The sequence below is a fragment of the Coregonus clupeaformis genome, unplaced genomic scaffold, assembly GCF_020615455.1.
Source record: "Coregonus clupeaformis isolate EN_2021a unplaced genomic scaffold, ASM2061545v1 scaf1198, whole genome shotgun sequence".
Lineage (NCBI taxonomy): Eukaryota > Metazoa > Chordata > Actinopteri > Salmoniformes > Salmonidae > Coregonus > Coregonus clupeaformis.
This window is the reverse complement of record NW_025534652.1, coordinates 3,768-75,856: the sequence shown is the minus strand read 5'-3', so window position 1 is coordinate 75,856 and position 72,089 is coordinate 3,768. Positions and strand designations below refer to the sequence as shown.

The following is a 72,089-nucleotide window of genomic DNA, read 5'->3' as shown; positions in this document are numbered from 1 at the left end:
CGCGGAAAATGGTCCTTCCGCTCTCGGCGTCCCAGAGACTAGAGGCCGCTTCGCCTGGGACCTGTACACGCCGGCTAGGATGAGCAGCCCTACGTAGGCTCGCAGGTCTGTGGAGTCCACTCGCTTTCCAGCGGCCGCCGCCGCCGCGGTCGCGGTCTTCGTGGACTTCCGTGGTGGTGGCCGTCGGCGAGTGGCGGTGGTCGTCTGTTCTAGGACCTGTTTGGCCGTGAATCGCACAGCACTCATAATAGCTTCGGCACCCAGGCTGGGGAAGTCCCCAAGACCTCTCTCTCGACACGTGTCTGGACATGCCACGGAGGCAATATTAGTAGTAGTAGTAGTAGTAGTAGTAGTAGTAGTAGTAGTAGTAGTAGTAGTAGTAGTAGTAGTAGTAGTAGTAGTAGTAGTAGTAGTTCTAGTTGTTGTTCTTGGTGTTCTTGGTGTTGCTGTTTTTGTTTACGGCTTACCTAGTACCTCTGCCTCAGAGCTTATGCCTCTAACGTGTAGCCTGGGTCCGTTTGACCCCAGCCAGGACAGGACAACGCTAGGGCTTATACAGCCACTAGCTCAAACACATAGGCACTGACACGTAGTCTGGGTCTTTTTGACCCGGTCAGGACAGCGGGAGGAGATATACAGCCACTAGCTCTAACACCTTAGGCTCTGACACATAGCCTGGGTCTTTTGACCCGGGACAGGACAGGACAGGACGACGCTAGGGGTTATACAGCCACTAGCTCAAACACCTAGGCTCGAACACGTAGCCTGGGTCTTTTTGACCCGGTCAGGACAGCAGGTGGAGACATAGAGCAACTCGCTCTAACACCTAGGCTCTAACACGTAGCCTGGGTCTTTTGACCCGGTCAGGACAGCGGGAGGGGATATACAGCCACTAGCTCAAACACATAGGCTCTGACACGTAGCCTGGGTCTTTTTGACCCGGTCAGCACAGCGGGATGGGATATACAGCCACTAGCTCTAACACCTAAGCTCTGACACGTAGCCTGGGTCTTTTTGACCCGGACAGGACAGGACAGGACAACGCTAGGTGTTATACAGCCACTAGCTCAAACACATAGGCACTGACACGTAGCCTGGGTCTTTTTGACCCGGCCAGGACAGCAGGTGGAGACATAGAGCAACTCGCTCTAACACCTAGGCTCTAACACGTAGCCTGGGTCTTTTGACCCGGTCAGGACAGCAGGAGGAGATATACAGCCACTCGCTCTAACACCTAGGCTCTAACACGTAGCCTGGGTCCTTTTGACCCGGACAGGACAGGACAGGACAGGACAGGACAGCGGGAGGAGATATACAGCGAGCCACTCGCTCTAACACCTAGGCTCTAACATTAACCCCCCAACAAAATAAAAATAAATGAATATAATATAATATAATTAATTATTTTTTATGGGAGTGGTCATTGAATCCACAATATAACAGGTTCGTGTCTCACAGACAAACAACATCCATCGAAGCTATGTCGACTTTCCAGAACACAGAAAACGCAAAGGCGATTCTCGCTGCATCACTGCAGTGTTTGACATACACACGTCAGACTCCAGTCACGTAACTACTACCGACAATACCGACAATACCACCACCATCGTCCGGCACCCGTGATCGGTCTGGGCATCGGAGGGTCGACTCGACTGAATCTGAAGCACCATCAACTTCAACGACATCTGTTCTGCGTTCAATCGAGTAGTGAACAACATACCCATACTTCTCGGGTACACGGTGAAAAGCCTCTCGGTCATGCCCAACAACAAACTGGAGGTGAGACTATTTGTCGAACCCAAATATAGTCTGTTGAGGTATGAGCTGTGGCTCGTTCGGGTCGTAGGACAGGCTCTGCTCTTGTGGTTTTACTCACGGTGCAGTGTCACACATCATGGTGACACACCCGGGACCATGTGCAGAAGATACACCGTGAAGCTGTGGGATGGTGTCCCTGTGCTGCAACGTCGACCCGGTTTCGACGACAGCGAGTCTTGTACTTGTGCTTTGTACTACGACATGTGGGACATGGACGTTCGTCACAGCCACGTCCGAGACCATTTGTTGACATATTATCGGACATATCGGCAAATGCCATGCGACATCTCATCCGTGTGTAGCGGTGTCCACATGACAGATCTCTCAGATGAGGAACAGACACTTCTGATGAAGAAAGTCGCCTGGATATTTCAAGGCTTTTCTGTTGGCCCCAAACAACACGCCATGATGGGGATCCGTTCGAGCCTAGGCATACCTTGTGATTTCACGAAAACCCAAAATATTGTACCGCAAGTATACAAGTTGACAGACTGTCAGAATGAAACACGTGCGGAGATGTTCAATTGTCAGCAAGCCAAGAGCAGATGACATATATTCACTTGTCGAGGAAATGGTTATCTTGGGTTTCCAGCATTGTCCTCGAGTAGTGACACACACCTACAATATTACAAGGAAATCACCAGATTCTTTACCAAGTAAACATTTCACTGTAATGTCTGTACCTACAATGTGACCAATAAAAGTTGATTTAATTTCATTTGCAAGGGTCCCGTTCACAGCACACACTCGTTCTAACACTCTAACACGTAGCCTGGGTCGTTTTGACCCCAGCCAGGATCACGAGAGGACAACGCTAGGGAGTCATACAGCCACTTCGTTCTAACACATAGGCACTGACACGTAGCCTGGGTCTTTTTTTTTTGACCCGGACAGGACAGCGGGAGGAGATATACAGCCACACGCTCTAACACATAGGCACTGACACGTAGCCTGGGTCTTTTTGACCCCGGACAAGACAGGACAACGCTAGGGGTTATACAGCCACTCACTCTAACACGTAGCCTGGGTCTTTTTGACCCGGACAGGACAACGGGAGGGTTATGAGGCTCCTCTGTCCTCCACTCGTTACCTATATTAATGGCACCTGTTTGAACTTGTTATCAGTATAAAAGACACCTGTCCACAACCTCAAACAGTCACACTCCAAACGCCACTATGGCCAAGACCAAAGAGCTGTCAAAGGACACCAGAAACAACATTGTAGACCTGCACCAGGCTGTGAAGACTGAATCTGCAATAGGTAAGCTTCTTGGTTTGAAGAAATCAACTGTGGGAGCAATTATTAGGAAATGGAAGACATACAAGACCACTGATAATCTCCCTTGATCTGAGGCTCCACGCAAGATCTCACCCCGTGGGGTCAAAATGATCACAAGAACGGTGAGCAAAAATCCCAGAACCACACGGGGGGACCTAGTTAATGACCTGCAGAGAGCTGGGACCAAAGTAACAAAGCCTACCATCAGTAACACACTACGCCGCCAGGGACTCAAATCCTGCAGTGCCAGACCTGTCCCCCTGCTTAAGCCAGTACATGTCCAGGCCCGTCTGAAGTTTGCTAGAGTGCATTTGGATGATCCAGAAGAGGATTGGGAGAATGTCATATGGTCAGATGAAACCAAAATATAACTTTTTGGTAAAAACTCAACTCGTCGTGTTTGGAGGACAAAGAATGCTGAGTTGCATCCAAAGAACACCCTACCTACTGTGAAGCATGGGGGTGGAAACATCATGCTTTGGGGCTGTTTTCTGCAAAGGGAACAGGACGACTGATCCGTGTAAAGGAAAGAATGAATGGGGCCATGTATCGTGAGATTTTGAGTGAAAACCTCCTTCCATCAGCAAGGGCATTGAAGATGAAACGTGGCTGGGTCTTTCAGCATGACAATGATCCCAAACACACCGCCCGGCAACTAAGGAGTGGCTTCGTAAGAAGCATTTCAAGGTCCTGGAGTGGCCTAGCCAGTCTCCAGATCTCAACCCCATAGAAAATCTTTGGGAGGAGTTGAAAGTTCGTGTTGCCCAGCTGACAGCCCCAAAACATCAGTGCTCTAGAGGAGATCTGCATGGAGGAATGGGCCAAAATACCAGCAACAGTGTGTGAAAAACTTGTGAAGACTTACTGAAAACGTTTGACCTGTGTCATTGCCAGTGTGACAGGTTAAAGGACATATTCATAGCCTGTTATACACTAAAAAGTATTAGTAAGTTCATGGTATGTAAGGATCTTAAAATATCTAAGGTTAAAAAGATCATGCATTCAGTACTAGTTCATAGAGATTGATAAAATTCATAATTGTGTTAAAACCTGTCAAGTGTAAAAGGGTAAATATTGTAAGAGGAATGTGTAAACGTTATATTGACTACTTTATTTTGTGGTGCCTAATTTAAGGGTAAAAAGTGTTAATCTGTGATCTACTAAATGCTCTTAATCTATGAGCCTGAGATCGATTGCTCTGGTCTCCACCCAACTTTCTGGGGAAATCGCGGTCTTTTTTCTCATTATACTAAAGTTTTCAGTGAGGAAACATAACTGCGTCACTCTCGTGATTATTTCTCCCCTTTTTCAGGGCGTAACATTTTGGAGGCTCCGCTGAGTTGCTGCTCAGATGTCCGGCTTCCACATCCTGGTCGCTGAATTCCGAGCCAGCCTAAATCCCTACATAACAACCCAGGCAGGCTGCAGTGAGGAAAGTGTTGCTGTTCGAGGGAGCTGGAAGTTGGGGGTTAAGTACGTGTCAACTGAGGCCGTTGAGAGACCATCAGAGACAGTAAGGACCATCTAATTCAGAGTCAACTCCTGCACAGTAAAGGTTCCTCCTGTCCTGTCAACATGACAACCGCCTTGGAAGAACTACAGGAAGAGGTAGTAGGAGAATTGCACACCCTGACTAAAGACAAGTTACTAGACGTATGTGATTTCCTTGAAATATCAGGTGAACAGAGAAGATATGTTCAAGAAAAATCCCGCATATCACTGATGACTCACATTATGATGTTCCTTGAAAGAGAGGAAGTTGCAGAGTTAGAAGATGGCGGCATGTCGGAATTATTGTTACTTAAAGACAAAATGACAGAGATGATCAGTGGCATAGATAGCAAGACAGGGCAAACTGACCATGATATTGAAACAGCCAGAACACATCACAGAATAGAGGGATTGAGAACTGTAACCCCACAACAAGGGGTGGGACATGAGCAGAGTACTGCAGACAAAGCCAGTGATTCTCTGCGCCAGCCACAACCCCCTGCCCATCTTCAGAGGAGCATGCAGCTCTCATCCAGTGCACAGCCCGGCTCATACTGGCGCAAAGAGTTAAACATTTCTGGTCAGATAGGTGAACTGGGCCAGAAAGATAAACTGACTTTTTCCAGCCTTGCCCATCAGATTGAGAATGGATTTAACAGAGGCTATCCTGAGGTAGAAATAGTAGACGCAGTAATCAGGGCTATTTCTCCAGGCTCACAGCTACGCAGCTACTTGGAAGGTAAACCCCAGTTAACTCTTCCCACACTTAGATGCATCCTGCGTTCCCACTTCCAAGAGAAGAGTGCAACAGAGCTTTACAAACAGCTAACTTCAGAAGCACAGCATAGCAAGGAGACCCCTCAAAGCTTCCTGATGCGCGTCTTAGATTTGAGGCAGAAAGTACTATTTGCGTCCCAGGAGTCAGAATCAGGGCTTAAGTATGACCCTGCTCTAGTCCAGCGCATGTGTTTACACACAGTCCTTACAGGTCTCCAGAGTGACAGTATCAGGATAGACATGCAGCCTCTCCTGCTTGATAGCGAAACATCAGATGAGGTTTTACTAGAGAAGCTTAACATTGCTTGTGCTAATGAGATAGAAAGACTAAACAAAAAGCGTTTTAATGCCCCACAGCCTTCTACAACTGTAAGTGTAGTCCAGTTAGAAGATACGCCATCTGCAAAGTGTCCTGTGAAGGAAGCCAAAGCTAAGATACCCGCAGAACTGTTAACAGAGTTAGCTGAACTTAAGACAGGTGTAGCTTCCATAAAGGTCTCAGTGCAGAGATTGCTCAGATTAAGGAGACATTACAGCAGCCTATGTTTCAGTCATCGCCTTATGCCCATGCCCCACTTCCCAGTTAGGAGGCCAGATAGGGACCCCCAGCCACCTGTTTCCCAGCAGCAGTGTTACAGCAACTACAGTCAGCCCCAAGCACCTGACCCTGCGCAGTATCAATATGCACCTAACCTGTATACCAACCGCTCTGCTCAAGCTCCAAGGAGGTGTTTTGTCTGCCAGCAGGCCAGAACAGATGCACGCTGCACACACTGCTTCTGATGTGGGAGTGGAGAACATTTTCAAGCTGGATGTAAAATCCGGGAGTCAGACCATCCAAAGAGGCCCCTTTAAACGGGGAAGGGTTACCACTGAGGGACAAGTGTTAACCGTGAGCTACCAAAAAGTCCCAGAAATGTGCAAATTGTGCCAGAGAAGATTCATTTGAGAACCTGAAACAATGTTCATCATGTAAAGAGACACTGTACTGTTCCAAAGGATGTCAAAACCAACATTGGACTAAACATAAGGAAAAATGCACTCACCTAAAATTTGACTCTACCTGTGAAAAGCTTTCCTGTACAGAAGAAAATGCCCACTCTTTACCATCCCTAGCTCAAGGTTGCCACCCCCATAAGGTCACCTCGCTAGTCGGTAGACAGTGCCTTGTTGAGTGTCACCTCAATCGCCACCACCTCCAAGCCCTATGGGACACAGGCTCTCAGGTATCGGTCATTGATGAACGATGGAAAGCGGAATCTCTCCCAAACGCAAGGCTGAGGGATGTTTCAGAAATTCTGGACTCACCTGATGATCTAAGATTGACGGCAGCGAATGGGACTGAAATGCCGTACCTGGGATGGATTGAAACAACTTTTCGGCTAGCCTCTGAAACTGACCAAATGAAGGAACTGATCATCCCAGTGCTGGTAATGAAAGGCTGTCACCTATCTCATCCCATCATAGGTTTCAATGTTATTGAGCACATCCTGACAAGGACCGAAAAGACTAAACGGTACAGTACAGTGAAAAAAGCTTTCCCAAGCCTCAAAAGAAATAAGGTGAGGGCTTTTATACAGGCTGTTAGCGCAGAACAGACAGATGAATACGCAGTAAAAACCAAGAAAGAGAAGGTTGCTGTACCAAAACACAGTAGCATTCAGATTGAGTGCCGTGTAGCTTCCCAGCCTTTCAAAGATGACATGACAATGCTTTTCCAGCCAGACCTGAACCCGCAGTGGCCAGATGAACTTGAGTTCTTTGACACACTAGTCAGAGTTAGGAAAGGTGTTTTTCCAGTTATCATGCTTGATGTCTCTAACCCCACTGACCACGACATTGCCCTGCTAGGGACGCACCATAATCGGTACAGTACAAACCATTATGACTGTGTTACCTGCCCAAGTCTTTGAAAAAAGCTGTCACCCCAGCCACAGTGAATCACACTAGTGTTCAAACCCCATGTACTGCTACTGAACAGTGGGATCCACCAGTAGGTTTAAGTCACCTAACCGAAGAACAGAGAGAGGTTGTTAGGAAAATGCTTAGAGAAGAGTGTCACTCCTTCTCCAGATCAGACAATGACATTGGCTGCATTGAACGATTGAAAATGACTATTTCTCTAAAGGACTCTGAACCAGTCAAGCGCACATACATGTCAGTGCCCAGGCCACTGTATCAGGAGATGAAGGGTTACCTTCATGACCTCATAGCCCAGGGTTGGGTTAGGAAGTCAAACTCTTCATATTCTTCACCTGTCGTGTGCGTTAGGAAGAAGGGACGGGACCCTCCGGTTGTGTATAGATTACAGAGACCTGAACAGAAAGACACATCCCGACCGCCAGCCCATCCCTCGGTCCAGGACATCATGGACAGTTTAGGTGGTAATTCCTGGTTCTCCCATTTAGATCAGGAAAAGCATATCACCAAGGGTTCATCTCTGAAGAAAGCAGATCACTGACAGCATTTGTGACCCCATGGGGACTCTATGAGTGGATACGTATGCCATTCAGCCTCATGAACGCTCCCTGCAGCTTTTCAGCGTTGTATGGAGGAATGTTTGGAAGGGCTCCGGGACAACATCTGCATTCCTTATCTGGACGACACGCTAGTTTTCAGTAAAACTTTCGACAGCCATGTGAATGATGTGCAAAAGGTTTTGCAGCGTCTCAGAGAGTATGGCATCAAACTCAAGCCAAGTAAGTGTGATCTCTTTAAACCCCAGGTCCGTTATTTGGGCAGAATAGTGTCTGCAGACGGCAGCAAAGTTGACCCAGCTGATTTTGAAGCAGTAAGAGCATTGAAAGAGATCAGACCACAGACTGTGGGCCAGCTCAGAAAAATGCTTGGTTTACTCACTTACTACAGACAGTACATCAAAGACTTTTCTAGAGGGCCAGCTGTCTGTATGACCTCCTGAAAGCAGATTCAGAGAAATTACCTGACCACCCACGGAAAGCAAAAACAAAGAAAGTAAGTCATGTGGTGCCCTCAAACAAGCCAATCCTGTGGACTGACCAGCATCAACAGGCACTTGAACAGCTGATTGAGTGTCTGCTTCACCCACCAGTCTTAGGTTTCCCTGACTTCACTCAGCCATTTGTTGTACACACTGATGCGTCACACCAAGGCTTGGGAGCAGTTCTTTATCAAGAGCAAGATGGGAAGCTTAGGGTCATTGCTTATGGCTCTCGAACCTTAACAGCAGCTGAGAAGAACTATCACTACCACTCTGGCAAGCTAGAATTTCTAGCTCTAAAATGGGCAATCACTGATAAGTTCCATGATTATTTGTACTATGCTCCGACCTTCACTGTATACAGCGATAACAACCCGCTCAGCTACATTCTGTCTACTGCCAAACTGAACGCAACCACTTCCAGGTGGGTTGCAGAATTGGCTGATTTCCACTTTACAAGAAAGTACAGGCCAGGCAGAGAGAACAGTGATGCAGATGCTTTGTTGAGGATGCCACTGGATGTAGAGTCACTGATGAGAGAATGTTCTGAGGAGCTTCCACCAGACACCATTGCCGCCACTATACAAGCAGTAGAGGTACAGAAAGAGCCTTTTGTGCCTTGGTCAATTTCAGCTGCATCTATGTCAGTATCAGCTGAAGGTGAGACAACTACAGCAACAATCAGCTCGATCCCAAAAGAGGGGATAAGAGAGGCACAAGAGTCTGATCCGGTCATCCGTTCTGTGCTCGATTTCAAGCTGTCTGGTTCCAAACCGCCAGTTAAAGAGCAAAAATAATTCAGTTCAAAGACAAAATGCCTATTCAGAGAATGGGACAAATTGACAATCGACAGTGATGGTATTCTGTACAGAATCACTACAGCCCGCAAGCAGTTAGTTCTACCAGAGAAGTAGGCCATGAAACAAGAGCTCCTCTGACAAACATTGTGACAACACAGCCATTTGAACTGGTATGTATAGATTTCCTCCATCTCGACAGATGCAAAGGGGGGATATGGTACATCCTCGTGATTGTTGATCATTTTACACGTTTCACTCAAGCCCTACGCCACCACATCAAAGTCAGGAAAAACTGCTGCAAATCTCATCTTCAATGACTTTGCCCTGAAGTTTGGGTTCCCCTCCCGCATCCACCATGGCCAAGGGGGAGAATTCGAAAATCAGTTGTTCCGTTAGTTAAAGAAACTCAGTGGCATGGCGGGGTCCAGAACAACACCCTACCACCCGATGGGGAACGGTCAAGTGGACGAATGAACAGAACATTGTTGCAAATGCTAAAGACACTAACTGAGACACAAAAGTCAAACTGGAAGGAGTCTCTAAACAAACTGGTTTATGCCTATAACTGCACCCGTTATGAAGTGACTGGCTATTCACCATTTTATCTTCTGTTTGGGAGATCACCCAGGCTTCCAGTTGATATGTTCTTTGGATTGTGCACAGAGGCAGGTTCCAGTAACCAGCGAGACTACGTGGAGAACTGGAAACGAGGAATGGAAGAAGCATACGCCATTGCAAATAAAATGCTCAGAAAGCTGCTGAAAGAAGTAAGAAGTACTATGACACTAAAGTTAGGAGTTCAGTGCTACAGCCTGGCGAGCGAGTTCTGATTAAAAACCTGACACCAAGAGGAGGACCAGGCAAACTCCGTAACTATTGGGAAGATCAAATGCACACAGTAGTGAGACAAATGGGTTCAGACCTGCCGATTTATGAGTTGAGACCAGAAAAGGGTAGGGGACGCTCCCGGGTCCTGCACAGAAACCTGCTCATGTCCTGTGACCACATACCTTTTGAGAGACAACCAGAAATGACTAAAGATGACAAAAGTAAGAAAAAGAGACATCAGCCTGGATCACAGCCTCTAGATTCTGATGAAGACAGCAGGGATGAATATGACCTTCATCATGAGCCGCTACAGGTCCCCACATCTCCTACAGTACCTGAGAGAGTATGCTGAACCAGCGAGAGAGTAGGAAAACAGGCCCCCACCAGTAAAACAGACAGTTGCGGTGCCAGTTCCTGATACGCTACCAGCACAGCCTCTTGTTGAAAATCAGCTGGAGGAGAAAACAACAGTTAAAGAACTGCCTGCTGAGGAGATGAACTTGCCTGCTGAAAATGTGCTTGATGATGGTCCACTAAGTGCCTTTCCTTCTAACTACTGCTGCTGAACCTGAGGAACCAGCTTACCAGCTGCCACAGAGAGAGACACCCTCCAAGACGTATCACCTATGATCAGCTTTGTATCCCTTCCCGCTACAGTATCCAGCCACAGCCACAGTTGTTCCCTGTCTACCCTGCACCAGGACTGGTTCCATGGCTGCCATCACTACAGCGATATTACCTTCCAGCCACCCCTACATGTATGGACTTCAGCAAACTTGAGGCTACAGAGTTGACATGTTTGACCATGGACTACTGACTGATTTCACAGACTTTCACGAGACAATTAGCAGACTATGCATATAGATCATTAAAACTGATGGACTGTTGACAATAGTATGAGAAAAGACTGCTTATGGACTGTTTATACAGCTGGTCAACAGATATGGACTGTGAATATAACTTATTGGTTCTATTTGAACTGTGAACTTTGACCTCTGCTCAAGGACTAGCTTACAGAAGAGGATTTTCTACGTCCAGTGCTTATAGACTGTTTAAGAAGACAATGTTGGTAATGTTGGGACAACATTTATTTTGTTGGGGAGAGTGTGACAGGTTAAAGGACATATTCATAGCCTGTTATACACTAAAACGTATTAGTAAGTTCATGGTATGTAAGGATCTTAAAATATCTAAGGTTAAAAAGATCATGCATTCAGTACTAGTTCATAGAGATTGATAAAATTCATAATTGTGTTAAAACCCGTCAAGTGTAAAAGGGTAAATATTGTAAGAGGAATGTGTAAACGTTATATTGACTACTTTATTTTGTGGTGCCTAATTTAAGGGTAAAAGTGTTAATCTGTGATCCACTAAATGCTCTTAATCTATGAGCCTGAGATCGATTGCTCTGGTCTCCACCCAACTTTCTGGGGAAATCGCGGTCTTTTTTCTCATTATACTAAAGTTTTCAGTGAGGAAACATAACTGCGTCACTCTCGTGATTATTTCTCCCCTTTTTCAGGGGCGTAACACCAACAAAGGGTATATAACAAAGTATTGAGAAACTTTTGTTATTGACCAAATACTTATTTTCCACCAAAAAACCCCCCACAGAAATACCTTATTTAAATAAGTATTCAGACCCGTTTTTATGAGACTTGACATTGAGCTCAGGTGCATCCTGTTTCAATTGACCATCCTTGAGATGTTTCTACAACTTCATAGGAGTCCACCTGTGGTAAATTCAATTGTAGGACATGATTTGGAAAGGCACACACCTGTCTATATAAGGTCCCACAGTTGACAGTGCATGTCAGAGCAAAAACCATGAGGTCGAAGGAATTGTCGAGGCACAGATCTGGGGAAGGGTACTAAAACATTTCTGCAGCATTGAAGGTCCCCAAGAACACAGTGGCCTCCATCATTCTTAAATGGAAGAAGTTTGGACCAGCAAGACTCTTCCTAGAGCTGGCTGCCCAGCCAAACTGAGCAATCGGGGGAGAAGGGCCTTGGTCAGGGAGGTGACCAAGAACCTGATGGTCACTCTGACAGAGCTCCAGAGCTTCTCTGTGGAGATGGGAGAACCTTACAGGATGACTACCATCTCTGCAGCACTCCACCAATCAGGCCTTTATGCTAGAGTGGCCAGACGGAAGCAACTCCTCAGTAAAAGGCACAACAGCCCGCTAGAGTTTGCCAAAAGGCACCTAAAGGACTCTCAGACCATGGAAACAAGATTATCTTGTCTGATGAAACCAAGATTGAACTCTTTGGACTGATTGCCAAACGTCACGTCTGGAGGAAACCTGGCACCATCCCTGAGGTGAAGCCATGGTGGTGGTAGCATCATGCTGTGGGGATGTTTTCAGTGGCAGGGACTGGGAAACTAGTCAGGATCATGGGAAAGATGAACGGAACAAAGTACAGAGAGATCCTTGATGAAAACCTGCTTCAGAGCGCTCAGGACCTCAGACTGGGGCGAAGGTTCACCTTACAACAGGACAACGACCCTAAGCACACAGCTAAAACAATGCAGGAGTGGCTTCGGGACAAGTCTCTGAATGTCCTTGAGTGGCCCAGACAGAACCCAGACTTGAACCCTATCGAACATCTCTGGAGAGACCTCCCAATCCAACCTGACAGAGCTTGAGAGGATCTGCACAGAAGAATGGGAGAAACTCTCCAAATAAAGGTGTGCCAAGCTTGTAGCGTCATACACAAGAAGACTCGAAGCTGTAATCGCTGCTAAAGGTGCTTCAACAAAGTAAAGGGTCTGAATACTTATGTAAATGTATTACGTTTTTTTTAATATACATTTGCAAAAATATATAAAAATCAGTTTCTGCTTTGTCATTATGGGGTATTATGTGTAGATTGACGAGGGACAAAAAAACGATATAATACATTTTAGAATAAGGTTGTAACGTAACAAAATGTGGAAAAACTCAAGGGGTCTGAATACTTTCCAAATGCACTGTATTTATAATGTTTAATTCATAATATGATTTTGTTATATTAGATGTTTTAGCAATGGTTTTCAACATTGTTTAGTCTACCCTTCTCCATTATATTTCCCCTGGTCTTCTCTAACTCCATCCCCCTGGGAACAGAGCGAATATCTGGTGACAGTGCTGCTCTATTCTGGGACAAGCAGAACCACCCAGCCCTGTCTATGCAAATCTCAGTTTCACTCCTATAGCTACCAGTCTAGCAGTTGAACAGTTTCACTGCCTGAAATACCCTGGACTGGGCCAGATGTGAGGGAGTGGACTGGTTTTAACCTCTATGGTGGATTCAGGGAGGGTACAATAACAGATATTCCACCATGTAATCTATGACTGATAAAATGGATATTATACATAATGTAGATATGTCTAATGCCTGAACCCAGCATCATGTCTTATCCACAGATGTAACAGTCAGTAACTTGCTCATCAAAATAGTTAGTATAATGCCAGATGATCACATCAATATTTGGTTGTGAGGTGCATATGGGAATTGTATCTTGGGGTTCTGATGCTGATGTAACATCACCTTCTTTTTCTTTACTTCTGTACATTTCATTTTGCATATTGGACTGGTATTGTGGGTATTTCAGAACTTCAAATAACTTTTGTAGGTGCACTACAATAATGATGATGATGGGGGAACATGTGATTTGAATGATGCTTTCTAAACATATTCAAAGTTGACTTCACTAACCAGTCTTCCGTGTCACTGTCTCTTGTATGACAGAACCTCAGGTTGTTTTAATGGGTTATAATCATGTTATATAATCTCAGTGAATATGGTTGAATCTTTGCTTGAAACTTACTACCTGACTGGCGGACCTTGCAGAGACTGGGATATTAACTTTGAAATAATGTGAGACATTATTTCACATAGATGGAGTCCATTCAACTTATTATCTGAACTGTTTGCCATAGCAAAAGGGAAAGAAATGTATGTAGTCTGGAACTATGGTTGTTCAGGAATGCTTTAACATAAAGGTGGATTAATTGACATTATTGTCAGCATCACTGATATATTTAGCTCAGTGTATTTTAGTTCAGTCAGTGATCCATATCACTGTCTCTTCCCCCCCAGCACCTGCAGTAGGTCCCAGCTGTAGCAGTACAGTCACTGTGCAGTCTGACTGAGGGAGGTTTTTGTACGACTCTGTATCACTGTGTGAACACCCAGTCACTGTTGAGGTAGTGTTCACTCTGACAGTAATAATCTCCTGCATCTTCAGCCTGGACTCCACTGATGGTCAGAGTGAAATCACTATTAGTTCCACTACCACTGAATCAAGATGGAGTCCCAGACTGAAGTGTTGTAGCTTGGTAAATAAGGAGTTTAGGAGCTCCTCCAGGTTTCTGTTGATACCAGGCTAGATGGTTATTGCTATAGACATCACTGCTGGTTTTACAGTTCTGAGAGACTGTCTGTCCTGGGAGAACAGCTTTCACTGCAGGGGTCTGAGTTTATTTTTATTTTTTATTTATTTCACCTTTATTTAACCAGGTAAGCCAGTTGAGAACAAGTTCTCATTTACAACTGCGACCTGGCCAAGATAAAGCAAAGCAGTGCGATAAAAACAACAACACAGAGTTACATATGGGGTAAAAAAAAACATAAGGTCATAAAATACAACAGAAAATATATATACAGTGTGTGCAAATGTAGCAAGTTATGGAGGTAAGGCAATAAATAGGCTATAGTGCAAAATAATTACAATTAGTATTAACACTGGAATGCTAGATGTGCAAGAGATGATGTGCAAATAGAGATACTGGGGTGCAAAAGAGCAAAACAAATAACAATATAGGGATGAGGTAGTTGGGTGGGCTAATTTCAGATGGGCTGTGTACATGTGCAGTGATCGGTAAGGTGCTCTGACAACTGATGCTTAAAGTAAGTGAGGGAGATAAGAGTCTCCAGCTTCAGAGATTTTTGCAATTCGTTCCAGTCATTGGCAGCAGAGAACTGGAAGGAATGGCGGCCAAAGGAGGTGTTGGCTTTGGGAATGACCAGTGAGATATACCTGCTGGAGCGCAGACTACGGGTGGGTGCTGCTATGGTGACCAATGAGCTAAGATAAGGCGAGGATTTGCCTAGCAGTGATTTATAGATGGCCTGGAGCCAGTGGGTTTGGCTTGACGAACATGTAGTGAGGACCAGCCAACAAGAGCGTACAGGTCACAGTGGTGGGTAGTGTATGGGGCTTTGGAGACAAAACGGATGGCACTGTGATAGACTACATCCAATTTGCTGAGTAGAGTGTTGGAGGCTATTTTGTAAATGACATCGCCGAAGTCAAGGATCGGTAGGATAGTCAGTTTTACGAGGGCATGTTTGGCAGCATGAGTGAAGGAGGCTTTGTTGCGAAATAGGAAGCCGATTCTAGATTTAACTTTGGATTGGAGATTCTTAATGTGAGTCTGGAAGGAGAGTTTACAGTCTAACCAGACACCTAGATATTTGTAGTTGTCCACATACTCTAGGTCAGACCCGTCGAGTGGTGATTCTAGTCGGGTGGGCGGGTGCCAGCAGCGTTCGATTGAAGAGCATACATTTAGTTTTACTAGTGTTTAAGAGCAGTTGGAGGCTACTGAAGGAGTGTTGTATGGGATTGAAGCTCGTTTGGAGGTTTGTTAACACAGTTTCCAATGAAGGGCCAGATGTATACAAAATGGTGTCGTCTGCGTAGAGGTGGATCTGAGAGTCACCAGCAGCAAGAGCGACATCATTGATATACACGGAGAAAAGAGTCGGCCCAAGAATTGAACCCTGTGGCACCCCCCATAGAGACTGCCATAGGTCCAGACAACAGGCCCTCCGATTTCACACACATTGAACTCTATCTGAGAAGTAGTTGGTGAACCAGGCGAGGCAGTCATTTGAGAAACCAAGGCCTATTTAGACTGCCAATAAGAATGCGGTGGTTGACAGAGTCGAAAGCCTTGGCCAGGTCGATGAAGACGGCTGCACAGTACTGTCTATTATCGATCGCGTTACAATATCGTTTAGGACCTTGAGCGTGGCTGAAGTGCACCCATGACCAGCTCGAAACCGGATTGCATAGCGGAGAAGGATGCGGTGGGATTCAAATGGTTGGTGATCTGTTTGTTAACTTGGCTTTCAAATACTTTGAAAGGCAGGGCAGGATGGATATAGGTCTGTAACAGTTTGGATCTAGAGTGTCACCCCCTTTGAAGAGGGGGATGACCGCGGCAGCTTTCCAATCTCTGGGGATCTCAGACGTTACGAAAGAGAGGTTGAACAGGCTAGTAATAGGGGTTGCGACAATTTCTGCGGCTAGTTTTAGAAAGAAAGGGTCCAGATTGTCTAGCCCAGCTGATTTGTAGGGGTCCAGATTTTGCAGCTCTTTCAGAACATCATCTGTCTGAATTTCTGTGAAGGAGAAGCGGGGGGCATGGGCAAGTTGCAGCGGAGGGTGCAGAGTTGGTGGCCGGGGGTAGTGGTAGCCAGGTGGAAATCATGGCCAGCCTAGCAAAATGCTTGTTGAAATTCTCGATTATTGTAGATTTATCGGTGGTGATAGTGTTTCCTAGCCTCAGTGCAGTGGGCAGCTGGGAGGAAGTGCTCTTATTCTCCATGGACTTTACAGTGTCCCAAAACTTTTTGGAGTTAGTGCTACAGGATGCAAATTTCTGTTTGAAAAAGTTAGCCTTTGCTTTCCTGACTGCTTGTGTATATTGGTTCCTAACTTCCCTGAAAAGTTGCATATCGCGGGGGCTATTTGATGCTAATGCAACACGCCACAGGATGTTTTTGTGCTGGTCAAGGGCAGTCAAGTCTGAGGAGAACCAGGGGCTATATCTGTTCTTAGTTCTGTATTTTTTGAATGGGGCATGTTTATTTAAGATTGAGAGGAAATTACTTTTAAAGAACAACCAGGCATCCTCTACTGACGGAATGAGATCTATATCCATCCAGGATACCTGGGCCAGGTCAATTAGGAAGGCCTGCTCGCTAAAGTGTTTTAGGGAGCGTTTGACAGTGAAGGGGTGGTCGTTTGACCGCGGACCGTACGGACGCAGGCAATAAGGCAGTGATCGCTGAGATCCTGGTTGAAGACAGCGGAGGTGTATTTAGAGGATAAGTTAGTCAGGATGATATCTATGAGGGTACCCATGTTTACGGATTTAGGTTTGTACCTGGTAGGTTCGTTGATAATTTGTGTGAGATTGAGGGCATCTAGTTTGGATTGTAGGATGGCCGGGGTGTTAAGCATATCCCAATTTAGGTCACCAAACAGTAAGAACTCTGAGGATAAATGGGGGGCAATCAATTCACATATGGTATCCAGGGCACAGCTGGGGCTGAGCGGGGTCTGTAGCAAGCGGCAACAGTGAGAGACTTGGATTTTAAAAAGTAGAAGCTCAAACTGTTTGGGCACAGACCTGGATAGTATGATAGAGCTCTGCAGGCTCTCTCTACAGTAGATTGCAACTCCACCCCCTTTGGCAGTTCTATCTAGATGGAAAATGTTATAGTTGGGGATGGAAATTTCAGAATTTTTGGTGGCCTTCCTAAGCCAGGATTCAGACACTGCTAGAACATCAGGGTTGGCAGAGTGTGCTAACGCAGTGAATAACTCAAACTTAGGAAGTAGACTTCTGATATTTACGCACAGAAACCAAGACTTTGCGATTCCAGAAGTCAGCAAATGATAGCGCCTGGGGAGTAGGAGTGATACTGAGGGCTGCAGGGCCTGGGTTAGCCTCTACATCACCAGAGGAACAGAGGAGGACTAGAATAAGGATACGGCTAAAGGCTTTAAGTGACCTGGCCTCTGGATTCTGAAACAGAGATGGCATGTAGAAATAGCATTCAATTGTTAATAAGTTTTTCCATTTAGCATATGAAATTAAACTGTAATGAGGTTATATAGCCTGATATTGCAATTGTCCGGGTCGTTTTCTGTAAAATATATTACCTTGGAGACAGAGGGCAAATATCCAGATGAAGATGGTGATAAAAGTCATGGTTGTTGTGGGTTCTGTTGTCATGAAGGACAGCTCTCAGTCATGAAGTGTTAAACTCACAGGGCTATAAACACTCCCAGACCACTGAAGCATGTGCTGTCTATGCAGAGCATCATCACTATGCAAATAATCTTCTGGTCTTCTCACCATCCACCATTATTCAGTAAAGTGTCCTACATGTAAGTAGTCTTCCTGGACAGTCAGACTGATGTGATGTAGAAACATGATAGCTATGTAATCACTGAAATGGTTTCTGATATAAGTGCTGAATGGGGACTGATATAATGACTATAGACATCTACAAGTGGATCATAACGTTATTACTGCTTTTAGACCAGATAGTATCTGCTTTCTGTAGCAGTACAGTCACTGTGCAGTCTGACTGAGGGAGGTTTTTGTACAGCTCTGTATCACTGTGTGAACACCCAGACACTGTTGAGGTTGTGTTCACTCTGACAGTAGTAATCTCCTGCATCTTCAGCCTGGACTCCACTGATGGTCAGAGTGAAGTCACTATGAGTTCCACTACCACTGAATCTAGATGGAGTCCCAGACTGAAGTGTTGTAGCATAGTAAATAAGGAGTTTAGGAGTTCCTCCAGGATTCTGTTGATACCAGGCTAGATAGTTATTAGAATACACATTACTGCTGGTTTTATAGTTCAGAGAGACTGTCTGTCCTGGGAGAACAGCTTTCACTGCAGGGGTCTGAGTTATAGTGACCTGGCCTCTCGATTCTGAAAAAGAGATGTCATGTAGAAATAGCAGTCAATTGTTAATACATTTTTCCATGTAGCATATGAAATTAAACTGTAATGAGGTTATATAGCCTAATATTGCAATTGTCCCAGACTGAAGTGTTTTAGCATAGTCTATTGTATAATACTAGTGCTTTATTACCATCAGTCCCTATTGTATTTTACTAGTACTTCAATAATATCAGTCCCTATTGTATTATACTAGTACTTCAGTACTATATGTCCCTACTGTATTACACTAGTACTTCAGTACTATCAGTCCCTATTGTACTGTTGACCATGATGTCCTTCTGGACAGACTGGAGAGGTGGGTTGGCCTCTCCGGTCCAGTTCTGAATTGGTTGAGGACCTATTTAACCTGTCGAGAGTTTTTAAGACACCCTTGGTGACCATAATTAAGAGAAAATACAAATCACAGGTGGCATTCTACAAGGTTCGATTTTGGTTTCAGTACTGTTCAGTTTACATATGTTACCATATGGAACCGTTATCAGAAAGCACCACATTGATTTTCACTGCTGCGCAGCGATGCACAACTTTACATTTCTGTGGCACCAGAGGATTTCAACTCCATGGATAAATTATTAGACTGTATTAGGTATTTAAATACTTGGATGGCTCAAGTTCCATCTCTGAACTACTGGAGCACGTATCCCTGTTTTTGCACTTAAAGCCCACCTTCTTCACCTCACTACTTCCCTCTACACTCAACTTCTTCTCAGCAGTCATCACTTCACCTGCCACCTCATTTAATTCATCCTCGCTCTCGTCAAGTTCCATTTCCTCCTCAAGCTCTTCCAAAAGTTGTGTGCGATCCTCCATTCCATAATTACTCAAAACATAGTCCATGTCTCTCCTATTGCATTATACTATTACTTCAGTACTATCAGTCCCTATTGTATTACACTAGTTCTTCAGTACTATCAGTCCCTATTGTACTGTTGACCATGATGTCCTTCTGGACAGACTGGAGAGGTGGGTTGGCCTCTCCGGTCCAGTTCTGAATTGGTAGAGGACCTATTTAACCGGTCAAGAGTTTTTAGACATCCTGTCAGGGTATCTGATGCGGATGTGATGCGGAATCAAGTGCAGGACACAGGAGCTAAGTCAAACCAGTCTTTACTTGAAAAGACAAAAGAACAAATGTGTCTAACCAACCCGGAGGCGAACAATACGCAACAGTGCGTAAAACACAAAACCGACTGCGCACGAAAACAACAGTGCGACGGTAACACTAGCGACTGGCAAAAAGTTAACAGCACCAACAGACAGGTGAAACCAATTACACACAACACATGACAGAAACAACGAGAACTTATAGGACACATAATCAACACTAAACATGAACAGGTGTACCAAACAGACCAAACCAAACAAACATCGAAAACAAAGAACGGTGGCAGCTAGTCCTCCGGAGACGACGACCGCCGAAGCCTGCCCGAACAAGGAGGAGGAGTAGCCTCGGCCGAAACCGTGACACATCCTTGGTGACCATAATTAAGAGAAAATACAAATCACAGGTGCCATTCTACAAGGTTCGATTTTGTTTTCGGTACTGTTCAGTTTACATATGTTAACATATGGAACCGTTATCAGAAAGCACAGCATTGATTTTCAGTGCTGCGCAGCGATGCACAACTTTACATTTCTGTGGCACCGGAGGATTTCAACTCCATGGATAAATTATTAGACTGTATTAGTTATTTAAATACTTGGATGGCTCACAACTTCCTCCAGCTAAATCAAGACAAGACGGAGTGTCACGTTCATTGAGAGACGGGTCAGACCAAGGTGCAGCGTGGTATGCGTACATGTTTATTAGAACTAATAAACACTAGACAAAACAACAAAAGCAACGTAACGTGAAGCTCAACAGTGGCTACACACAACAAGCCAAACACGAGTCAAGATCCCACAACTAAGGTAGGCAACCAGGCTACCTAAGTATGATCCCCAATCAGAGACAACGATCGACAGCTGCCTCTGATTGGGAACCACACCCGGCCAATATAGATCTAAACATACTAGATCTCCACATAGAATACCCACACCCTGACCAAACCAACTAGCGAACTCTATGTCAGGGCTTGACAGTACCTGCCCCCCCAAAGGTGCGTACTCCGGCCGCACCAACCTGACTCATTAGGGGAGGGTCCGGGTGGGCATTCAGCCTCGGAGGCGGCTCCGGCTCCGGGCGTAACGACCTCTCCCTCTTCGCCTCCCTGTTGCGCCCCTGGTCTGGTCTGGACCTCGGCGCGATGCTTCCCCTCTCCTTCCTCCCATTATGCACCAAGCCCTGTCTGGACCCTGGTGTGGGAGGCCCCGAACCTGGAGAGGGGCTGACGTCTGGGCCTGGATCGGCAATCCTCTCGCGATGCACCAAGCCCTGTCTAGACCCTGGTGTGGGAGGCCCTGACCCTGGAGAGGGGCTGACGTCTGGGCCTGGAGTGGAGCCGCTGACCGGAGCTGAACTGGACCCCGGTGGAGCGGACTGCTCTGGCTCCGGAGTGGATCCGCTGACCGGAGCTGGACTAGGCACCAGTGGAGCGGACTGCTCTGGCTCCGGAGTGGAGCCGCTGACCGGAGCTGAACTGGACCCCGGTGGAGCGGACTGCCCTGGCTCCGAAGTGGAGAGGCTGACCAGAGCTGGACTGGGCACCGGTGGAGCGGACTGCTCTGGCTCCGGAGTGGAGCCGCTGACCGGAGCTGGACTTGGCACCGGTGGAGCGGCCTGCTCTGGCTCCGGAGTGGACCAGCTGACCGGAGCTGAACTGTACCCCGGTGGAGCGGACTGCTCTGGCACTGGACTGGAGAAGCTGACCGGGGATGGAATAGGCACCGGTAGAGCGGATTGCTCTGGCACTTGAATGGATCCGCTGACCGGAGCTGGACTGGGCCCCGGTGGAGTGGACTGCTCTGGCACTGGAGTGGAGAAGCTGACCGGGCTGTCTGGTTTGGTGCGAGGAGCAGGCACAGGCTGTGCCGGACTGGGAACACGCACCACTGGTCTGGTGCAAGGAGCAGGCACGGGGCGTACCGGGCTGGCAACACGCACCACTGGTTTGGTGCGAGGAGCAGGCACGGGCCGTGCCGGACTGGATACACGCACCACTGGTTTGGTGCGGGGAGCAGGTACGGGGCGTACCAGGCTGGGGAGGCGCACTGGTGACACAGTGCGTAGAACCGGAGCAGGATATACTGGACCGTGGAGGCGTACTGGAGGTCTGGAGTGTACAGCTGGCACAACCCATCCTGGCTGGATGCCCACTTTCGCACGACACGTGCGGGGCACTGGCACAGGACACATTGGGCTATGAATGCACACTGGTGACACAGTGCGTATCTCCGCATACCTTGGTTCCTCAATGAACACACACTCCTTTTGTTGCCTGACCAGCTCCTCTCTCCGTGCATCCACTACTTCCTTCTCCCTACGGGCCTCCTGCAGCGCCTCCTCTTGAAGGGAGCTCTCCTGCTCTATCCTCCCTATCAGCCCCCCAATGTGGTGGCCTCCTCTCTTAAACTGCTGATCCGAGGTCTTGGAGGACCTCTCTACACAGAGGCCTCCTCCTCTACAGTCAGCCATTTCACGGCCTCCCTGCTGCCTCGTCTGCTCCACCCCCGTGTGCCCCCAAAAAATTTTCTTGGGGCTGCTTCTCAGGCTTTCTTCGTGACCAAGTCTTTTAAGTCGCAGTTTCTCCTCCCTTGCTGCCTATGTCTGCTCCCAAGGAAGGCGATCCATCCCAGCATGGATCTCTTCCCATGTCCATGATCCTTACCATTAATATCTCCTCCCAAGTCCATGATTTCTGCTTCTCCTGGGCACGCTGCTTGGTCCTTGTTTGGTGGGATCTTCTGTCACGTTCGTTGAGAGACGGGTCAGACCAAGGTGCAGCGTGGTATGCGTACATGTTTATTAGAACGAATAAACACTAGACAAAACAACAAATGCAACGTAACGTGAAGCTCAACAGTGGCTACACACAACAAGCCAAACACGAGTCAAGATCCCACAACTAAGGTAGGCAACCAGGCTACCTAAGTATGATCCCCAATCAGAGACAACGATCGACAGCTGCCTCTGATTGGGAACCACACCCGGCCAATATAGATCTAAACATACTAGATCTCCACATAGAATTACACATTACATAGATACTCACACCCTGACCAAACCAACTAACGAACTCTATGTCAGGGCGTGACACGGAGGTACTTATTGTTGGAGCCAAATAACAGAGAGAGAATCTAGTCACACATTTTAATTAACGGGCAATAAAGAAAAAACACCAGGTAAAAAAACCTAGGTGTTATTTTAGATTCTGAATAAAATTTCTAATCACACATTAGGAATGTGACCAAAATAGCTTTTTACCACCTGAGGAACATTGCCAAGATGCGGCCGTTTCGCTCTCAGACTGATACAGAGAGACTCATCAATGCTTTCAATACAAGCAGGCTTGACTGCTGTGATGCTCTCCTGTCTGGTCTACCCATGAAAGCCATTGGTCAACTGAAAAACATACAGAATGCTGCAGCACGGGTACTGACCAAGACATTACAGCGCTTTAAAGATCTCTGCACTGGCTGCCTGTGAGTTTTATAATTAATTTTAAGATTGTTTTTTAAATCAATCCACGATTGTACCCCAATACATGTCAGACATGCTTTTGAGTTATGTTCCCAGTAGGTCCCTCAGGTCCTCTGGCAGTGGCCTTTTAACTATCCCAAAGCCTAGGACGAAGAGACATTGAGAGGCAGCCTTTAGTTATTATGCACCCAGCCATAGGTGTAGCCTGCCAGAGAATCCGAGGGGGCCGAAAATGTGGATATATTTAAATGAGATCTTAAAACATATCTAGTAGTAGTAGTAGTTGTTGTTGTATTAGTAGTAGTAGTAGTTGTTGTTGTTGTTTTTGTTGTAGTAGCAGTAGTAGTAATAGTAGTAGCTGACCCTCTCCTCTCTTCTTCTCCCCTCTCTTCTCCTCTCCTCCTCTCCTCAGTAGTTGTAGTAGTTGTAGTAGTAATAGTAGTAATAGTAGTAGTAGTTGTAGTAGTTGTTGTAGTAGTAGTAGTAGTATTAGTAGTAGTAGTAGTAGTAGTAGTAGTTGTAGTAGTAGTAGTAGTAGTAGTAGTAGTAGTTGTTGTTGTTGTTTTTGTTGTTGTAGTAGTAGTAGTAGTAATAGTAGTAGTTGATGAGCCTCTCCACTCCCTCTTCTCCCCTCTCCTCTCCTACTATAGAGTTGTGATAGCTGACCCGCCTCTCTCTTTCCAGCTAGTCTCCCTGTCAGGAGGAGGAGGAGGAGGAGGAGGAGGAGTAGTAAGTACCACCTTGAAAGCAAGTGTCCAGATGGTGATAAAAGTCATGGTTGTTGTGGGTTCTGTTGTCATGAAGGACAGCTCTCAGTCATCAAGTGTTAAACTCACAGCGCTATAAACACTCTTAGAGCAGATGAATTATGCAAATGAGTGTTTCAAATCTATTTCAGTTTCCAAGTAGGCTCCCATCATAAGAATATAATTATCTTGCATGAGTTTGCTTTTCTAATAATAGTAATTAGGTGGGTGCTTATATTTGTCCTATTTCACACATGTGTATTATACGGGGATTGGATATGTTTTTTGGGGGGGATATCCCAACTCCCCCTGAGACATCCTCAGAGAGTGGGGTCACGGCAGCATCTGCCATTATAAACGGCGACCCTGGAGCAATTAGGGTTAAGTGCCTTGCTAAAGGGCACATCGACAGATGTTTCGCCGTGTCGTCCTGGGGATTTGAACTAGCAGTCTTTTGGTAACTAGGCCAACGCTCTAACATCAAACAGCAACTTTTACTCAAATAACTTATGTATGGCAACTTTTATGTCACACCACCATTTATTTTTATTCTGATGATGATCAGACATAATTAACTGTCTGTTCACTCATGCTTGGTCTCTTATGTAAGTTCCTCTAATCAGTTAGTGAACACTTCTCTAAACTAAAGCTGGTAGGATTCCTCTGGTAGTGTTGTCTGTCTGTGACTTTACCACAACTGTTAAATCTGAGATCAACATCTTTAATAAAGGAATATACAACATGGATCACTATCACTACTGCTGCTGCTGTTGTCTTTCATATGGACAATATGGAGGAATACTAGCAACACTGGATCTAATGCTGGACTGTACCTACAGACTAGGAGAACATCTGATACACAGAGGAAGGAAAAAATACTAATATCTGGTTTTAAGATACAAATCATATTTGTATTATCTAGAAACAGCTTATATAAAGTGTTTGTTCTACCTGGAAGATGTTAAAGTGTATTTGTGTTGATTATGATTCTGTATGAGTGATCTTCACTGTAACAGCTGCAGCATCACAACACAGAGAGGTTTTTGTACGAGCAGTAATAGGGATTGTATCACTGTGGTGTACTTTTGGTAGCGGCACCAGACTAGATGTTGGAAGTAAGTAACAAGCTCATTTGATATTTCTTTCTGATTACACTTATTAAGTATGTTATTCTTACACTCTGCCTATGAAAATATTGCGATTTTAGATTTTCAAAATGTTTTAATTGCTTTTGACTGACCCTTCGTTCTAATAAAATGTTATTGAATCGAAATGTTAAATTGTAGGTTTATTTTTGTCTGATTTGTATGATTGCAGAAAATAACTCTTAATTTTGGTAGGATCACTATTTAATAGCATTGGATATAGTAGTCATTATTGTTGTATTGAGTTCATGGTAGCCTTCACTGTTAGTGTGAAGACAAAAGGTCTCAGTTATGTTTGTAACCAACTTCATGAACTAACATGGTTGATATGTGATTAAAACTAATTTATGCTCAGATTTTGCAAATACTATGAATATGAGAAAGCTATTCTGATCAGATCATTTCCTAAATAATATCTGTATGACATGTATAACTGACGCTGTATGACTTGTAACTCTACTTACTTAATACTTCTTCGGTTCATTATTCTGCTTTATCATATTACAGTTTGTGTTTTATCCAAATCTTTTACCAATCTAACTTTTATATTCATATTTAGAAGGCATTTCCAAATCACTTTATTTTGATGTGTCCTTTGCTGAAGATAAGCTCTTACTGTAACTGTACTTGATGTAGTTACTTAGTTGATGTGTTCTGTTTGTTCCAGGTAACAGTTCCCCCACCCTCACCGTCCTGCCCCCCTCTAGTGAGGAACTGTCCAGTACAACAACAGCCACACTGACGTGTCTGGCCAACAAGGGCTTCCCCTCAGACTGGACCATGAGCTGGAAAGTGGACGGGACCAGCAAGAAGCAGGAGGCCAGTCCCGGGGTCCTGGAGAAGGATGGCCTGTACAGCTGGAGCAGCACCCTGACTCTCACTGCCCAGGAGTGGACCAAGGCAGGAGAGGTGACCTGTGAAGCCCAGCAGAAATCCCAGACTCCAGTCACAAAGACCCTGAGGAGGGCTGACTGTTCTGGGTAGGGACCCCTCAGTCACACCTCTGTGGAGAGAGGATGCTGGTTCCTCTGCTTTGACTTTGTTTCTTTTCTAAAATCAGTGCTTCTCTGATTTAGTGATCATGCGTCAATCTATTCTGTAGATTGAGATTTTGTTAGTTTCAGATTTAATGTGATCTGCTTTTATTCACTATCATGTTTGCTTTGATGCTTCGATTTTGTGATAATGGATTTAAATAAAGATTTCTTATTGGAATGCATATTTTTGTTGTTTTTATTAATAAACAGTATCATAGATACTGTATATTTGTAATATTCTGGAAAAATATGTATTCAGTAAGGCTGATTAATGGTGTCTTTAAAAACTGTCAAGTCTAAAACTCACTCTAACATCATAATTGACCAATATTTAATACTATCACAATATACTATGATATAATAGAAGAGTTTCTGCCATGGTAGTAGTTGACTGACTTCATTCATAAGGATACTGAGTCTGTGTCAGACATGTTTGACTTGACAGACTTTACAGTAATAAAAGAAGAACTATCAAACAGTCAACCGATATCTTGGACTCTCACGTGTGTTATAGGCTGTGATTCGACGCTAAATATATATATTTTAAATACAAATATTGCAAGTGCCACTATTTCAAGATATAGCAGTGTTTCCCAAACTCGGTCCTCGGGACCCCAAGGGGTGCACATTTCGTTTTTTACCCTAACACTACACAGCTGATTCAAATTATCAAAGCTCGAATGATTAGCTTATAAATTTTTTTTAGCTGTGTAAACCTAGGGCAAAGAACCAAAACGTGCACTCCCCTGGGTCCAGAGGACCGAGTTTGGGAAACGCTTGCTATATAGTGTAGTGACAGTCTTCTCTACCTCCAACCCCCTGGGGACAGAGTGAACATCTGGTGACAGTGCTGCTCTATTCTGGGACAAGCAGAACCACCCAGCCCTGTCTATGCAAATCTCAGTTTCACTCCCACAGATACCAGTCTAGTAGTTGAACAGTTTCACTGCCTGTAATACCCTGGACTGGGCCAGAATGTGAGGAGTGGACTGGTCTTAACCTCTATGGTGGATTCAGGGAGGGACTCATAACAGATATGCTACCATGTAATTAATTACAGATAAAATGGATATTATACTTTACATAGATAGTGTATGTAGTGTACATGTCTCGTGTTTGAATCCAGCATCATGTCTCATTCACAGATCTAACAGTCAGTAACCTGCTCATGAAAACAGTTAATATAACGGTAGAAGATCACAATTTAAATCAGACACTTGGTTGAGGTCCATTTTGGGACTTGTTTTGGGGGCAGAAGTGATTGTAACTTTGAAGTAATGTTGAGGTCAGAACACCTTTTGTTTTACATCTGTAGATCTTGCTTTACATATTGACAGGTAATGTGTTTCAAAACTTCAAATAAATGTTATACACACTTAAAGGCCATGACAAATATAACAAGTTAAAACCATGATGATGATGTTAATGATGATGATGATGGTCATGTGAACTGAACGATTGCTTTCTAACCATATTGTCACATGTCACAGTTGACCTCATCTAGTGTTCCATGTCAGTGTCTCTTCCCCCTCAGCACCTGCAGTAGGTCCCAGCTGTAGCAGTACAGTCACTGTGCAGTCTGACTGAGGGAGGTTTTTGTACAGCTCTGTATCACTGTGTGAACACCCAGACACTGTTGAGGTTGTGTTCACTCTGACAGTAGTAATCTCCTGCATCTTCAGCTTGGACTCCACTGATGGTCAGAGTGAAGTCACTATGAGTTCCACTACCACTGAATCTAGATGGATTCCCAGACTGAAGTGTTGTAGCCAAGGATATTAGGAGTTTAGGATCTCCTCCAGGTTTCTGTTGGTACCAGGCTAGGCGGGGAGAGCCTCCTGCACCATGCACATCACTGCTGGTTTTACAGTTCAGAGAGACTGTCTGTCCTGGGATAACAGCTTTTACTGCAGGGGTCTGAGTTACAGTGACCTGGCCTCTGGATTCTGAAACAGAGATGGCATGTAGAAATAGCATTCAATTGTTAATACGTTTTTCCATATATCATATGAAATTAAACTGTAATGAGGTTATATAGCCTGATATTGCAATTGTCCAGGTAGTTTTCTGTAAAATATATTACCTTGGAGACAGAGGGCAAATATCCAGATGAAGATGGTGATAAAAGTCATGGTTGTTGTGGGTTCTGTTGTCATGAAGGACAGCTCTCAGTCATGAAGTGTTAAACTCACAGGGCTATAAACACTCCCAGACCACTGAAGCATGTGCTGTCTATGCAGAGCATCATCACTATGCAAATAATCTTCTGGTCTTCTCCCCATCCACCATGTTTCAGTAAAGTGTCCTACATGTAAGTAGTCTTCCTGGACAGTCAGACTGATTTGATGTAGAATCATGATAGCTAAGTAATCACTGAAATGGTTTCTGATATACGTGCTGAATGGGGACTGATATAATGACTTTAGACATCTACAAGTGGAGCATATTGTTATTACTGTGTTATTAGAGCAGATAGTATCTGCTTTCTGTCTCCCTCCAGTGTTCAGGGTTAGTAACTGCAGTCTATGTGTTGAATATGTGATGCTGCTGATTGGCTGTGCTCTACAGGGGAGATCTCCACAGATCATACGTCTCCAGTCTCCTGGAACTACCACAGTGGTGTGAAAGAGGATGTATGGGTAATGTTTAAGGGCTTCCTTGTATGTGTTTGAATCAAGTGGATAAAATTCTAGCTATTCAAAACACAGGTCATCTTTAGGGGTTTTGATCATTGCACATAATCTCTATTCAGATTGGTTGATGGTTTTCCTTGAGTTAATCAACAGAGTCAACATGTAGTTAACGGTCAGGATAAACATTTAGTGATCAGTTATGACCTAAGGTCTTCTAGACATAGCTCTAGTTTGACTCTATTGTTGTTCAGCTCTACTACACACTGTGTCATTGTACTGGATCATCTCCTCCCCTCAGCACCTGCAGTAGGTCCCAGCTGTAGCAGTACAGTCACTGTGCAGTCTGACTGAGGGAGGTTTTGTTTTTGTACGACTCTGTATCACTGTGTGAACACATATTTACTATTTGGATAGTGGAAACTGACAGTAGTAATCTCCTGCATCTTCAGCCTGGACTCACTCCCAGATCCACTACCACTGAATCTAGATGGAGTCCCAGACTGAAGTGTTTTAGCATAGTAAATAAGGAGTTTACTAGTATTATACTCTATTGTATAATACTATTACTTTTATTACCATCAGTCCCTATTGTAGTGGCTGCCTGTGAGTTTTATAATTAATTTTAAGATTGGTTTTTAAATCAATCCACGATTGATTGAACACGAGTTATGTTCCCAGTAGGTCCCTCAGGTCCTCTGGCACTGGCCTTTAACTATCCCAAAGCCTAGGACCAAGAGGCATGGAGAGGCAGCCTTTAGTTTTTATGCCCACAGCCTCTGGAATAGCCTGCCAGAGAACCTGAGGGGGCCGAAACTGTGGAAATTTTTAAAAGAGATCTTAAAACACATATTTTTACCTTTGCTTTCCTTAGGGTTCTTTTAGTTGTTCAGTTTGTGTCATTCTTTTGTTTTTATCTTATGTTTGTTGAGTAGTAAATATTTCAGCTTTTATTTTCATTGTTTTTTATTAGTTTCTTCCTGTAAAGCACTTTTTGTTGCATTCCATGTCTGAAATGTGCTGTATAAATTTGATTTGATTATACTAGTATTTCAGTGCTATCAGAGCCCATTATATTATACTAATTCTTCAGTATTGAGGGTGGTACTGCGAGTGATCTATCTGTGAAGGTGCTCACACTTGTGTGAAGGAGGTTTTTGTACAGAGACCACCAGAATGAATCACTGTGGAGGACTTTTGGAAGTTGCACAAAACTGGTTCTAAAAAGTATGTACATTTTTGTCTTTCTTCCATCATACAACAAAATGTAATCATGATATTGAACAACGTTATGAGATTGTATCATCTTCTCCAGAGGAAATACTTATTTCTATATATTTTTTGAAATGTCTGTCAACACATTGGTAGATTGGTAAATGGAAGAGAAGGGAGAGAGTTGTTCACATACCACCAAGTTTATTTGGCAATAATAACATGCGAAATAACACATTTTGATACACAATATTGCATGTTAGCTCATTGTGCTGTCAAGATGTAGCTACTGCTATTTATATAAGCAACAGTTTGTATTGTATTCATAGTAGATACTAACACAGACATGGTTTAAAGGTGAACCTCATCTATAGTTTTGAACAGTAATTTGAGGTCATTTTGGTTTGTGTCTCAAAGTAGATTTGACAAAAATTAATATGGAGGTTTCATGTCAGATTTTACATTGTGAATGTTAAATGATACTGTATCCAGACTATATATGGTATCTGTTCCCTGCATGTCTTTCTAGAATTAGGGGCGGTTTCCCAGACACAGATTAAGCCTGGTCCTGGAATAAAAAGCAATCTCAGTGGAGAATCTCAATAAAAATGCTTTTAGTCTAGGACTGAGGCTTGACCTTTGTCCGGGAAACCACCAGTGTTTTGTTGCTCTTTGAAGGCTACACTGTAGAGCATTAATGTACCTTTACATGTTTTGTCAAATAATTAGTCCAGACTTTTTTTGTTTACCTATTTCTTCATAGACTAAGTGTTTGGTTGTTCTCGGTTGTGCTTGGTTGTTCTTTGTACTGTAGCTAGTTGTTTATGCTGTTTACTGTCAATCTGAAATTGTTTTGTTCACTGATAACACAGTGGTTGTGTCCGAATACCCACATTAGCCTACTATATACACTCATTTTGGTGTTTAATCAAGTAGAATTCACTCGTCTTTTCCGACTCACGTGTTTGACGACAGCTGATAATCAGATAAATTGATGCGCTGTACAAAAATGAACGAATCACGAATTAGCGGATGCATTCGGAGTACTATGTTCAAAATTTCATATACTATAAAACGCTATTTTTTCACATACTATTTAGTACAGTAGTATGGATATTCAGACATGGCCAGTGTCTTTTCTCCCTCTCCTCTGGGGAGTTCTTCTCCCTCTCAATGTTATAGAGTAGTAGTAGTAGTAGTAGTAGTAGTAGTAGTTGTTGTTGTTGTTGTTGTTGTTGTAGTTGTAGTTGTAGTTTTAGTAGTAGTAGTAGTAGTAGTAGTAGTAGTAGTAGTAGTTGTTGTTGTTGTTGTTGTAGTTTTAGTAGTAGTAGTAGCTCTCTTCTCGTCTCGCCTCTGTCTCGTCTCGTCTCCTCAGTAGTAGTAGAAGTAATAGTGGTAGTAGTAGTAGCTGACCCTCCTCTCCTCTCCTCTCCTTCTCCCTCTCCTCTCCTCTCCTCTCCTCTCCTCTCCTCTCCTCTCCTCTCCTCTCCTCTCCTCTCCTCTCCTCTCCTCTCCTCTCCCTCTCCCTCCTCTCCTCTCCTAATATAGAGTTGTAGTAGCTGACCCGCCTCTCTCCTCTCTCTCCTCCAGCTAATCCCTCTGTGAAGCCCACAGTGTCTCTGCTCCATCCTGTCCTCTGAGCAGTTCTCTGGGGGCTCGGTCACACCGGCCTGCCTGCTGAGCGGCTACTCCTCAGCAGCACTCTGACCCCTGAGCAAAGCCACGCTGGGAAGAGGGGAGGCATATACACCCCCTGCAGGGTCGTCCACAACGACAAATCCATTTAAATCAGACATTTGGTTGGAGGTCCATTTGGGGACTTGGTTTGGGGGCTGAAGTGATTGTAACTTTGAAGTAATGTTGAGGTCATAACACCTTTTTGTGTTACTTTTTACTTTGCATTTGGACAGGTATTGTGTTTTCAAACCTCTAATAACTTTTAGATGATCTTTCAGGTCATGACAAATATACAGAGTTACAACCATGATGATGATGATGATGATGGGAGAACATGTGATATGAATTATGCTTTCTATCCTTATTCAAGGTTTCTCGCTAATCAGTGTTCCATGTCACTGTCTCTTCCCCCTCAGCACCTGCAGTAGGTCCCAGCTGTAGCAGTACAGTCACTGTGCAGTCTGACTGAGGGAGGTTTTTGTACGGCTCTGTATCACTGAAGTGTTGTAGCCGTGTAAATAAGGAGTTTATGAGCTCCTCCAGGTTTCTGTTGGTACCAGGCTAGATAGTTATTACCAAGCACTGCTGGTTTTACAGTCAATAATGACTGTCTGTTCTGGGAGAACAGCTATCACTGCAGGAGTCTGAGTCACGGTGATCTGTCCTCTGAGTCTGGATTCTGAAAAATAGAATTACAAATATTATATGAATAAATTATTACATATAGTATTCAATAGTTCTGAATATAAATATTAACATTGATATACATTTCCATGGTGTAGATTTAATTAATTTTCAACAGTAAATTCTGAAAAGTGTCCAGATGAGGATGATGATAAAAGTCATGGTTGTTGTGGGTTCTGTTGTCATGAAGGACAGCTCTCAGTCATGAGGTGTTAAACTCATAGGGATATAAACACTACCAGAGCAGTGGAGCAGATGCGTTATGCAAATGAGTGTTTCAAATCTATTTCAGTTTCCAAGTAGGCTCCTATCATTACAATATATTTTGTCCTGCATGAGTTTGTTTTACTAATAATAGTAATTAGGTGGGTACTTATATTTGTCCTATTTGACGCGTGTATTATACGGGAATTAGAAAAACAATTTGGGGGGATATCCCAACTCCACCTGAGACATCCTCGGAGAGTGGGGTCACGTACAGCATCTTTCATTATAAACAGAGACCCTGGAGCAATTAGGGTTAAGTGCCTTGCTAAAGGGCACATCGACAGATGTTTCACAGTGTCGGCCTGGGGATTTGAACTAGCAACCATTTGGCTACTAGGCCAACGCTCTAACCGCTAGCTACCTGCCTTCCCTTTAATAACATCAAACATCAAATGTTTACTCAAATAACTAATATATGGCAACTTTTATGTCACACCATCATTTATTTTTATTCTGATGATGATCAGACATAATGAACTGTCTGTTCACTCATGCTTGGTCTCTTATGTAAGTTCCTCTAATCAGTTAGTGAACACTTCTCTAAACTAAAGCTGGTAGGATTCCTCTGGAAGTGTTGTCTGTCCTCTGTGACTTTACCACCACTGTTAAATCTGAGATCAACATCTTTAATAAAGGAATATACAACATGGATCACTATCACTACTGCTGCTGCTGTTGTCTTTCATATGGACAATATGGAGGAATACTAGCAACACTGGATCTAATGCTGGACTGTACCTACAGACTAGGAGAACACCTGATACACAGAAGAAGGAAGAAAAAATACTAATATCTGGATTTAAGATACAATTCATATTTCTATTATCTAGAAACAGCTTATATGGACTGCTTGTTCTACCTGGAAGATGTTATAGTGTATTTGTGTTGATTATGATTCTGTATGAGTGATCTTCACTGTAACAGCTGCAGCATCACAACACAGAGAGGTTTTTGTACCAGCAGTAACAGGTGTTTTATTCACCTTTTGATCTCGTGTTTCAATTTCTCTATCAATTTATCCTCGAATATATTGAGGATTTTTTTACATACATTTTTTAGTTGATTTCTGGACAAATATACTAGGCCTACACATACTATGACCAATTTGAATATGAACGCTATTACATCTTATCAAATTTGACCTGCATTTTTCTATGATGAGAGTGATTAGCCTACATTTTAGATTAGGTGAATGAATAAACATACTGCACCTTGTAGGAAATGTTCAATAAACAGGTTTAGCAATTTTGGGGGGAAAACTAAACCAAAAACACTTTACTTCAAATGAACAAGATAAAATCATCTTTGGCAAGTATTCATACCATATTAGAGTCAATGATGTCAACCACAGTCTAAAGAAATATAGCTTGCCCAATGATTCTAGATTTTCAAAAATTTTTTATTGCTTTTGACTGACCCTTCTTTCTAATACAATTTTATTGAATCGAAATGTTTTAATTGTAGGTTTATTTATGTCTGATTTGTATGATTACAGACTATAACTCTTAATTCTGGTATGATGACTATTTAATAGCATTGGATATAGTAGTCATTATTGTTGCATTGAGTTCATGGTAGCATTCACTGTTAGTGTGAAGACAATGGGTCTCAGTTATGTTTGTAACAGACTTCATTATCTTCCATGGTTGATATGCGATTAAATCTCATCTATGCTCAGATTTTGCAAATACTATGAATATGGGAAGGCTATTCTGACCAGATCCATTCCTAAAAAAATTCTGTATGACATGTATAACTGACACCGTATGACTAGTAACTCTAGTTATTTAACCACTTTGGTTCATATATCTGCTTTGTATCCAGAGGTGTAGTCCAGGGTATACGCTGGTATACGGCGTATACCTACTTATTTTTCAGTCAGCATTGCGTATACCCACTTCTAAATCCCCCCTGATGCGCATCATTCAGTAATATCTGTGAGTCAGATTGCCTATTTTCTTCCTCGGGGATAGTGAAGCCATGACCCACCCTCCTCTGCCTCTAATTGGCTGGTACTCACTGCTTTCACTGATTAGATTGGTTAACTTTAGGCATGAAGACTGATGAGCCAATCAGAGGCAGAGTAAGGGCGGGTCATGCCGAGGAAAATATCGCTAATACCTCAGGTGCCAGTGAAAAAAAAAAAAAAAAACTCAGGTGCCGGTGCCACTTGACTACGATAACGGCAGCAGACCAAACAACGGATGAAGAAAGGACACAAGCGGCGGTGTGCCACCCCAGTTGATGGAAGACATCATTCTGAGGTAAGTTTTAAGGTGGTTTCCAAATGAATCATTATTTTAAACTACTGGCAAATTGCCAGTGACTGCACATTTAGAGGAGAAGAGATGTTGCCGCCAATAGTTAGTGCGAGTCGGCTAACGTTATGAAGCTAGCTACGTAGATTGGGATAATGTGGGGAAACCGGGGCATTGTTGGTTTTCAGTAAGTGTTTAATCAACCCAGTTCATAAGAATTTCCATACCAGACTGATGAAACTGATTATCTCAATGTTTATGAAGCTTGTTTATTATTGTAAAGGTCTAAATTATAACGTTAGCCAAGTTACTAAGCCCTAAATTATAACATTAGCCAAGTTACTTAGCCCTAACTAACCTATATGATCTAGTTTAATTGCATAGTAGCTAAGCTGGTAGTTGATTTTAAGTAAGTTAAAACACAAGAATGGGGACAAATAGTTTAAGATTCAGCCTAAAACAATATTGAGGTCTAATCAGGCTGTCTTATTTTGTATAGGGACAGGTAACCATGAAAAGGAAGGGAGATATTGCAGACTTTTTTTGTAAAGAGGCACAAATCAGGCCCAGATCAGGCCCAGGCAGACCCCACCCCTAAAACCAGCAGCCCTGGCAGCTCTCAACCGGGAGCTAGCCAGGCAAGTCAGTGTGAGCATAGAGAAGGATCCAGTCTACCACCACCAGGTCAGAACACACAGGCAGTAAATTGCATCTCCAGTTTATTGAAAAGTGAAGCCTCACACTGTAACAAAAGGTGATTTTGACAGATTAAGCCTCATTTTGAATTTCTGTGTGATGTTATTTATTTTATTGCCCTTCTATTTATTTTGTCTGTATCCATGTTTGTTTTTACAATGCTACTGTTATATAACATTTTGTGTTAAATTTGTTGTTTTTTTGTTAAATAAACTCTCCCAAGTATTTCACTCACTAATCTCCTGTATGCTTCAGCTTCACTTGCTGAAAATATTTCCACTTGGTTATGCAGATTGTTAATGTAAAGAGGGGGACCCATGTCTTGCTGATGACTATTGTGATCACAGTAGTGTGTGTGTGTGTGTGTGTGTGTGTGTGTAAGTGTGTGAGAGAGAGAGAGACAGGGAGATGCATAATTAGTTTTGTTGTTGTCTGTAGACATCAATAATGACTGGCCAGACCTGTGGAGTGCTAAACAAACAGAAGACTTCAAATCCAAGAACCCCTGGTTGGGATCCAAAAACAAAAAATTGGGTAAGTTTAGGTAGATTGCTAGTTTGGGTAACTTCTGAAACAGTGGGCACAGATAACTTTGTGTGTGTGTGTGTGTGTGTGTGTGTGTGTGTGTAAAGGACCATGCACACGTACAGCTGTGGATACAGGAGTAGTTACATTGTTTGTTTATGCTTCGCAGGATGTCTGGTCTGTAGCAGTGTGAACTCCATTGGGATCGACAAGGAGCAAGGACAAGGTGTATCGCTCTCAAGAGAATGGATGAACTTTGAAATTCAAGTGTCTGGCCAGGGAAGTAGAACAACAAGTTTGTCAATCTTGAGAAATAAGGTGAGGAAACATCGTTGTCCAAGGCCCACACTCAGGCTGTGAAGGTGGCAGAGCAACAGAAAGAAGCTGCCATTGAGAATGCAGTGGAGACTATGACTGAGTCCTACATGAAGGAAACTGAAGCTGTGTTTCGAACAGCCTACCATCTGGCCAAAAAGAACCGACCCTTTTCTGACCATGAGAGCCTCATTGAGCTGCAGGAACTGAATGGTGTAAAAATGGGCTCAATACTTCATTCACGTTACAGTGCAACACAAATAATACAACATGTTGCTAGTGAGATGCAGAGCAAAATCATCAGTAGCATTATAGCATCATCCAGTAAGTTAGCTGTCCTAATTGACGAGGCATCTTCTTTAAGTCACAAAGCTGTCATGACAGTTTCTATTAAAGCATCAATTCAAGAAGAAAGCCCTGAGTTCATATTCCTGGAACTTGTTGAACTGGAAAATCAGAGAGCAGATGGCATATTACAGGCGTTACTCACCTGTTTAACTAATGCTGGCTTTACAGAAGAGTGGCTTCATGAAAACTGGGTAACATTTGTATCTGATGGAGCCAGTGTCATGCTAGGAAAGAAGTCAGAGTAGCAACCAGACTGACTTTGAGATTCCCAAAGCTTTTTGTATGGCACTGCATGAACCATAGACTTGAACTTGCTGTGTCAGATGCAGTTGATGAGGTAAACTCTGTCAATCACTTTAAAACTTTTATCCAGAAGCTATACTCTCTGTATAGTGTGTCAAACAAAAATGAACGTGAACTTGTTAATGCAGCAGCTGAAGTAGGCTCACAACTTCTTCGCATTGGCAGAATCTTGGATGTACGCTGGGTGGCCAGTAGCTTTCGGACTGTTCGTGCTGTTTGGACATCCCTGGGAGCTCTTGTGCAGCACTTTAAAAATGCTTGCAGTGATGAGATGAGGTCCACCAAAGAGAGGCAGATGTACAGAGGTTTGTTAGACCGTGTTCAAAGTCCAGAATTCATTTGTGACCTTGGCCTCATGTACGACACTCTCCATGAACTAAGTCTCCTGTCACAGGAGCTTCAGTCTCGCTTTCTATAACGCTCCTCAGAGCAGAGCATCTGCTGAAACGCTCAATCAGAGTGATCCAGTCATTCAAAGAGAGTCCAGGTGAGAAATATAGTGAGGCTTTAGAAGCAAAACAGACTGGGGAGTATCGGTCTATAGCCCTGAAAACAAATGCAAAGCTGAAGTCTATCAATCCAGGCCAGTTCTTACAAAGCCTTGTGAACAATCTGGAGAAACGCTTTGTCTTTTGAAGATGAGACCATCATGGACCTCAGCATCCTTGATCAGAGTAAGTGGCCATCAAAGCCCAGCATCCGCCATGGTGAAGAACAAGTTAAGCGACTGTGCAAGCGATTTAACTTGTGCACAGACCAAGCACTGAATGGGATGCGGGACCTACTGGAAGAGCCCAGTAGTGAGCCCAAGGACCTAAAACCACTTATGAACTGTATGAAAACATTCCCTGTCGGTACAGCAGAGTGTGAGAGGAATTTTAGCCTTATGAACAATATAAGCTCAGACAAGAGGGCTGTCCTTCTGATCTCAAACATATCAAACTTGATGATGATTAATATCAACGGCCCACCAACTTCCAAGTTTGATCCTAGAAAATATACAAGGACCTGGTTGAAGAGCCATCGTGCTGCCTCTTCGGTGCGTTCTAGACAGTGCAGTGTGAAAGCTCCTGCAGAAAGCAAATTTGTCTGGAATATACTGTAGTATGAGCAAGGTCAGAAACCCAGTGCTGGGTTGAGAGAGTATATCACTGTTGATGTGTTGTTAATGCATATATTTTTGTTAATTGTTAACTAAATATTGTTGTAACATATTTTGTTGAATGATTTACCGGTAAATGAACATGTTCAAAACAAAGCATATAGCAATATGAACAAGGATGCATTGTCACCTTCAGATTTGAAGTATTTTATTTAAATAAAATAATCGAAACACCATTTCCTGTTTGCCTCATGATAAATACATTTTACATTCATCCAGGCTGCTCTTGTGACCAGTAGTAACTACAAACTGCTCCTAATCAAGTCATGATCATTTTATAATAGTGTGCAAGTAGAAATTACATATTTTGGGTAAACTAAATCATAGTCTTACATGTCACTGTTTCTAAAACAGGGCTTTTTTCCTGGACTACTTTAAAAAAAAAAAGGTGAATACTGAGAGTATACCCACTTCTCCAGGGACCACTACACCACTGTTTGTATCATATTGCTTTTAAACAATCTAACTTTTACATTCATATTTAGAAGGCATTTCCATTTCACTTTATTTTGATGTGTCCTTTGCTGAAGATAAGCTCTTACTGTAACTATACTTGATGTAGTTACTTAGTTGAATTGTTGTGTTTCTTCCAGGTAACAGTTCCCCCACCTTCACCGTCCTTCCCCCCTCTAGTGAGGAGCTGTCCAGTAAGTCAACAGCCACGCTGATGTGTCTGGCCAATAAGGGCTTCCCCTCAGACTGGACCATGAGCTGGAAAGTGGACGGGACCAGCAAGAAGCAGGAGGCCAGTCCCGGGGTCCAGGAGAAGGACGGCCTGTACAGCTGGAGCAGCACACTGACTCTCACTGCCCAGGAGTGGACCAAGGCAGGAGAGGTGACCTGTGAAGCCCAGCAGAAATCCCAGACTCCAGTCACCAAGACCCTGAGGAGGGCTGACTGTCCTGGGTAGGACCCCTCAGTCACACACCCCTGTGGAGAGAGGATGCTGGTTCCTCTGCTTTGACTTGCTTTGTTCTAAAATCAGTCGTTCTCTGATTTAGAGATCACTCTGGTGTAGACTAACAGGGGCTTGGCTTGAGTTCATGTTTCAATCCATTCTGTAGATTGAGATTTTGTTCGTTTTAGATTTGATGTGATCTGCTTTTATTCACTATCATGTTTACTTTGATGCTTCGATTTTGTGATAATGGATTAAAATAAACATTTCTTCTTGGAATGCATATTTCTGTTGTGTTTATTAATAAACTGGATCATAGATACTGCATATTTGTAATATTCTGGAAAAATATGTATTCAGTAAGGCTGATTAATGGTGTCTTTAAAAACGGTCAAGTCTAAAACTCACTCTAACATAATAATTGACCAGTATTTAATACTATCACAATATACTATGATATAATAGAAGAGGTTCTGCCATGGTAGTAGTTGACTGTCTTCATTCATCAGGATACTGAGTCTGTGTCAGACGTGTTTGACTTGACAGACTTGACAGTAATAAAAGAAGAACTAAAAGTCAACCGTTATCTTGGACTCTCACGTGTGTTATAGGCTGATATTCTAAGCTAAATATATTTTTACAAATTAAAAATATTACAAGTGCCACTACTTCAAGATATAGCATTGTTTCCCAAGCTCGGTTCTCGGGACCCCAAGTGATGCACGTTTAGTTTTTTGCCCTAACACTATACAGCTGATTCAAATTATCAAAGCTCGATGATTAGTTGATTCTTTTTTTATCAGCTGTGTAAACCTAGAGCAAAAACCAAAACGTGCACCCCTTGGGGTCCCGAGGACCGAGTTTGGGAAACGCTGCTATATAGTGTAGTGACAGTCTTCTCTACCTCCAACCCCCTGGGGACAGAGTGAACATCTGGTGACAGTGCTGCTCTATTCTGGGACAAGCAGAACCACCCAGCCCTGTCTATGGAAATCTCAGTTTCACTCCCACAGATACCAGACTAGTAGTTGAACAGTTTCACTGCCTGTAATACCCTGGACTTGGCCAGATGTGAGGGAGTGGACTGGTGTTAACCTCTACGGTGGATTCAGGGAGGGACTCATAACAGATATGCCACCATGTAATTAATGACAGATAAAATGGATATTATACTTTACATAGATAGTGTATGTAGTGTACATGGGACTCATGTTTGAACCCAGCATCATGTCTCATTCACAGATCTAACAGTCAGTAACCTGCTCATGAAAACAGTTAATATAACGGTAGAAGATCACAATTTCAATCACACATTTGGTTGAGGTCCATTTTGGGACTTGTTTTGGGGGGCTGAAGTGATTGTAACTTTGAAGTAATGTTGAGGTCAGAACACCTTTTGTTTTACATTTGTAGATCTTGCTTTACATATTGACAGGTAATGTGTTTCAAAACTTCAAATAAATGTTATACACACTTAAAGGCCATGACAAATATAACAAGTTAAAACCATGATGATGATGTTAATGGTGATGATGATGGTCATGTGAACTGAATGATTGCTTTCTAACAATATTGTCACATGTCATAGTTGACCTCCTCTACTGATCAGTGTTCCATGTCACTGTCTCTTCCCCCTCAGCACCTGCAGTAGGTCCCAGCTGTAGCAGTACAGTCACTGTGCAGTCTGACTGAGGGAGGTTTTTGTAAAGCTCTGTACCACTGTGTGAACACCCAGACACTGTTGACGTAGTGTCTACTCTGACAGTAGTAATCTCCTGCATCTTCAGCCTCCACTGATGGTCAGAGTGAAGTCACTCCCAGATCCACTACCACTGAATCTAGATGGAGTCCCAGACTGAAGATTTTTAGCCCAGTATATTAGGAGTTTAGGAGCTCCTCCAGGTTTCTGTTGGTACCAGGCTAGACGGGGAGAAGAGCATCCTGCACCATAAACATCACTGCTGGTTTTACAGTTCAGAGAGACTGGAAGTCCTGGGAGAACAGCTTTCACTGTAGGGGTCTGAGTCACAGTGACCTGTCCTCTGGATTCTGGGAAATTGAGTAAAAACACAATGAATTGTTCTGAATATACATATAAAAGCCATGTATATTATTCATGTCTGTATCTTTAATGATCGTTTCTAAAATATGAAAAAAAATCATAACCTTGAAAACAGAAAGCAAGTGTCCAGATGAAGATGGTGATAAAAGTCATGGTTGTTGTGGGTTCTGTTGTCATGAAGGACAGCTCTCAGTCATGAAGTGTTAAACTCACAGGGATATAAACACTCCCAGACCACTGAAGCATGTGCTGCCTATGCAAAGTGTCCTCTCTATGCAAATGTGCCTCTTGGAGCAAGGCAGGTAATGTATGCCTCATTTGGTAATATATGGGATATACACTGAGTGTACAAGACATTAGGAACGCCTTCCTAATATTGAGTTCCACCCCCTTTTGCCCTCAGAGCAGACTCAATTTGTCAGGTCATGGACTCTATAAGGTGTCGAAAGTGTTCGTTCCTCAGGGATGCTGGCCCATGTTGACTCCAATGCTTCCCACAGTTGTGTCAAATTGTCAGGTAGTGGATCTCTACTCCGAATTGCTCGTTCCATCTCATCCCACAGATGCAAATTTTATTGAGATCTGGTGACTGGGCAGGCCACTACAGTAAGCTGAATTCACTGTAGTGTTCGTAGAACCATTCCTGGACAATCCTAGCCTTGTGGCATGGGGCATTATCCTGATGAAAAAATCTATTTGCAGATACAGTGGGGAAGAAAAGTATTTAGTCAGCCACCAATTGTGCAAGTTCTCCCACTTAAAAAGATGAGAGAGGCCTGTAATTTTTATCATAGGTACACGTCAACTATGACAGACAAAATGAGAGAAAAAAATCCAGAAGATCACATTGTAGGATTTTTAATGAATTTATTTGCAAATTATGGTGGAAAATAAGTATTTGGTCACCTACAAACAAGCAAGATTTATGGCTCTCACAGACCTGTAACTTCTTCTTTAAGAGGCTCCTCTGTCCTCCACTCGTTACCTGTATTAATGGCACCTGTTTGAACTTTTTATCAGTATAAAAGACACCTGTCCACAATCTCAAACAGTCACACTCCAAACTCCACTATGGCCAAGACCAAAGAGCTGTCAAAGGACACCAGAAACAAAATTGTAGACCTGCACCAGCCTGGGAAGACTGAATCTGCAATAGGTAAGCAGCTTGGTTTGAAGAAATCAAATGTGGGAGCAATTATTAGGAAATGGAAGACATACAAGACAACTGATAATCTCCCTCGATCTGGGGCTCCACGCAAGATCTCACCCCGTGGGGTCAAAATGATCACAAGAACGGTGAGCAAAAATCCCAGAACCACACGGGGGACCTAGTGAATGACCTGCAGAGAGCTGGGACCAAAGTAACAAAGCCTACCATCAGTAACACACTACACCGCCAGGGACTCAAATCCTGCAGTGCCAGATGTGTCCCCCTGCTTAAGCCAGTACATGTCCAGGCCCGTCTGAAGTTTGCTAGAGTGCATTTGGATGATCCAGAAGAGGATTGGGAGAATGTCATATGGTCAGATGAAACCAAAATAGAACTTTTTGGTAAAAACTCAACTCGTCGTGTTTGGAGGACAAAGAATGCTGAGTTGCATCCAAAGAACACCATACCTACTGTGAAGCATGGGGGTGGAAACATCATGCTTTGAGGCTGTTTTTCTGCAAAGGGACCAGGACGACTGATCCGTGTAAAGGAAAGAATGAATGGGGCCATGTATCGTGAGATTTTGAGTGAAAACCTCCTTCCATCAGCAAGGGCATTGATGATGAAACGTGGCTGGGTCTTTTAGCATGACAATGATCCCAAACACACCGCCCGGGGCAACGAAGGAGTGGCTTCGTAAGAAGCATTTCAAGGTCCTGGAGTGGCCTAGCCAGTCTCCAGATCTCAACCCCATAGAAAATCTTTGGAGGGAGTTGAAAGTCCGTGTTGCCCAGCGACAGCCCCAAAACATCACTGCTCTAGAGGAGATCTGCATGGAGGAATGGGCCAAAATACCAGCAACAGTGTGTGAAAACCTTGTGAAGACTTACAGAAAACGTTTGACCTGTGTCATTGCCAACAAAGGGTATATAACAAAGTATTGAGAAACTTTTGTTATTGACCAAATACTTATTTTCCACCATAATTTGCAAATAAATTCATAAAAAATCCTACAATGTGATTTTCTGGATTTCTTTTCCTCATTTTGTCTGTCATAGTTGACGTGTACCTATGATGAAAATTACAGGCCTCTCTCATCTTTTTAAGTGGGAGAACTTGCACAATTGGTGGCTGACTAAATACTTTTTTTCCCCACTGTAGATACACTTCTGCCATGAATGGATGCACCTAATTGGCAATTTAAATGTTGCTCCACTTTTATCAAGGGGCCCAATGTGTGCCATGAAAACACACCCCACACCATCACATCACTAACGTTGACACACAGTATTTTGGATGCATGTACTCATGTGGTTTTGTCCATACCCTAGTCCTCCCATCAGCGTGAAACAGCAGGAACAGGGATTCATCAGATCAGGCAATTCTTGTTTTTTGCTGAAAGAAGTGGAACTTTGTAAGGATGTCGGCTGCCATACCCCATTCGTGTCAAGGTGTGATGAGTTGTGCATTGTTTTATGGGTCTTTGGTCACCAATGTTGTACTAGTCTGTCAGTTGACTAACTGTAGCTCGTCTGTTGCTCTGCACAATTCATGTCAGGCTCCTTTGTCCTCTTTCATCAATGACCCGTTTTCGACCACTGGCCTGCCGTTGGCTGAATGTCCTTTGGGTGGTTGACCATTCTTGATACACACAGGAAACTGTTGACTGTGAAAAACCCAGCAGCATTGCAGTTCTTGGCACACAAACCGGTGCGCCTGGCACCTATTACCATACCCTGTTAAAAGGAACTTCAATATTTTGTCTTGCCCATTCACTCTCTGACGTGTTTAAACAGGGCCCACCTGGCCTGGTGAGGATTCAGCCTCCTCGCTGCCCGGATGTACTCCAGGTTACGTAGGTCCGTCCAGATGAGGAAAGGGTGTTTCGCCCCCTCGAGCCAATGCCTCCACACGGTCAAAGCTCGGACAACAGCCAACAGCTCCCGATCACCAACGCCGTAATTCTGCTCCGCCGGGCTGAGCTTCTTCGAGAAAAACGCACAGGGACGGAGCTTGGGTGGCATACTAGAGCGTTGAGACAGGACAGCTCTATCCCAACCTTGGAAGCATCCACCTCCATTATGAACAGTAGTGATGAATCGGGGTGGGCCAGTACTGGGGCTGAGGTGAACAGACCCCGCAGTTTGCTCTAGGCCAGGTCAGCCTCAGCAGACCAGTGGAGCCGGGACGGCCCACCCTTCAACAGGGAGGTAATGGGAGCTGCGACCTTGCCAAAGCCCCGGATAAACCTCCGATAGTAGTTGGCAAAGCCAAGGAAGCGCTGCACCTCCTTAACCGTGGTTGGATTCGGCCAATTACGCACGGCTGTAATGCGATCTCCCTCCATCTCCACACCTGAGGTGGAAATGCGGTATCCAAGGAAGAAGACGGACTGCTGGAAAAACATACACTTCTGTTACGTGAATTATTTAACAAACTATTTCAGTGTCTCTGTGCGTCTCCCAAAAGGATCAAGAAACGGACAGAGTCCCGGTCTGCATAGTCAGAGATTTATTCATTGAGAATTCTGCCATCACAATTTCAGAGTCCATCTTTTATACTCATACGTCATACAAAAATCCCTCCTCTCTGTAGGCGGGCTGTAGTTTTCCACTTAAAAACTGCTCTCCTGACCATCAGTTCACACACACACACATACATACACACACATGCATACACACACACATACATACATACACACTTCCAAGCCTAACAGTTTCTCTAAATTCCTCAGTTATCTTGATTTCTCAGTTGCCTGTAGACTGTTCTCCTTGTCCTTTGTTGTCTGGTCTAACTCTTACTCACATTGCTGGATAGTAACACAATTTCATAATCTTTACTGGTCCTACACATTACCAGGTAGTAGATTCTAACACATCTCACACAGTTTCGGAATATAATAATTAGTCGCTACTTAAGAAAGTACTAATCACTTAAAACAAGAACATTTCACAACTATATTTAAGGGTGGAACATTTAGTCATTACTTTTAACCTGTATATATTTTAATTTCTATATCAACTTCTCTGCCTTAGCATAAAGGTCATTTTCCAACAGTCGGGCCAGCACCTTGCGAACCAGGGACACATGCTCGGCTAACGTAGCGGAACACACCAGAATGTCATCGATGTAGACCACTACACCGCGACCAAGCATGTCCCGAAACACCTCGTTCACAAAGGACTGGAAAACTGAGGAGCATTCATCAAACCATAGGGCATCACCAGGTATTCATAATGCCCTGTGGTTGTGCTGAATGCTGTCTTCCACTCATCTCCTTCTCGGATACGTACCAGGTTGTACGCACTCCTGAGATCTAATTTGGTGAAGAAGCGCGCCCCATGCATTGATTCAATCACTGAAGGAATGAGGGGGAGAGGATAACTAAATCTTATCGTCTCCCTGTTCAGTGGTCGATAATCAAAGATCGAGGTATTTAGGGGGAATGCACACGGTGGAGGTACTGTCTGGACTTTCGACCATGGTTGCACCAACGGAAACACCTACCCTGGAACTCTCGCGACCACCCCGTGAGAACCCTCTGCGGCCATGAGAAGGTGGGGTTGTGGAGTGCTAGCCAAGGGATACCTAATACCACAGGGAAAGCAGGAGACTCAATGACTCAATAATGGCAATAAAGGGCTTTCCCCGAGAGGCAGGAGACGAGGGTGGACACCCTCTCCCGCTCCGATATGACCGGCCGGATTCTAGAGAAGTAGAGCTCCAGTTGGAGAAGGAATCCTTGGCACAGCGCTGCTGTCCCGTCAAACTCCCGTGGTCGGGATATTTACATTTACATTTACGTCATTTAGCAGACGCTCTTATCCAGAGCGACTTACAAATTGGTGCATTCACCCCTATAACCAGTGGGATAACCACTTTACAATTGTTATATATATATATATTTTTTGGGGGTAGAAGGATTACTTTATCCTATCCCAGGTATTCCTTAAAGAGGTGGGGTTTCAAATGTCTCCGGAAGGTGGTGAGTGACTCCGCTGTCCTGGCATCGTGAGGGAGCTTGTTCCACCATTGGGGTGCCAGAGCAGCGAACAGTTTTGACTGGCTGATATCTGGATCCCTCCGGGTGCTGGGGTGTAGGTGGCGGGATCCGGTTGGCCAGCTGGTCTCGACGGATCGGGCTCTCTCCTCTCCATACGTTGGACGACCTGAAGAACCCGATCCATCGCTTTACCCAAGCTGGCTAGCATAGTTGAATGATTCTGGACCCGTTCCACGACTCCAGGTATGCGCGTCTCTCCCGCTGAGTCCATAACGGGTGGGTGATTCTGTGATGAGGTGGTGTTGAAGGAGTCAGGCGCAGGAGGGTAAATCACCGAATAACAGGCTTTAATCCGCAAAATACAGGTTTACGCAAAAATGTGTGAAACACACTCCAGGGCACAAAACAGGCGCACTCGAAAACACAAGACACACAGGAAATACTCCCATCGCTACAAAATACACGAGCTCCACCGAGCTTCACTAACCTCCACAATTAACAATCACCCACACAGACAAGGAAGCAGAGCGAACACTTGACTAATGAGGGAATAAGGACCAGGTGTGTGTGATTGAAGACAAATGGAGTGATGATAAATGGATCGGCAGTAGCTAGTAAGCCGGTGACGCCGAACGCCGAAACCTGCCCTAACAAGGAAGGGAGGCAGCCTCGGCAGAAGTCGTGACAAGGCTTCAGCGATACAGATTGAATACAGCCCTAACTGTCACTTCACACATGCTTGGACTCTTATGTAAGTTTCTCAAATCAGTTACTGAACATTTCTCTAAACTAATACTGGTAGGATTCCTCTGGTAGTGATGTCTGTTCTCTGTGACTTTACAACCAGAGATATATCTGAGATAAACAAGGAATATACACAACATGAATAAATATTTCTGCTGCTGCATTTGCTCCTCTCTTTCACATGGACAAAACGGAGGAACACAAATGCTGGATTTAATGTTGAATACTGACTGTTCTGTTCGTAAGAGTATATCTGACACACAATATCAATCACAAAAAAATATATATGGATTTCAGATACAATTAATGTTTTTATGAATTGTATAAACAGCTCATTTGAAGAGTTTGTTCTTGGAAGATGTTAAAGTGTATTTGTGATGAATGTGATTTTGTGTGAGTGATCTTCACTGTAACAGCTGCAGCATCACAACACAGAGAGGTTTTTGTACCAGCAGTAATAGGGATTGTATCACTGTGGTGGACTTTTGGTAGCGGCACCAAACTAGATGTTTGAAGTAAGTAAACAACAGCCACGCTGACGTGTCTGGCCAACAAGGGCTTCCCCTCAGACTGACCATGAGCTGGAAAGTGGACGTGACCAGCAAGAAGCAAGAGGCCAGTCCCGGGGTCCCAGGAGAAGGACGGCCTGTACAGCTGGAGCAGCACACTGAATCTCACTGCCCAGGAGTGGACCAAGGCAGCAGAGGTGACCTGTAAGCCCAGCAGAAATCCCAGACTCCAGTCACCAAGACCCTGATGGGGGGCTGACTGTTCTGGGTAGGACCCCTCAGTCACACAGCCCCTGTGAAGAGAGGATGCTGGTTCCTCTGCTTTGACTAGCTTTGTTCTAAAATCAGTCTAGTGTAGACTAACAGGGGGCTAGGCTTGAGTTCATGTGTCAATCCATTCTGTAGACTGAGATTTTGTTAGTTTTAGATTTGATGTGATCTGCTTTAATTCACTATTTGTTTTGATGCTTCAGTTATGTAATAATGGATTAAAAAACAGATTTCTTTTTGGAATGAAAATATGTATTGTTTCTATTAATAAACTGGATTATAGATACATTTGTCATATTCTGGAAAAATAAGTATATTCAGTAAAGCTGATTAATGGAGTCTTTGAAAACGGTCAGACCTAAACCTCATTCTCACTTAACATCATCATTGACCAGTATTTAATACTATCACAATATACTATGATATAATAGAAGAGCTGCTGCCATGGTAGTAGTTGACTGTCTTCATTCATCAGGATATTGAGTCCTTGTCAGACCTGTTTGACTTGACAGACTTTACAGTAATAAAAGAAGAACTATCAAAACAGTCGACAGATATCTTGCACTCTCAGACGTGTTATAGGCTGTGATTTGAAGCTAAATTATTTATTTATTTTTGACAATTATTACAAGTGCTACTACTTCAAGATATATAGTAGAGTGATAGTCTTCTCTACCTCCAACCCCCTGGGAACAGGATGAACATCTGGTGACAGTGCTGCTATATTCTGGGACAAGCAGAACCACTCAGCCCTGTCTATGCAAATCTGTTCCATTCACACTGCTACCAGTATAGTTTCAGTTTCACTGCCTGGACTGGGCCAGATGTGAGTGGGGGGACTAGTTTTACTGTAACCTCTATGGTGGATTCAAGGAGGGGACTTTCTTACACTGAATAAACCACCATGTAATAGATTACATATAAGATGGGTATTACTAAAGACAGGCATTGACAGTTACTGACATGTGGTCTAATGTCTGAGCTCCACATCTTTTTATTTTCATACAGGGGGGAAGTGGTGGTTGAAATGTTTCTAATTTTAATTAGCAAATGTTTTGACTTCTGCAACTCGGTGTAGTTACTTTTGTAGGTGCACTTAGGTGTCATGACAAATATAGCAATAATCATAAGTCATTTAAAAAGGATGATGATGATGATGATGATGATGATGATGACAGAACATGTGATCTGAATAATCGTTTTCTAATCATATTGTCACATGCCAGAGTTGATGTCTTCTACTGATCATTGTTCCATGTCACTGTCTCTTCCCCCTCAGCACCTGCAGTAGGTCCCAGCTGTAGCAGTACAGTCACTGTGCAGTCTGACTGATGGAGGTTTTTGTACAGCTCTATATCACTGTGTGAACACCCAGACACTGTTGGGAATGTGGAAACTCTGACAGTAGTAATCTCCTGCATCTTCAGCATGGACTCCACTGATGGTCAGAGTGAAGTCACTCCCAGATCCACTGCCACTGAATCTAGATGGAGTCCCAGACTGAAGGGTGCTTATATAGTAAATGAGGAGTTTAGGAGCTCCTCCAGGTTTCTGCTGGTACCAGGCTAGACACTTTACCTGAACCACCACAATTCCCATAAGGATCACTGCTAGTTTTACACCCCAGAGAGACTGTCTGTCCTGGGAGAACAGCATTCACCGCAGGAGTCTGAGTCAAAGTGTACTGCCCTGTACTGAAAAATAATAATTCAACCAATTAGCAAGTACCTCCTTTAATCCTTTAACACAGCTTATTGTATAAATTCTATCATAATTTCAGCGTACCAAAATAGTTTAACATAAAACCAAGGAAATACAATTCTCACCTTGAAAGCAGAGAGCAAGTGTCGAGATGAAGATGGTGATAAAAGTCATGGTTGTTGTGGGTTCTGTTGTCATGAAGGACAGCTCTCAGTCATGAAGTGTTAAACTCACAGGGCTATGAACACTCCCAGACCACTGAAGCATATGCTGCCAATGCAAAGTGTCCGTCTCTATGCAAATAGTCTTCCGAGGAACAACCAACACCATCAATGCTGAGAAAAGGATTTGATGCAACGGCTATCTCACCGTGTTATCTAAAAATAATGTATGAGTAAACAAAAAGTAGGTGCCTGTGCTTCCAGAATTCTAGTGGCTACTTACTGTGGGGCTCTGCTCCAGACAATCTGTTGAGGATAAAAATAGGATTTGGTCTCATGCTCCCCCCAGTGGTTAGAGATGGTAACAGAAACCTCAGCGTTTCGGTGAACCTAGATAGACAGTAACAGAGATGATTCAGTATTGACACTTAAGTACCCAAACAGTCAGGCAATCAAACTCCACTCAAATGAATTTTATCTAAATTAGTTCACTTGAAAATACACAGTGAGTTTGCTAAAACACAAATGTACATAAAATACACAAATATGTACATAATAGCAAGCCTTTTGTTTGGCAAATCATAATGCAAAATCAAGATGTTCAGAATGTCATGTGGTTTTTACCAATTCTTGTTAGATGATTCACTCAAGCCAATCACTTTAAAAGGTTTTGTTAAGTCCATTGAATAGGTCCCTTTGTCACAACACATGTGCACTTACAGTGAAATACATGATTAAAAAACGTTCAGATAGTCCATTAGACTTAGATTTAAGCACCTATACAAAGGTTAAATAAATGTGTCTGATTTCCAACAGAAAGAGTGGGATGGATGTTGAGTCTCTTCAGCAATATCCAACAAAGCAACAGCGCCTCTTTGATAGAATACAGAACCTCTCTGAAAACAACGCAGGAGACAGGATAGACACAGGTCATTGTAACTGTTCATACACCTCTTTTCCAGAAGTCATTGTTGAGTCATTATAGCTTTCCTGTGGCGCTACAAAACTGTCTTCAGATGATCCCTAATGCTTCCTCATCGTCAGATTGGAATAATACTCAGGTTCAGTTGCGTCGCCTTTGTCTGGCACTGCTCTGCTGTTTTCATGAAGCCCTGGTCAGCCATCATTTGGGAAATCTCTGTATACATGTGTTCCAGTTCAGTGTTTCCCCTCAGGTCCTCTTGGATTCTGTCACTGACCCATATGTCGAGGAGGGCTTCAGTCTCCTCAATACTCCAGGGGAGATCTAGTTCTCATGGTGATGGACAGTCAAAAAACAACAACACGTAAACAAAGGCCCAACGATGATAGTATAATGTAAAAACAGCATTTACTGTACAGAGATTAGGAGATTGTTTCAGTTACCTGTTCCGTGGACTTGGCCACCTGGGACCTCTCCCATGTCTGTGGCGCCATTTGATTCCTTAGCCACAGAGTCACAGGATAGATGCTTGTTCGCGAATATTTGAACAAACTTATCCCCCATGGCTTACTGTTTGCTCTCGCAGAACTGGAGGAAGTTGGCCTTTAGCCGCTTCACTCTAGACTGGCACTGTTCGGCTGTCCTCAGGAAGCCCTGGTTGGCCATGTCATCGATGTAGACCACCACACTGCGACCAAGCATGTCCCGAAACACTGGAAGACTGATGGAGCATTCATCAAACCGTACGGCATCAGCAGGTATTCCTAATGCCCCGTGGTTGTGCTGAATGCTGTCTTCCACTCGTCCCCTTCTTGGACAAGCACCAGGTTGTACGCACTACGGAGATCTAATTTTGTGAAGAAGCGCACCCCATGCATTGACCCGATTACAGATGGAATGAGGGGTAGAGGTAACTATAATGAATTGCCCCTTGTTAAGTGCTCGGTAATCAATGCAAGGGCGCAGACCTCCGTCTTTCTTCTTCACATAAAAAGAAACTCGAGGAGGAGGACAAAATGGAGGGAAGTATGAACCCCAGGTGCAGGAACTCGGAGACGTATGTCTCCATTGCCTCCATTTCAGCCTGTGACAGGGGATATACATGACTCCTGGGAGGCACACCGTCTACCCAGAGGTTTATCCCGCAATCCCCCACCCGATGAGGTGGTAATTTGGTCGCCTGTGTTTTGGAAAACGCTTGTGCCAAATCGAGGTATTTGGGGGTAATGCGCACGGTGTCTGGACTTTCCACCGTGGTTGCACCAATAGAAACAGCTAGACACCTACCCTGACACTCTCGCGACCACCCCGTGAGAACCCTCTGCGGCCATGAAAAGGTGGGGTTGTGTAGTGCTAACCAGGGAAGACCCAACACAACAGGGAAATCGGGAGACTCAATAATAAAAAAACTGACTTGCTCTCTATGGGTCTCTGCGTAACCATCGTGACTGGTGCTGTAACTTCCCTAACGAACCCTGACCCTAATGGTCGACTGTCAAGTGCTTTGATGGGCAGTGGAATGGATGGGGGAACCAATGTAATACCTAGACTATGAGCTAACGACCTGTCCATAAAGTTCCCAGCTGCACCTGAATCGACAAGCGCCTTACGCTGGGGAACTAACGTGTAATTAGGGAAGTGGACGTGTATGGTAAAGTGTACAGCAGAGGACTCTGAACGAGTGTGGGTTTTCGCTTCATGGGGTGACGCGAGAGTGCCCTGCCTGCCGCCTCCAGACCCAAAGAACGCTGACGACAGCGTGCAGTAGAATGTCCTCTCGTGCCACAAGAGTGACACTGGAGCTGTCGTCCTCCGGCTCTCCCGGATCGCTGCCCCACCCAGCTCCATCGGAACGTCATCCGGTTTGAAGTGGGGTGAAACGGGCAGGCCCCCTCCAGGACGTCCTCCTGAAGCCAGCAAGTTGTCAACCGGATGGCCATGTCCACCAGCTGGTTGAAAGTCAACGTGTCATCCCGGCAGGCTAGCTCCCTTCGGACGTCCCTCTCGCATGTTGCATCGGAAGTTGTCGATGAGGGCCCGCTCGTTCCACCCGGATCCAGACGCTAGAGTTCGAAACTCCAGGGCAAAGTCTTGCGCGGTCCTCGTCCCCTGCCTCAGTTGGACCAGCCACTCGCCCGCCTCTCCTCCTTCGGGGCAGGTGATCGAAGACTGCCCGAAGAGGCGCCGCAAACTCCCCGTAGTGGTCCATCGCGTCTCCTCCTTCATTCCAGACCACATTGGCCCAATCCAGGGCTTTCCCGAGAGGCAGGAGATGAGGGCGGACAATCCTTCTCCTGCTCCGATGGAGCCGGGCTGATGGTAGAGAAGTAGAGGTCCAGATGCAGGAGGAATCCCTGGCAGCGGGCAGCTGTCCCGTCATACTCCCCTGGGTCAGGATAGGTGAATCCCGGCATTGGACGACCTGGAGAACTTCGATCCATCGCTTCTCCTAAGCTGGCACGCATAGTAGAATGCTCCCGGACCCACGCCACGACTCCAGGCATGTTCCCTTCTCTTGCTGACTCCATGTTTGGGTGTGTGATTCAGTAGCCGGTGATTTAGGACGGGTCAGGCGCAGGAGAGTAAATCACAGAATAAATGGTTTATTCAATAAACAGTGGTACGCAGCAATGCGTAATACACACCAGTGCGGTGAAACGGCGCACTAGGGAAAACAAGACACACGGGTGAATATCCCAGCGAAACACAATATAATCTAGCTCCACCGAGCTATAATATCCTCTACAATAAACAATCACACACAAAGACAAGGGGGCAGAGGGAACACTTATACAGGTACCGATGAGGGGATATGAACCAGGTGTGTGTAATAAACAAGACAAAACGAATGGAATGATGAGATGAGGAGCGGCAGTGGCTAGAAGGCCGATGACGACGAATGCCGAATCCTGCCCGAACAAGTAGAAGAGGCAGCTTCGGAGAAAGTCGTGACATGGACTGGGCCAGATGTGAGGGAGTGGACTGGTTTTAACCTCTATGGTGGATTCAGGGAGGGAGACATTAACAGATATGCCACCATGTAATTAATGACAGATAAAATGAATATTATACTTTACATGTACGTAGTGTACATGTCTCTCATGTTTGAACCCAGCATCATGTCTCATTCACAGATCTATCAGTCAGTAACCTGCTCATGAAAATAGTTAATATAATACTATAAGATCAAATCCATTTAAATCACACATTTGGTTGTGAGGTCCATTTGGGGACTTGGTCTGGGGGGCTGAAGTGATTGTAACGTTGAAATAACGCTGAAGTAATGTTGAGGTCATAACACCTTTTGATTTACTTCTTACTTTGCATATGGACAGGTATTGTGTTTTCAAAACCCACAAATAACTTTTAGATGATCTTTAAGGTCATGACAAATATAACGAGTCACAACCATGATGATGATGATGATGATGATGATGGAGAACATGTTATATGAATTATGCTTTCTATCCTTATTCAAGATTTCCTTGCTGATCAGTGTTCCATGTCACTATCGCTTCCCCCTCAGCACCTGCAGTAGGTCCCAGCTGTAGCAGTACAGTCACTGTGCAGTCTGACTGAGGGAGGTTTTTGTACGGCTCTGTATCACTGTGTGAACACTGGACCACTGTTGTCACTCTGACAGTAGTAATCTCCTGCATCTTCAGCCTGGACTCCACTGATGGTCAGAGTGAAGTCACTCCCAGATCCACTGCCACTGAATCTAGATGGAGTCCCAGACTGAAGGGGTTTAGCCCAATATATTAGGAGTTTAGGAGCTCCTCCAGGTTTCTGTTGGTACCAGGCCAACCTCTGTCCATTGCTGTCACTGTATACAGCACTGCTGGTCTTACAGCTGAGACTGACTGAGTGACCCACTGAAACAGTTTTCACTGCAGGAGTCTGAGTCACAGTGACCTGGCCTCTGGACTCTGAAACAGAGATGGCATGTAGAATTAGCATTCAATTGTTCATTCATTTGTCCATATAGCATATTCACTAAAACTGTAATGAGGTTATATATTTATTGCTATGATCCGGGTCATTTTCTGTCAAATATTTTACCTTGAATCCAGAGGGCAAATATCCAGATAAAGATGGTGATAAAAGTCATGGTTGTTGTGGGTTCTGTTTTCATGAAGGACAGCTCTCAGTCATGAAGTGTTAAACTCACAGGGATATAAACACTCCCAGACCTCTGAAGCATGTGCTGTCTATGCAAAGTGTCCTCTCTATGCAAATGGGCCTCCTGGAGCAAGGCAGATAACGTATGGCTCATTTTGTAATGTATGGGATATACACTGAGTGTCCAAGACATTAGGAACGCCTTCCAAATATTTAGTTCCACCCACTTTTGCCCACAGAGCAGACTCAATTTGTCGGGTCATGGACTCTATAAGGTGTCAAAAGTGTTCCTTCCACAGGGATGCTGGCCCATGTTGACTCCAATGCTTCCCACAGTTGTGTCAAGTTGGCTGGTGGTGGATCTCTACTCTGAATTGCTCGTTCCATCTCATCCCACAGATGCTAATTTTATTGAGATCTGGTGACTGGGCAGGCCACTGCGGTAAGCTGAATTCAATGTCATGTTCGTGGAACTATTCCTGGACAATCCTAGCCTTGTGGCATGGGGCATTATACTGATGAAAAAATCTATTTGCAGATAGATACACTTCTGCCATGAAGGGATGCACCTGATTGGCAATTTAAACGTTGCTCCACTTTTATCAAGGGGCCCAATGTGTGCTATGAAAAACACACCCCACACCATCACACCACCAACGTTGACACACAGCTTTTTGGATGCATGCACTCATGTGGTTTTGTCCATACCCTACTCCTCCCATCAGCGTGAAACAGCAGGAACAGGGATTCATTAGATCAAGCAATATTTTTCCAATTCTCCAGTGTCCAGTATTTCCATTCCATAGCCCACTGCAAACTCAGTTTCTTGTTTTTTGCTGAAAGAAGTGTAACTTTGTAAGGATGTCGGCTGCCATACCCCATTCGTGTCAAGGTACGATGAGTTGTGCATTCTTTTATGGGTCTTTGGTCACAAATGTTGTACTAGTCTGTCAGTTGACTAACTGTAGCCCGTCTGTTGCTCTGCACAATTCATGTCAGCCTCCTTTGTCCTCTTTCATCAATTACCCGTTTTCGACCACTGGCCTGCCGTTGGCTGAATGTCCTTTGGGTGGTGGACCATTCTTGATACACATGGGAAACTGTTGACTGTGAAAAACCCAGCAGCGTTGCAGGTTCTTGACACAGCAAACCGGTGCGCCTGGCACCTACTACCATACCCCGTTAAAAGGCACTTCAATATTTTGTTTTGCCCATTCACTCTCTGAATGGCACACATACACAATCCATGTCTTAATTGTCTCAAGGCTTCAAAATCATTCTATAACCTGTCTCCTCCCCTTCATCTCCACTGATTGAAGTGGATTTATCAATTGACATCAATAAGCGATCACAGCTTTCACCTGGATTCACCTTGTCAGTCTGTCATGGAATGTTCCTAATGTTTTGTGCACTCGTGTATATCATCCATTGTGTGACTGTTTTCATTTTGAGGTGTTGGTCGGTCAAATAATAGAGGGAACCTATGATACTCTAGACTGTAGTCCTCAACACCAACACTGGTCTAGTCCTCAACACTATCACTGGTCTAGTCCTCAACACTATCACTGTTCTAGTCCCTAACACTATCACTGGTCTAGTCCTGAACACTATCACTGGTCTAGTCCTGAACACTATCAGTGGTCTAGTCCCTAACACTATCACTGGTCTAGTCCTGAACACTATCACTGGTCTTGTCCTGAACACTATCACTGTTCTAGTCCCTAACACTATCACTGGTCTAGTCCTGAACACTATCACTGGTCTAGTCCTGAACACTATCACTGTTCTAGTCCTGAACACTATCACTGGTCTAGTCCTCAAAACTATCACTGGTCTAGTCCTCAGTACTATCACTTGTCTAGTCCTGAACACTATCACTGGTCTAGTCCTCAACACTATCACTGGTCTAGTCCTCAGTACTATCACTGGTCTAATCCTGAACACTATCACTGGTCTAGTCCTCAACACTATCACTGATCTAGTCCTCAACACTATCACTGGTCTAGTCCTCAGTACTATCACTGGTCTAGTCCTCAGTACTATCACTGATCTAGTCCTCAGTACTATCACTGGTCAAGTCCTCAACACTATCACTGGTCTAGACCTCAACACTATCACTGGTCTAGTCCTCAACACTATCACTGGTCTAGTCCCTAACACTATCGCTGGTCTACTCCTCAACACTATCACTGGTCTAGTCCTGAACACTATCACTGGTCTAGTCCCTAACACTATCACTGGTCTAGTCCTGAACACTATCACTGTACTAGTCCCTAACACTATCACTGGTCTAGTCCTGAACACTATCACTGGTCTAGTCCTGAACACTATCACTGTTCTAGTCCTGAACACTATCACTGGTCTAGTCCTGAACACTATCACTGGTCTAGTCCCGAACACTATCACTGTTCTAGTCCTGAACACTATCACTGGTCTAGTCCTGAACACTATCACTGGTCTAGTCCTCAAAACTATCACTGGTCTAGTCCTCAGTACTATCACTTGTCTAGTCCTGAACACTATCACTGGTCTAGTCCTCAGTACTATCACTTGTCTAGTCCTGAACACTATCACTGACTAGTCCTGAACACTACCACTGGTCTAGTCCTCAACACTATCACTGGTCTAGTCCTGAACACTATCACTGGTCTAGTCCTGAACACTATCACTGGTCTAGTCCTCAAAACTATCACTGGTCTAGTCCTCAGTACTATCACTTGTCTAGTCCTGAACACTATCTCTGGTCTAGTCCTCAACACTATCACTGGTCTAGTCCTCAGTACTATCACTGGTCTACTCCTGAACACTATCACTGGTCTAGTCCTCAACACTATCACTGGTCTATTCCTCAGTACTATCACTGATCTAGTCCTCAACACTATCACTGGTCTAGTCCCTAACACTAATGCTGGTCTAGTCCTCAACACTATCACCGGTCTAGTCCTCCCCCTCAGCACCTGCAGCTAAGACTGTCTGAGAGTGGTCTGTGTGAAGAGGGGAAAAAAGAAAACTAGCGGTTATTGGCAGAGAGATTTGGAACTCTCTTTGTTATTGGTCTATTAACTAATTTGCTACATGGTAATGTCACCATGGAAAGCCGAACCTCCCTCAAATGCAAACCTGCTAATTAGAAGGTCCTATGTACAGTACATCATATTTTCAACTAGGAACAATCACTGATCCATTTTTTTCACACTTTTACAGTGTTAGTTTCATCAGCTGTTGTACAATATTATATAAAACACAAGAAAAACTGAATTTTGACTGCACAGAGCCTTTAATGGATTACTGCTGGTTTTACAGCACTGGAGAGTAACTGCAGTATGTGACCTGAAAGGACAGCTTTCACTGTAGGATCTGAGTCACAGTGATCTGCCCTCGGGATACTGAGAAAAGAATAACACATTGTCAAGATCAGATCCCATTTAAGATCAGTTTTCTAGAACATAATATGCTTTAGAATTCAACAGCAACTTTAACTTGAAAGCAAATGACAAGCATCAAGATGAAGGGGTCTATTCAATCCGTATTGCTGAAGTTCAGCGTTACAGCGTGATTGGAATTTAAAGGCAATGTTCCTGTGTTGCGGAGACTGCATTCACAGTAAACGCTGCATATGGGGTTGGCGGTAGCCTAGCGGTTAAGAGTTCGCTAGTTCGAATCCCTGAGCCGACTAGGTCAAACATCTGTCGATGTGCCCCTTGAGTAAGGCCCTTATTGCTCCTGTAAGTTCCTCTGGATAAGAGCATCTGCTAAGTGAAGTAAATGTAATATGTCAGCTCAATCAAAAATTATCTTGACATTTTCTATCCGGCAATCCATTTTTTTCTTAAACTCTTTAATCTCTATTAAAACATTTAGATTTGAGATACTTTACTTTCCAAAAATATTTTTATATATTGATTTTGAAAGAGCCTTCTTTAACAGTTTATTTAATCAAAATGTTAAATTGCGGGCATTTTTTTGTATGTTTTATTTGTATGATTGCAGACTATATAACTCTTATTCTGGTATGATAACTATAATATTTGTTATTGTAGTCATCAGTGTATTGTGTTCATGATAGCCAGAAACGGTCTCTGTTATTTATATCCAACCTCTTGGATTCTGCAAAATACTACAAATATGAGTATTCTGATGAGAAACGATCCTAAAATTTTTTATGTATGACAAAGTAATGCTAAAGTTAAACACGTCATACTTGTATGCTTTCTGCTTGTATACTTTATACTTGTAATATGCTTTCCTATCATACTAATGTTTGTGTTTTCTTCACGTCTTTTAGCAATCTAATCTAAGTTTTAGAAGTCATTTCCAAAGTACTTTGTTTTGATGTAGTTGATGTGTTGTGTTTATTCCAGGTAACAGTTCCCAAACCCGTCCAGCCACCCTCTAGTGAGGAGCTGTCCAGTAAGTCAATAGCCACGCTGATGTGTCTAGCCAACAAGGGCTTCCCCTCAGACTGGACCATGAGCTGGAAAGTGGACGGGACCAGCAAGAAGCAGGAGGCCAGTCCCGGGGTCCTGGAGAAGGACGGCCTGTACAGCTGGAGCAGCACACTGACTCTCACTGCCCAGGAGTGGACCAAGGCAGGAGAGGTGACCTATGAATTCCAGCAGAAATCCCAGACTCCAGTCACAAAGACCCTGAGGAGGGCTGACTGTTCTGGGTAGGACCCCTCAGTCACACACCCCTGTGGAGAGAGGATGCTGGTTCCTCTGCTTTGACTAGCTTTGTTCTAAAATCAGTTATTCTCTGATTTAGAGATCACCCTGGTGTAGACTAACAGGGGGCTTGTCTTGAATTCATGTGTCAATCCATTCTGTAGATTGAGATTGTGTTAGTTTTAGATTTGATGTGATCTGCTTTTATTCACTATCATGTTTGTTTTGATGCTTCGATTGTGTGATAATGTATTAAAATAAATATTTCTTTTTGAAATGCATATTTTTGTTGTTTCTAATAACCCTCCCGTTGTCCTGGTATTCTGTACACACGCCGTGCCCTCCGGGTCGAACTGTCCCCCTCTCACTAAAGGCCCAATTGGAACATGTGGGACAGTATGCGTGCGAACAGCCTTTGCAGATGTATTTGTTACACCTGGTGCACACCGTGTGTGTTTTACAGTCCTTCTTTGTGGGGCAGACCTGACACCTCTTCCTCTTACTGGGTTGTGCGGGGCTGGGTGCTTGGGCGCGGTGCGTGGTCCGGTGCTGCGGGGCATGATCCGGCGGGGCTGATCACGATATGTAGCCCTCTGAACAGCTTTGCGAGCGCCGCAGAAGCCGGTGCGAGGAGACGGGCCCTTCTTTGTATGAACGGAGTCACTAGTGCCTTTCCCAGCTGCTCAGGGAACACCCCTCCTCTTGTTTCGCTTACCAGGCATCCAAGTAGGGTTGAGCTCCGCCATATGACAAAAGCGTTGTAAGAGGACACGTCAAGGGATGTTGTGGAAGATGACCAGGGGCCAGCGCGCGGTCATCCTCCTGCAGCTGTAGGTTCCAATCACCTTGTCTAGGTTGTCCACCCTCCCTTGTTGCTGTTGTAGTCTAGGACGATGGCCGGCTTCTTGTCCTGGCGCACGGCCAACGTGAGCCTCGGTGTGCAGCGTGCTCAGGGAGTAAGACGTTCTTGTTTTTCTTTGCCAGGTAGGACACTAGAGCGGTGGTGGGCGTGACGCGAACTTGGAGGAGAAGAGGAGCCTGTCCTTTGAGGGCGAGCAGCGCCCTGCGGGAGCTCTGGCTTGTTCTTTCTGACTGTGCCGAACACGGTGCGTTCCTGGTCAGGAGCTGCGCGCGAGCTCGTATGAGGTTAAGAAATTGTTGCAGGTGACGTTGTGACCCCTGAGTCCCTGCGTCCAATCGAGCACGACCCTCATCCCCTGGTTCTTCTCGGGGCCTCCGCATGTGGCCTTCCGTTGTAGACCTGCATCTTCCAGGCATAGCTGGATTTGGAGTGCAGGCCACCCAGGTCTTGATGCCGTATTTGGCCGGCTTGCTTGGGATATACTGGCAGAAAGGACATCGGCCTGGAGGAGAGAGAGAGAGAGAGAGAGAGAGAGAGAGAGAGAGAGAGAGAGAGAGGGAGAGAGGAAAGACAAGAGATTAGCTTTAGCGTGTTGTGTTGTGTTGTGTTGTGTTCTGTGTTGTGTTCAGTGTTGTTGTTGTGCTCTTGTGTACTGTGTTGTTGGCCCCGCACACCTCTGAAAGGGACCAGTTGCTCGTCCACCGTCACGTCGGGCCCGGGGGTTGTAGAGGACGGCAGCCTCTCGACCACTTGTCCCAGACCTCTCTCACGGCCGCAAGTTTGTCACCGCCTCGCCTGCTGTGCGTCTCTCGGCTCTGGTCTGGCGGTCGTCGAAGCGAAGGAGTCTCGAGTGCGTGAAAGACTTTGGACGGCATGGTTGCGCGGAAAATGGTCCTTCCGCTCTCGGCGTCCCAGAGACTAGAGGCCGCTCCCCTCGGGACCTGTATAAACCGCGCTAGGATGAGCAGCCCACGTAGGCTCGCAGGTCTGTGGAGTCCATCGCTCCAGCGGCCGCCGCCGCCCCTTGGTCGCGGTCTTGTGGTCTTCGTGGTCTTCGTGGTCGTGCGGCGTAGTGGCGGTGGTCGTCGTCGCCGTCGCCGCCGTCGCCTCGGCTCCGTATTTTCCCGAACGCCCTCCAGATTGGTCATCTCCCAGGATGATGTCTTCTATCTCGGGTGTGAAAAACAAGCGGAACGTGGAGAGGATGTCGCGGGCTTGCCTACGGCCTGCCTAGTAGGCCCGGGCCTCATGTCCTCCGGCACCTCAGCAACTCGGCCTGTTACTTTTTGCCGCTCGGCGCCCTCCGCCGCCCGATTGTTGTCACAGGGCACCGAGCACCATTGATTTGGTCGTTTCTCGACACGAATGTCTCTCTTTCCACTCGAGGGATATCGTGTTGTGTTCTGGGGCTGATGCTGCGGCGCGCTGCGGCAGCGGCGGAGGTCTCCTCGCTCTCCTCGCTCTCGTTCACCTTCCCCTTGTTCTTCCCCCTTGTTCTTCCCCTTGTTCTTCCCTTGTTCTTCTTCTTCTTGTTGGTCGTTGTCGTCGTCTGCGTCGTCGTCTCGTTCGTCTTCTACGCCTTGACCTTCTTCTACTTGGACATCGTCCTCGTCGGCGGCGGCGTCGGCAGCTGCGGCGTCGTAGTCGTCGTCGTCGTCGTCGTCCTCTGTGGTCTCCTCGTCCTCTGGGTTGTATTCCTCCCCGTCTTCTTCTTCGGACGCTTCCTCGTCCGCTTCTCGTCCAGTCAGAGTCATTGGAAAATATCTGTTCTAGGACCTGTTTGCCGTGAATCGCACAGCACTCATAATAGCTTCGGCACCCAGGCTGGGGAAGTCCCCAAGACCTCTCTTTTCGGCACGTGTCCGGACATGCCATGGAGGCAATATTAGTAGTAGTAGTAGTAGTAGTAGTAGTAGTAGTAGTAGTAGTAGTAGTAGTAGTAGTAGTAGTAGTAGTAGTAGAAGTTGTAGTTGTTGTTCTTGGTGTTCTTGGTGTTGCTGTTTTTGTTTACGGCTTACCTAGTACCTCTGGCTCAGAGCTTATGCCTCTAACGTGTAGCCTGGGTCCGTTTGACCCCAGCCAGGACAGGACAGGAACGCTGGGGTTATACAGCAACTCGCTCTAACACTCTGACACGTAGCCTGGGTCTTTTTGACCCGGTCAGGAAAGCGGGAGGAGATATACAGCCACTAGCTCTAACACCTAGGCTCTGACACGTAGCCTGGGTCTTTTTGACCCGGACAGGACAGGACAGGACAACGCTGAGTTATACAGCCACTAGCTCAAACACATAGGCACTGACACGTACCTGTCTTTTTGACCCGGTCGGACGCAGGAGGAGATATACGCACTCGCTCTAACACCTAGGCTCTAACACGTAGCCTGGGTCCTTTTGACCCGGACAGGACAGACAGGACAGACAGCGGAGGAGATATACAGCCACTCGCTCTAACACCTAGGCTCTAACATTAACCAAAAAAAAAAAAAAAATGAATAGAATATAATTAATTATTTTTATGGGAGTGGTCATTGAATCCACAATATAACAGGTTCGTGTCTCACAGACAAACAACATCCATCGAAGCTATGTCGACTTTCCAGAACACAGAAACGCAAAGGCGATTCTCGCTGCATCACTGCAGTGTTTGACATACACCACGTCGGACTCCAGTCACGTCACTCTACACCGACAATACCACATCGTCCCGGCACCGTGATCGGGGTCTGGGCATCGGAGGGTCGACTCGACTGAATCCGAGCACCATCAAGTTCAACGACATCTATTCTGCGTTCAATCGAGTAGTGAACAACATACCCATACTTCTCGGTCACGGTGCCTCTCGGTCATGCCCAACAACAAACTGGAGGTAAGACTATTTGTCGAACCCAAAATAGTCTGTTGAGGTATGAGCTGTGGCTCGTTGGGTAAGAGACGGCTCTGCTCTTGTGGTTTTACCACGGTGCAGTGTCACACTCATGGTGACACACCGGGACCATGCGAAGATACACCGTGAAGCTGTGGGATGGTGTCCCTGTGCTGCAACGTTGACCGGTTTCCGACGACAGCGAGTCTTGTACTTGTGCTTTGTACTCACGACATGTGGGACATGGACGTTCGTCACAGCCACGTCCGAGACCATTTGTTGACATATCGGACATATCGGCAAATGCCATGCGACATCTCTTCCGTGTGTAGCGGTGTCCACATGACAGATCTCTCAGATGAGGAACAGACACTTCTGATGAAGAACGTCGCCTGGATATTTCAAGGCTTTTTCTGTTGCCCCCAAACAACACGCCATGACGAGATCCGTTCGAGCCTAGGCATACCTTGTGATTTCACGAAAACCCAAAATATTGTACCGCAAGTATACAAGTTGACAGACTGTCAGAATGAAACACGTTCGCAGATGTACAATTGTCAGCAAGCCGAAGACCAGATGACATGTATTCACTTGTTGAGGAAATGGACATCTTGGGTTTCCAGCATTGTCGTCGAGTAGTGACACACACCTACAATATTACAAGGAAATCACCAGATTCTTTAGAAAGTAAACATTTCACTGTAATGTCTGGACCTACAATGTGACCAATAAAAGTTGATTTAATTTAATTTGCAAGGGTCCCGTTCACAGCAACCTCGCTCTAACACTCTAACACGTAGCCTGGTCGTTTGTGACCCCAGCCAGGACAGGAGAGGACAACGCTAGGGGTCATACAGCCACTCGCTCTAACACATAGGCACTGACACGTAGCCTGGGTCTTTTTGTTACCCCGGACAGGACAGCGGGAGGATATACAGCCACACGCTCTAACACATAGGCACTGACACGTAGGCTGGGTCGTTTTGACCCCGGACAAGAAAGGACAGGACAGGACAGGACAGCGGGAGGAGATATACAGCCACTCGCTCTAACACCTAGGCACTGACACTTAGCCTGGGTCTTTTTGACCCCGGAAGGACAGCGACGCAGGATATACAGTCACTCACTCTAACACGTAGCCTGGGTCTTTGACCGCGGACAGGACAACGGGGAGGGTTATCAAAGACCTATCATTTTACAGCGGTACAATGCCGACATCTAGTGGTCATACAACATACAGGGTGAACGAAAACACATGAAAACGCAACGCATAACCGCCAGGGGGGCTTCACCGGCTTGTGGACTGTGTGCTTTTCTAATAACTAATAGCTTTTCTAACACGCTGTCCTTGGACAGTTGAATGGAACCTAGATTAGGCTTCACTGAGCCTTGCAATGATCATGAGCACATTTACCTAGGTGTGCTTGTGTGTGCATTCTCATTGTCTCCCCCTAAGCGTTCCTATAGTGTCTTTACCTATTCAGGCATAGGCAATACCGGCTGCAACGATGCTTTTCTAATAACTTCACTCTAACACGCTGTCCTTGGACAGTTGAATGGAACCTATATTAGGCTTCACTGAGCCTTGCAATGATCATGAGCACATTTACCTAGGTGTGCTTGTGTGCATTCTCATCGTCTCCCCCTAGCGTTCCTATAGTGTCCTTACCTATTCAGGCATAGGCAATAGCGGCTGCAATGATCTGATACAAGTGTAATGAATATGCTAGTTCGGAAATGATAGCAATAACGGAGAGACAGATCTAAATGATAAATAAACATAAACAATGAAATGAGAGACACAGACGTGTTCAATGACATGTTTAGTTGTTTACGTTTATTCGGTGTCATTGACATACAACATGCTGTACGGGGAACTGGGGTTGGTATTAGTGATCGGCCTCAGCTGGTGCTAGATCCAGGGTCCAGGAAATCTTGTGGTGTTGGTTGTTTCCAACGATGACTGTTGCCCCTGTCATCTTCTTAACTTTTAGTCTTGTGAAGGTTGGACTAGGAGTTGCTGCGGTGCTGCAAATTGCACGTGTCTCACGGGGTAGTCAGACAAGCTTTTCACTGACGGGTCGACGTAGCTCGCAAGCATGGCTAACAGAGAGTCGAGATGGTGGTAGTGTGTCAACTCTAGGTACATGGGTCTTGTGAAGGGACTGTCCTTGGGTCCTATCATTGTATTGACTCTGTCACGGCTGAGGGATTTCACATTGACACGGTCCAGGGTTTCCTTCTCGTGATCTGTCAGGGTCCTGTTCTTCAACAGGAGACAGTTGTACCACGAGGCCATTGCGTTAGTCGATTCGGTGGGTGATCCTGGTGTAGATTACTGGTGGCGATGTAGGAGGTATAGGAGGTCTGCTTGGGTTATCCGAGGTGGGTTTGATGAGAGCGCAGAGCGAGTTGTTGTCACAGTGATCGACTGGGCAGAGGTTGCTGTGCCCAGATAAGGTTTCCCCAGAGGAGCGCTCAGTGACAATCGCTTCTCGAGCCTAACCCCGTATATAGTTCCTCATGCGGTCCCGGTGATTTTCGTCTAGACATCTAGATATTGACGGCTCTAACTCACGTATCCTCCTTCGGAACAGTTTGGTATTGACTGCAACCCGCCACCAATATGATGAGCGTGCCTCCCTGGAGTCTTCCGACATGGACACGAACTGTACCTGGGCTATGGGCTTGCTGAACTGTACACTGCGGTGTTGATCTTGTTGCTTCTTGTTGTTCTTCTCATTCACGGTTTTCTCCACTTGATCCTCGCCCGGTACCGGGTAACGTCCGCTTCGGCGTCTGCGTCGTGGAGGACTTTCGTGATTTGACCACTCGTTTTGCATGTCACACAGGGCATTGCATTGGGATGTCATGGAGGATTGGGCTGTCTCAGTAGAGAGGTTGTGATCGTTGTGCCCCGAGCACCGTTTCTTGGTAATCGGTCTGTGTTTAGGTCTGTGTGTATCGATATTGGCCTCGTGAGACATCATGTATGCTGTTCGAAACCTAATGACTCGGTTCTATGATTATACTGTAGCGTCTATGGGATCCGTGTGTGTGTGTGTGTGTGTATGGTTAATGTAGGGTGGTGTGAGATGTATTAATGTGTGCCATTCGCATGTAAATATATACGTCCGTACACACTGCATGCATAGCCCTATAGTGAAGGTCTTTACACAGTCTACCACTGTCCTATCTGCCACGCTTGTCCGGTTGGAATAAAGAAGTGGCGTGAGTCGGTAATATGTACCCAGCTCATGTACGCTTTCATATTATCCCTACCTACACCTGTGACTGTTGTCTATGTGACTGTTGTCTATGTTCCTATGCATAGTATTGTTATGTTGAAGTGATGAACCTGTGTCAATAAAGGATACACCAGAGGCTAAGACGATTTGTTCCTTGTCATTTATTCACTGTCATTTACTCACATTTACACCACAAAACACATATATATATTTCAGGTTGAAATGCACACGGGAGGGTAGTCCACTAGTGGGACACGTAATGTTCATCGCCAACAACCAAGTAACAAAGGCACAATAGGGACAACATGTGTTAAGCTACACAACTGATTTTACATTGTAAGGAGACCTAGGGTCTATCCATGAGGGACAGTCTCAAGATTGTTTGCATTCCTTCTGAAGCTCCGGGTCTTGTAGACAGCTTTGTGTTTCGGGGGATGCAGATCTTTACACCGGGGACTGGGGCTGTAAACACAACGCACAACACCGTGCACAACGCTCAACATACTCTGGGTTCCATGAAAATATCACTACTATAGCCATACCAAACGGTCTGGGTAAGGTCTAGCGCTACCATCCCTCGGTTCTCAGCTCAGACAGAGGTGGAGATTACAGAGACGATGGATGGAGGTCCTTACATGAAGCTGGACTGCGAATTGTAAGGGTTGGCGTTTCTGCTGCTCATGTAGTCTCGAGCTGAGGAGGGTATGGTCACCACATCCGGGATGTCTCTCTGACAATCAACCGGGATCCTTTCGTGCTTCCCCTTTAGGATGGTAGATGTCAGCACCATGGTCACCACGTATATGAGGTAGATTATGATATTGAACACGGTGATAGCGCACTCCATGTTATGCAACCAATCAATCAATCAATTTTATTTTATATAGCCCTTCTTACATCAGCTAATATCTCGAAGTGCTGTACAGAAACCCAGCCTAAAACCCCAAACAGCTAGTAATGCAGGTGTAGAAGCACGGTGGCTAGGAAAAACTCCCTAGAAAGGCGAAAACCTAGGAAGAAACCTAGAGAGGAACCAGGCTATGAGGGGTGGCCAGTCCTCTTCTGGCTGTGCCGGGTGGAGATTATAACAGAACCATGCCAAGATGTTCAAAAATGTTCATAAGTGACAAGCATGGTCAAATAATAATCAGAATAAATCTCAGTTGGCTTTTTCATAGCCGATCATTAAGAGTTTGAAAAACAGCAGGTCTGGGACAGGTAGGGGTTCCATAACCGCAGGCAGAACAGTTTAAACTGGAATAGCAGCAAGGCCAGGCGGACTGGGGACAGCAAGGAGTCACCACGGCCGGTAGTCCCGGGCGTATGGGTCCTAGGGCTCAGGTCTCTCAGTTGGCTTTTCATAGCCGATCATTAAGAGTTGAAAACAGCAGGTCTGGGACAGGTAGGGGTTTCAGGCCGCAGGCAGAACAGTTGAAACTGGAATAGCAGCAAGGCCAGGCGGACTGGGGACAGCAAGGTGTCATCATGCCCGGTAGTCCTGACGTATGGTCCTAGGGCTCAGGTTCTCAGAGAGAAAGAGAGAACGAGAGAATTAGAGAGAGCATACTTAAATTCACACAGGACACTGGATAAGACAGGAGAAGTACTCCAGGTATAACCAACTAACCCCAGCCCCCCGACACATAAACTACTGCAGCATAAATACTGGAGGCTGAGACAGGAGCGGTCCGGAGACACTGTGGCCCCATCCGAAGAAACCCCGGACAGGGCCAAACAGGAAGGATATAACCCCACCCACTCCGCCAAAGCACAGCCCCCGCACCACTAGAGGGATATCCCCAACCACCAACTTACAATCCTGAGACAAGGCCGAGTATAGCCCACAGAGGTCTCTACCACAGCACAAACCAAAGGGGGGCGCCAACCCAGACAGGAAGATCACGTCAGTAACTCAACCCACTCAAGTGACGACCCCTCCCAGGGAACGGCATGAAAGAGCACCAGCAAGCCAGTGACTCAGCCCCTGCAACAGGGTTAGAGGCAGAGAACCCCAGTGGAGAGGGGAACCGGCCTGGCAGAGACAGCAAGGGCTGTTCGTTGCTCCAGCCTTTCCGTTCACCTTCACACTCCTGGGCCAGACTACACTCAATCATATGACCTACTGAAGAGATAAGTCTTCAGTAAAGACTTAAAGGTTGAGACTGAGTCTGCGTCTCTCACATGGGTAGGCAGACTGTTCCATAAAAATGGAGATCTATAGGAGAAAGCCCTGCCTCCCGCTGTTTGCTTAGAAATTCTAGGGACAATTAGGAGGCCTGCGTCTTGTGACCGTGGCGTACGTATTGGTATGTACGGCAGGACCAACTCGGAAAGATAGGTAGGAGCAAGCCCATGTAACGCTTTATGGTTAACAGTAAAACCTTGAAATCAGCCCTTGCCTTAACAGGAAGCCAGTGTAGGGAAGCTAGCACTGGAGTAATATGATCAAATTTCTTGGTTCTAGTCAGGATTCTAGCAGCCGTATTTAGCACTAACTGAAGTTTATTTAGTGCTTTATCCGGGTAGCCGGAAAAAATAGAGCATTGCAGTAGTCTAACCTAGAAGTAACAAATGCATGGATTAATTTTTCTGCATCATTTTTGGACAGAAAATTTCTGATTTTTGCAATGTTACGTAGATGGAAAAAGCTGTCCTTGAAACAGTCTTGATATGTTCGTCAAAAGAGAGATCAGGGTCAAGAGTAACGCCTAGGTCCTTCACAGTTTTATTTGAGACGACTTTACAACCATCAAGATGAATTGTCAGATTTAACAGAAGATCTCTTTGTTTCTTGGGACCTAGAACAAGCATCTCTGTTTTGTCCGAGTTTAAAGTAAAAAAGTTTTCAGCCATCCACTTCCTTATGTCTGAAACACAGGCTTCTAGCGAGGGCAATTTTGGGGCTTCACCATGCTTCATTGAAATGTACAGCTGTGTGTCATCCGCATAGCAGTGAAAGTTAACATTATGTTTTCGAATAACATCCCCAAGAGGTAAAATATATAGTGAAAACAATAGTGGTCCTAAAACGGAACCTTGAGGAACACCGAAATGTACAGTTGATTTGTCGGAGGACAGACCATTCACAGAGACAAACTGATATCTTTCCGACAGGTAGGATCTAAACCAGGCCAGAACTTGTCCGTGTAGACCAATTTGGGTTTCAGTCTCTCCAAAAGAATGTGGTGATCGATGGTGTCAAAGGCAGCACTAAGGTCTAGTAGCACGAGGACAGATGCAGAGCCTCGGTCTGACGCCATTAAAAGGTCATTTACCACCTTCACAAGTGCAGTCTCAGTGCTATGATGGGGTCTAAAACCAGACTGAAGCATTTCGTTATACATTGTTTGTCTTCAGAAAGGCAGTGAGTTGCTGCGCAACAGCTTTTTCTAAAATTTTTGAGAGGAATGGAAGATTCGATATAGGCCGATAGTTTTTATATTTTCCGGGTCAAGGTTTGGCTTTTTCAAGAGAGGCTTTATCACTGCCACTTTTAGTGAGTTTGGTACACATCCGGTGGATAGAGAGCTGTTTATTATGTTCAACATAGGAGGGCCAAGCACAGGAAGCAGCTCCTTCAGCAGTTTAGTAGGAATAGGATCCAGTATGCAGCTTGAAGGTTTAGAGGCCATGATTATTTTCATCATTGTGTCAAGAGATATAGTACTAAAACACTTAAGTGTCTCTCCCGATCCCAGGCCCTCGCAGATCTGTGCAGATCCAGGACAGCTAAGCCCTGGAGAATACGCAGATTCAAAGAGGAGTCCGTAATTTGCTTTCTAATGGTCTGATCTTTTCCTCAAAGAAGTTCATGAATTTATCACTGCTGAAGTGAAAGCCATCCTCTCTTGGGGAATGCTGCTTTTTAGTTAGCTTTGCAACAGTATCAAAAAGAAATTTTGGATTGTTCTTATTTTCCTCGATTAAGTTGGAAAAGTAGGATGATCGAGCAGCAGTGAGGGCTCTTCGGTACTGCACGGTACTGTCTTTCCAAGCTAGTCGGAAGACTTCCAGTTTGGTGTGGCGCCATTTCCGTTCCAATTTCCTGGAAGCTTGCTTCAAAGCTCGGGTATTTTCTGTATACCAGAGCTAGTTTCTATGACAAATGTTTTTCGTTTTTAGGGGTGCAACTGCATCTAGGGTATTGCGCAAGGTTAAATTGAGTTCCTCAGTTAAGTGGTTAACTGATTTTGTCCTCTGACGTCCTTGGGTAGGCAGAAGGAGTCTGGAAGGGCATCAATGAATTTTTTGTGTTGTCTGAGAATTTATAGCACGACTTTTGATGCTCCTTGGTTGGGGTCTGAGCAGATTATTTGTTGCGTTGCAAACGTAATAAAATGGTGGTCCGATAGTCCAGGATTTTGTGGAAAAACATTAAGATCTACAACATTTATTCCATGGGACAAAACTAGGTCCAGAGTATGACTGTGGCAGTGAGTAGGTCCCAGAGACATGTTGGACAAAACCCACTGAGTCGATAATGGCTCCGAAAGACTTTTGGAGTGGGTCTGTGGACTTCTCCATGTGAATATTAAAATCACCAAAAATTAGAATATGATCTGCTATGACTACAAGGTCTGATAGGAATTCAGGAAACTCAGAGAGGAACGCTGTATATGGCCCAGGAGGCCTGTAAACAGTAGCTATAAAAAGTGATTGAGTAGGCTGCATAGATTTCATGACTAGAAGCTCAAAAGATGAAAACGCCATTTTTTTTTTAGAATTGAAATTTGCTATCGTAAATGTTAGCAACACCTCCGCCTTTGCGGGATGCACGGGAATATGGTCACTAGTGTAACCAGGAGGTGAGGCCTCATTTAACACAGCAAATTCATCAGGCTTAAGCCATGTTTCCAGTCAGGCCAATCACATCAAGATTATGATCAGTGATTAGTTCATTGACTATGACTGCCTTTGAAGTGAGGGATCTAACATTAAGTAACCCTATTTTGAGATGTGAGGTATCACGATCTCTTTCAATAATGGCAGGAATGGAGGAGGTCTTTATCCTAATAAGATTGCTAGGTGAACACCGCCATGTTTAGTTTTTGCCCAACCTAGATCGAGGCACAGACACAGTCTCAATGGGTATGGCTGAGCTGACTACACTGACTGTGCTATTGGCAGACTCCACTAAGCTGGCAGGTTGGCTAACAGCCTGCTGCCTGGCCTGCACCCTATTTCACTGTGGGGCTAGAGGAGTTAGAGCCCTATCTATGTTGGTAGATAAGAGGAGAGCACCCCTCCAGCTAGGATGGAGTCCGTCACTCCTCAGCAGGTCAGGCTTGGTCCTGTTTGTGGGTGAGTCCCAGAAAGAGGGCCAATTATCCACAAATGTTATCTTTTGGGAGGGGCAGAAAACAGTTTTCAACCAGCGATTAAGTGCTGAGACTCTGCTGTAGAGCTCATCACTTCCCCTAACTGGGAGGGGCCAGAGACAATTACTCGATGCCGACACATCTTTCTAGCTGATTTACCACGCTGAAGCTATGTTGCACTTGGTGACCTCTGACTGTTTCATCCTAACATCATTGGTGCCACGTGGATAACAATATCTCTATACTCTCTACACTCGCCAGTTTAGCTTTAGCCAGCACCATCTTTAGATTA

The 72,089-nt window shown here is 44.8% G+C and overlaps 1 long non-coding RNA gene and 5 gene segments (V, D, J or C); 4 read left to right on the top strand and 2 right to left on the bottom strand.

Moving 5' to 3' along the window:
- Nucleotides 1-25,037: 25,037 nt before the first annotated feature.
- On the top strand, nt 25,038-26,169 carry LOC123486420 (the record flags this gene model as incomplete). The annotated part of the segment is given in 2 exon segments: nt 25,038-25,155; nt 25,853-26,169. Coding segments are annotated over 2 exon segments (435 nt in total), but the record flags the coding sequence as incomplete, so codon positions are not given.
- A 1,664-nt stretch (nt 26,170-27,833) lies between these two features.
- LOC123486418 lies at nt 27,834-28,438 on the bottom strand. The segment is given in 2 exon segments: nt 27,834-28,168; nt 28,306-28,438. Coding segments are annotated over 2 exon segments (408 nt in total).
- A 6,354-nt stretch (nt 28,439-34,792) lies between these two features.
- Nucleotides 34,793-36,495, top strand: LOC123486422. Of its 2 annotated transcripts, none has more exons than XR_006659378.1 (3): nt 34,793-34,956; nt 36,085-36,180; nt 36,341-36,495. It is a non-coding gene; the product is annotated as an uncharacterized LOC123486422 (long non-coding RNA). The 2 variants fall into 2 exon arrangements; XR_006659379.1 differs by lacking the exon at nt 34,793-34,956 and adding an exon at nt 35,360-35,704.
- A 2,456-nt stretch (nt 36,496-38,951) lies between these two features.
- LOC123486421 lies at nt 38,952-39,224 on the top strand. The segment is given in 1 exon segment: nt 38,952-39,224. A coding segment is annotated over 1 exon segment (243 nt).
- Nucleotides 39,225-54,322: 15,098 nt separating this feature from the next.
- On the bottom strand, nt 54,323-54,873 carry LOC123486419. The segment is given in 2 exon segments: nt 54,323-54,648; nt 54,782-54,873. Coding segments are annotated over 2 exon segments (399 nt in total).
- A 3,660-nt stretch (nt 54,874-58,533) lies between these two features.
- On the top strand, nt 58,534-59,590 carry LOC123486423. The segment is given in 2 exon segments: nt 58,534-58,566; nt 59,203-59,590. Coding segments are annotated over 2 exon segments (345 nt in total).
- The last annotated feature ends 12,499 nt before the right edge of the window (nt 59,591-72,089 follow it).